The sequence below is a fragment of the Seriola dumerili genome, unplaced genomic scaffold, assembly GCF_002260705.1.
Source record: "Seriola dumerili isolate Sdu_G_001 unplaced genomic scaffold, Sdu_1.0 BDQW01000002.1, whole genome shotgun sequence".
In the NCBI taxonomy this organism is placed as follows: domain Eukaryota; kingdom Metazoa; phylum Chordata; class Actinopteri; order Carangiformes; family Carangidae; genus Seriola; species Seriola dumerili.
In genome coordinates this window covers 6,464,906-6,536,994 of record NW_019174257.1, presented here as the reverse complement: position 1 = coordinate 6,536,994, position 72,089 = coordinate 6,464,906, and the positions used below count along the sequence as shown (strand labels likewise).

At 40.0% G+C, this 72,089-nt stretch overlaps 3 protein-coding genes across 4 annotated transcripts; all 3 read right to left on the bottom strand.

The window, feature by feature from the left end:
* Positions 1–2,093: 2,093 nt before the first annotated feature.
* On the bottom strand, positions 2,094–10,591 carry LOC111216666 (transmembrane protein 79-like). The gene is made up of 5 exons (XM_022738274.1): positions 10,549–10,591; positions 7,150–7,434; positions 4,907–5,473; positions 4,093–4,306; positions 2,094–2,795 (listed from the first exon to the last, which is right to left on the bottom strand). The coding sequence occupies exons 2-5, from the start codon at positions 7,421–7,423 to the stop codon at positions 2,540–2,542; spliced, it is 1,311 nt and encodes a 436-aa protein (XP_022593995.1). The 5' UTR covers positions 7,424–7,434; positions 10,549–10,591; the 3' UTR covers positions 2,094–2,539.
* Positions 10,592–12,745: 2,154 nt separating this feature from the next.
* LOC111216591 (CTD small phosphatase-like protein 2-B) lies at positions 12,746–21,232 on the bottom strand. 2 transcript variants are annotated; one of them, XM_022738153.1, is made up of 11 exons: positions 20,963–21,232; positions 18,712–18,835; positions 18,437–18,577; positions 17,506–17,620; positions 17,291–17,402; positions 16,537–16,623; positions 16,050–16,112; positions 15,608–15,687; positions 14,235–14,361; positions 13,476–13,571; positions 12,746–13,211 (listed from the first exon to the last, which is right to left on the bottom strand). In XM_022738153.1, the coding sequence occupies exons 1-11, from the start codon at positions 21,089–21,091 to the stop codon at positions 13,146–13,148; spliced, it is 1,140 nt and encodes a 379-aa protein (XP_022593874.1). In that variant the 5' UTR covers positions 21,092–21,232; the 3' UTR covers positions 12,746–13,145. The 2 variants fall into 2 exon arrangements, with proteins under 2 accessions (XP_022593874.1, XP_022593882.1); XM_022738161.1 differs by lacking the exon at positions 20,963–21,232 and adding an exon at positions 19,167–19,244 and having other exon boundaries at positions 12,747–13,211.
* A 9,032-nt stretch (positions 21,233–30,264) lies between these two features.
* Positions 30,265–71,454, bottom strand: arid3a (AT-rich interaction domain 3A). Its single transcript, XM_022744440.1, has 9 exons — positions 71,354–71,454; positions 56,297–57,030; positions 55,916–56,198; positions 36,816–36,888; positions 34,611–34,794; positions 33,561–33,808; positions 32,672–32,959; positions 31,268–31,357; positions 30,265–30,474 (listed from the first exon to the last, which is right to left on the bottom strand). The coding sequence occupies exons 2-9, from the start codon at positions 56,632–56,634 to the stop codon at positions 30,323–30,325; spliced, it is 1,656 nt and encodes a 551-aa protein (XP_022600161.1). The 5' UTR covers positions 56,635–57,030; positions 71,354–71,454; the 3' UTR covers positions 30,265–30,322.
* Positions 71,455–72,089: the final 635 nt, after the last annotated feature.

The window sequence follows — 72,089 nt, the reverse complement described above, 5'->3', positions numbered from 1 at the left end:
TTTAAAATCCTCAATAGCGTCTATTGGACAACATCTAATGTATCAATTAGACCTTAAAAATACAGCAGACTGCTGGAAATGTCAGCGCTCAGAGGGCACATTACTCCACGGCAATGCCCTAAGATTCAAGACTTTTGGAAACAAGTCCACCATTGTATAAAGGAGCAGTGAGGAGCAATGACTTTGAACTTTCTCCCACATGAACTGATGAAAAGATCCACAAAGCCTAACATCTGCCATCACAAATGACCCTATCATATGTGTTAACACGATATCAATTATTAATTTTAAATTAAAGTATCACGGTTATTGTCAATATATACATAGGTATATACTGCATATATCAAGACACCCCTGATTTTAACAGTTATACATTGTAATGTTCCCTGGAACCTGGCCTACATTAAAGTTCCGAGTCTCAGATTTAATTTGAACACTTTTACATTAGAATAGAAATAACTATGAGGGAGATAAAGGACTTCTAATGCATTGTGCCCTAAGATACTAAGCAGCTTTTGGAAATGCTTTAGCCTAAAGTTAAGATGCTGTGGTGTCATCCTGAGGGTATTCCATTTAAATTTGCTTTGATCATTTGTTCCCTCACATGGGAATCTGCATGAAATCTTCCTTACAAACACTTTGGGAGGCATATTTGAGCAGGATTGATCGGTTCTGGTTACTCACAGTATAGTCTTAATAGAACTGAGTTTATACTTTCACTTTCACACAGATGTTAGGACTTGAGTTTTATAATTCAACTGGAGACTGGCTTTACAGGTTGAGCTGCATTCAGATGTGTGTTGTCATGACAAACATAACATTTAATCATAATTATCAGGTTCAAAATGCGCTCCTCATGTCAGATAGGACAGCCTGAGTATGTTTTATAAACCCTATACGTAAAAAATCAGTACCTGATACAACACTGGTTGTATTTTGTGTGCTTCATCAGATTCAATTACTGCGTTTGATCACACTTCCAGTAATACATTGATGATCTTAGACTTTTTCTGTATGATGAAAGAAACTTTTTTTTTTCAGTTGAGTAACTATAAAGTCTGCAAATCCCCAGATACTATGACAGGTGCTGAAAAGCTACAGACAAAGGAGGAGGAGCACAGGTATGATTGAGTTCAAGTAGATGGGTGGCATTCATGTTTCTTAATCTCATTTGTTTTTCCAGTAAAGCAGTGTATGAACACAGTGCACAGCAGCAAAACTCAAAGACCCAGCATATGAATGCAACAATAACAAAAACAACCAACACTGTTTTGAGCAAAGCTGTAGATGGAGCTGGTCAGAGCCTGCAGCCTCCAGAGCAGATGAGAGTGCTGATGAATGTGAAGTGATGTTCAGTTGTTTTTCCATGAATGTAAAATGAGATGATTGAAATAAAGAGAAAAGCCCTCCGAGAAAGACTGGAGAAAAATCAAGATGGGAGAAACTGTATTAATGTTAATTAATTTGAACAACGGACTTCTATGTTCTAAGCTCAAATTTTAAACCTGATTACTCAGTCTGACATGCAGCCTAAATTTTTTATTTTTGTTATTTGATTGTGGTATTAAATTGGTAAAACTTAGTGTTATGTAATGCACACCTGACAGACAGGTGCATAAGAGAAAAGTATCAGCACTGAGTTGAACCAATGTTTTGGTCATGCACCTCTGTTGGACATGACTGGCTGTGCAGGAATGAAACCTTTCTTTCATTAAACTGGAAAAAGCTAATGAATCCTAGCATTTGAAGATGAAAAATGTTGATTTTCACTTTTAGTCAAAAATGACTTGCCTTTAATTATAGTAATTTGGATAGCTCATTAATCTTCCTCTCAACCATCTCCTGCATCTTGTTTTTGTTTTGGCCTCATTTTGGTGCCAAAACCGAGCGAGCAACACCAGCCGCAGGACACCAGCAGGGTGGAGATGGAGAGCAGCTAGAGAACATGGAGAGCATGTCATCACATAATAACAGCCACAGCACTGAAAACACATGCTGCCGTTTCTCCAGGAATAGCTGCTCAGAGCAAAAGCAGCGACTGGTCAAAACCAACTGGAAAAGATGAAAAGACGTTTTTACAAATGGCTTTTATTCTGCCTTCATCACGTACAAACTTCTTGGGACAGTTGAAATAATAATAAAGTCTGAGAACTGAAGTTGCTTTGCTAGTGGTTTTTTAAGGTCAAACCAAATTCAGCCATATATATATATATAGCAGAGTTTTTAAGTACTTAGAGTTCAAAACATTAAATATAGGCACTGGAATAGCTTAAAAGGACACATGTTTTAAGACTACAGCATTGTTCAAAGGCTTCGCCTGCCACTAGCAGGCAAAGAGCTCTTGCATTTCAGATAATAAGCATGAATCCACATTAAAAAAGACAGTTCTGTATAGGAGGAGCAAAAATACAAGTTAAGCCGTCACAGACTTGGAGGTTATAGTGGCAGCGTGTGTAGCTGTGCTGAACTGCAGACCACAGGAATGGACTATTTTTGGAAAGATCTCCTCCTCTGAAAGAAGAAAGCGCGGTTCGCCTTCTCACTGAGAGTCCAGGATGTCTGTGGGTAGGATGCCTGGTTTGCCACTCGGGCTCTGTGATGTCTCCCCTGACCAGGAAGAGGGGGTGACCTGATTATAGAGGACGTCCTGAGAGCCAAAAAGTGGCGCTTTGAGATTCAGGATGTACATGAGGAACAGATTCAAAGCCACCATGGCGAGGAGTGGGAAGACAGTCAGGCCGGAGCCGAAGCCACGCCAGGAGCTGCACACGTTCAGGCTGACCCAATAAACAAGCCTGTAGAGGATTAAAGAAACCAAAACAGGGAATCAGATCAAGTTCAAACATCACGGCCTGTCTGATGACAGTTTGATGAAGCAAGATTACCAGTCAAACCAGACTCACTTCCTGTCAATCAGGATCATTGGCAGGAAAATTTGTTTCATACAAGAGGTTAAAATAAGTCTGACATAAGTTACAATGGAAACCCCCCCCCCCCCCCCCATAATACCCTGGCTCAGGTCAGGCTAGTTTCTAGACTTGGCTTCACTTGCAGTGTTAAAACCTATCTACCAAACTAAAACACAGTGTCTTCCAGTGGTGGAGGAAGCACTCAGGTCCTTTACTTAAGAGAAAGTATTAACGCTACACTGTATGTAAAATTTCTTTTACAAATGAAAATAATTAATTAAGTAAAAGTATGTAAGTGTACTCAGGAGAGTGTAATCAAAGTATTAAAAATAAAAGTACTCATAATGCAGATGTTATACTATACTGTATGTGTGTGTGTGTGTGTGTATATATATATATATATATATATATATATAAAATCAAAGCTTTTAAATGCATTGTGATGCAGACAATGTTAAATGTCACTAAAATAAAATAAAGTCATATTTTCATATGTGGGTAAATATATCTTAGCTGATTTTAGCTTAATCTTAGCATAAATAATGTGAACAAAGAACAGCTACCCTGGCTCTCTTTGAAGGCCTCTAAAGCTCACTAATTAACACATTATATCTATTTTGTTTAATCTGTACAAAACCCATAAAGTAAAATTAAAGAAGCAGACACCCAGAAACCAATTAGCAATACAAGAGGGTCAGACCATCAGTCTAAAGGTCTTTAAACAACTTCAGATCTGTTTGATGTTGCACGTTATATAACTATCTAGTACAATAATTTTAGCACTTATAAACAAAACTCCCATCCTTCATATTGGACTTGAACGCACAGTGGCTGCAAAAAACTGGGAAAAACCGAGGAGTTTGGAGGAGGAGTTCGTCTTTACTTGTGTCACAGTCTGTCTACAATATGCTGCCAAAATTCTCTTTGGCTTTGTTAATGACAGTGGTTGTGTTTGTTTTTAGCCATGGCTGCAGGAATGGCCATGTTGGTCTCTCAGTCCACCACTTTGGTCCAGATCGAAATATCTCAGCAACTATTGGATGGACTGATGTGAAATTTTGTGCAGATATTTATGGTCCTAAAAGGATGAAGCCAAATGACTTTGGTGATCCCCTGACTTTTCATCTGACTTTTCTGAGCCACCTTTTACAAAATGCCCCTCTGTTCCACTTTTGAGCCTCACCTTCCAAAGATGAACATGGCAACCACTATAGGCACCAACTTCAGATGGTCTTGAGGCAGTAAAGTGGCCATAACAACGAGGTTGAGGACATAGAGGAGAAGCTGTTCCAAGGACGCCGTGACAAACAGCTGCTGAACCGCACGTCTTCTGGGAAATGACTCCTGCAGATCGAAGGAAGCGGTGCAGAACTGGCACGCTGCACCCACGAGCATCGCTGCGAGGGATAAAAGAGCAATAAGTCAGTTAGCATCTTGAATCTGGGCCATTTTTCCACAAACAACTCTCAACTTTCAGCAACTCCTAGCTGCACTTGATCTCATGTGACAGCATACTTTGTTTTTCTAATTCCTTCATTTGAATACAGCAACTGCCAGCAGCATGGCCCACATGCAAATACTCCTCACTGTCATCAGCTTGACAAATAGGTGAGAGGAAAATGGTCTGCACAGGCTTTGGTTTTGGATGTTTTTGCCACCTGCCCTCTCATTGTAGTTGCCCTGGTTGGGAAGTGATTAAAATATTCTGAAACAATTAGGCCACAGCCTGGGAGAGAAAGGAGGCAGCCAACCTCTTATTGTAGTTTCCATTTAAAGCTATGTGCAGGAGAAGGAAATTATGCTTCTCTCCAGAGGCCTGGGAAGACGTCTGCTGCACTGAGGTTGAAAGCGCATGAAATTAAAGGGGACAGGAGACATTGAAACATTCCGAGACGAGGCGGCCAGACAAACCAAATCCTCTCTTAATCTTTATGTTTCATTTGTGCTGCTCACACCGGCTCTTTTTGAATGTCAGCGTGCAGGTGTTTGAAGCTCACCGAGCAGGATGGGGACGGCTGCCACCACACAGCAGCAGAAGGTGAAAATGATGCGGCTGGCTATGTCGGGGCAGTCGGGGGGTTTAATGGGGACATAGAAATAGAGTGCATAGAGCATCCCGCCTGCACACAGAAGAGAGGCCAGGACTGAGAAGAAGGCGGGAACGCGGCCGCTCTGACAGCATTGACACCGGCAGCAGCGGCAGCAGCATCGTCCCCGATCCGAAGCCTCCTCTGCAGCCTGGCAAGTCTCTCCCCGCCCCTCTGAGCTCCACACTGTCAACTCCACGCTCTCCGGCGGCGGGCCTATCAGAGGTCGTCCCTCGTCCACAGTGCAGTCCAGATTGGTGGATTCTGGACTCCATCTCGGTGTGTCTGTGCCGTTGGGAATGTCTCCCTGAGAGGCCGGGGTTGGACTGCTGATGCAGTTTTCCGTGGCACCATCCAAATTGTGCGCTGTGATGATCGGACTGGAAAGAGTTTGATCCAGCTCCCCCTCCTCTGTCTGATCTGCTCGTGGCTGTTCTGGGAGGCCGTCTCCGGGCTGCTGGTGGCAGGGAGCAGAGCCTGTTCAAATCAGAGCACATTTTAATACAACATCAAAACCAGATACTGAAAACAATCAACTGCAGGTTTACAGTAATCAGTCCCTCACTTCTATGTGTCCACCGTGGAGCACGAGGCCTGGGCCTCATATAAACTTTTAGAGGGGTTACTTGAAGCTTTGTAAAAGTGTGATTCATCTTATTGCCAACAAATACCTTTAAAAGACCCAAACCAGCAATAAACTGATCCCACTAACCAGTGTTTTCTGTGTAGCCAAAGCCTTATTCTTCCTCTGTCCCTTCCTGAAGATGAACTCATTCATTGCTTCAATCCCACATTCAATATCCTGCTGCAGTCAATACTCACTACGCAGCTGAAAATAGTCCCAAATGAATGAACAAGTTCTTGTTTGTGCAGTGCCCGTATGTTTTAAGAAACTACTGAGCCTTTTGTATTTGTGATTTTAAACATGTATGTCTTCACAAGGAGAAAAATGGGCTCAGGGCTGAGAGCCACAGACAGGGCAGGGACGTTTCCTCAAGCATGTGACTGATTGCAATGTGCAGAAAGAGGCCAGATCGACATCAAGCCTCACTGCAGAAATAAAAGCTCATAAAAATCCACATTTAGAAAACGGTTTTGAACCAAAATGCAAAAATAATCCAACACTGATTTTAACCATTTATGATGGAGCAACTGTGGCTGTAGCTTTTACCCTGGTGTTTTCACTGTTGCTACAGGCAACCATGTTGACATCTATTGAAGATCTCAGCGTTTTCTAGGTTGAAGCGTGAGCTACTTGTGTTGTCAATGGTTGCAAACATTCACCCACTTCAGATTATAGATGAGGTCTCCCTCCTGGAGGACAGTAGCTCTTCTGTCTCTAAACACTTCTTCAACATCTTTGTCTGTCTCGTGTCTTTTTTGACTTCAAACTTTTTCTGTGTAAGTTAGTCAGTTGGTTATTTATCGTGTTATGCACATGCATGTGCCAGGTCCACATGGACTTAATAAGACGCCACAAATACCGTTGCAGTAGTGGAACATTTGTCAGAAACAAAAATCTGCCACAAAAAAAGGTTCCCATCCTCAAACACAATCTTGCATCCATGAATACTGATCAGAAGTGGACATTTTATTAAAAACTGTGGCGCTTAAATCATCATACAGCCACCAATAAAACATTAAATTAGACTTCAAGTCTTAAATCACATAATAATCAAAGCCTTTTCTATTTGGTAGAGCATTACACCTGCTTGGTTTTCAATGGTAATACTCCAGTGTATCTGTATTGAATGCTATTATCATTGCATTATTTCTATCGATTAAAACAAAATCAAAAGTGAAAAACATGTTTTCCCACCTCGTCCTGATTTGTTATGTCGTCCTCAGCTCTACAAACAACTTCAACCAAAAATCTAAACCTGCAGAAAGGAATTAAAGATCCTGAAACTTTCATGCATTGATGGCATGGATGCTGATTTAGCCCAGAGCTCCTACTGAACCTCATTTTCAAAACTAGAGAGACATCTGCACTGTTTATTTATTAACTGTTGCTCCTCTTTAATCAGTCCTGACTCTGTCATAACTCCCTTTGGATCCAGTGTGGACTCAAACCCGACTTTGATCATTTGCTCTGGCCTCCCCTCAAATCCTACAGCTCCATCAGACAGTAAAAAGTTGCAGTAATAACTCACTCTTTGGCTGATTGGTTGCTGGTGGCGGTTCAAGGGAGCGCTGGGAGCCGGAGACGGAGTGGGAGGACGAGTGCAGCTCCTCCACCGAGGACTCGGGGCTGTCTGACACCGGCGCCAAAGAGATCTGAGTGTCCAGGTCCAGGAAGGGGGAGAAGGACAGCCTGGCCGGGTCGATGTCCTGGAGCTGGTTGATAATGTCGCTGATGGACTCCTTCATGCTGTCGAGCTCCTTCACGTTCTGCCGGTTAGTGGCCTGAGGCCCCGAGGTGCTCATAGTCACTCAGCCTGGGAGGAGCAGGAAGAAGTCCAGAAACAAAGCCAGAAAAATCAGTTAAAAACACCAAAGCAGGGAAACATGAGGCAGAGAAATCCCCTCTATTCTCCAAGTGTCAGAGAAGATCTGCACACATCTTTAAAAAAAGCACCTTTCTGTAGAACCCAGAGTTTCATCTTTACTTTTCATTAGAGTCAATTATTCAAGTAACTGGTGCCACATCAACATGAACCCTGACAGAACAATTAATGTTATTAAAAAAACTTTGGAAAACTGTTCTCAACTAAAATACAAAGTTATTCAAATCCTGGTTTCCACCCAGAAAATCACAGAGCGACAAGAAGAAGAAGACTACAGAAGCTGGAGAAGCCAGCTCAGTATTTCAGAATTAACTTAAAACCTGCTTGTTTTCTTTGTTATTGTTCCTAATTTTCTTTTAAACTATATAATTTCTTGTATTTTTTCCCTTTCCTCTACCCGTAAAGCACTTTGTAACCTCTGTTTTGAAAAAGTTACTTGTTGACAGTCAGTTTACTATTAGTTTACCATGACGGGACTATGGTTTAACCTCCATTTAAAGAATGAGAAGAAGAAGAATAAACCCTTATAACCAGAACTTTACTGGGACTTTGTGTGGAGTGAGGTCAAACTGATGTGAGGAAATGGGCTTTTTGTGGGAATAAAGGAAATTAATGTTGATATGAGTTAATGTCTGTGATCACACTATAATCATCACTGACAGGATGTTAGAGTTTATCTTCCTGTGAGGTGATGTTGGTTCTGCAGGTTTGAGTTGGTATCATTTAAAATGTTTTGTTTTCTTGAAGCCTTTTCTAACGTTTTTCAATTATAATATGATGTACTTTTGAGACCATTCAGGAATAACATGCAATAGGACTGATTAACCGCTCTAACAAAACAGACTGCAGCTTCGTTTGGCCATGCAGCCAGGACACTGAGATCACATCCTCTGTAACTGCTCTGGTCATTTGTGGGTTTCAGACAGGCTGGAGGTGATAGGTTTTTGATGCCACAGGACAGAGCCAGGCTAGCTGTTTCCCCTTGTTTCCAGTCTTTATGCTAAGCTAAGCTAACAGAGTCCTGGCTCCAGCTTCATATTTAACAGACAAATATGAGAGTGATATTAATCTCCTCGTCTTACTTTCAGTAAACATATATCCCGTAATGTCAAACCATCCTTTAACATCATGTACTGTACCCGTCATGTTTTGATAAATGATGCAACAAACACATTGTAGTTTCCATTTCCAGTAAATCAGTATTTCTCCATCAGAACTGACTTCTTTTTAAAAGGCATTAAACCTCCATGTTGGACAATAAAATTAACAGAAAAAGACAATTCAACTGAATAAATAAAATATCCAAAATCCAAAACCTAAAGGAGGGGTAGGCCTGAGCTGAGGCAACTTGAACTTGTGATCTCAGTGCTTCTGAAATCTTGGCTGCTGCAGCTGTTATGATGGAGCACCACTTGCACCACAGGTGTAGTTGGCTTAATGTCACACTGATTCCCAACCATTTTGGCTTGTGACGCCTTATCTCCGGTTTTGCCGTGGCTTGTAGCAGTGAAAGTATCCGGCTTTTCTTTATTTTTTACCTATTTTATGGTTTTGCAGAACCCTGAAGAGTTGAAAGTTTCCATTTTGTAAGTGATTTTGAATATTTTATAGGCTTCAAGAGGTGAAAGTGCCTAATATTCAACAAAAAAATACCACTGTGATAGCATATTTAGTAGCTTGCAGATATTATGATCAGACATAACACATAGCAGGATAAGGTTGGTACCAGGACAGATACAGTGATATATATATATATATATATATATATATATTTATATGAAATCTGAAATACATATAATGAAATACCTAAAATTCGAATTTAATCTAGAGGGTAATTAACAATAAAATCACTATGGAGAGTCACAGACAGTTTGGGTAACAGAGGTGGAAAGTATCTAAATACATTCACTGGAGTACTGCACTTAAGTACAATTTTCTTTTTTTCTTTTTTTTTTACCTTTCAGGAGGAAATGTTGCACTTTTTACTCGGTTATATAACAGCTGCTGTTACTTTCAGATTGGATTTTAAAAACAAAGCATGCCATCACTTTATGAATACAGAATCCATTGTTATACGTGACCAAACAGTGTATGAAGCTGATAAAAACAGCTTCACTTTGACCTCCTACAACACTAATGATGCGAACACAGACAGGTTCACTCTGCATAATGATACTTTTTCTACTTGATATACATTTTGTTGCCAGTACCTATGCACACTTATTTAATTATAATTTTGAATGCAGGACTTTTACTCGTAATGTAATATTTTTACAGCCTGGTACAACGATCAGAATGCGTCTTCTGCCACTCTTGGTCACTTTTCGGGTCACTTGTTGCCATAAAAACGCGCTAATTGCACGTCGATATGGACAAAAGCCTCTGAGGAGTGAGAGTTAAATAACACCAAAGACGCGCCTTTGTTGCTCTGCCGCTATTTGAACAATGTGTTGATTTTTTTAGAGCCTCTTATTAACATCTGCAGACTGAATTTGGGGCATTTTCTCCTGGATTTTTTTTTTGGCGCACATCCGGCTGTGGCGCACGCAAAAATCTGCGGCGAGGATCTTTCTCCAAACAATGAGGACTTTACCATGTATAGAGCGCAATTAGGACTCGGAGGGGAGTAAATCTCGCTGGTTCTCGGAGCTGGCGTGGATGTGGAAACGCGCGTAGGGGGGCAATGTGCTTTTTTACTCCCCGCTGAAAAATAACTTTTCCCCCGCAGCTGAGCAACTCTCTCAAAGAAAAACTTTTAAATACCTCTTCCTCAGAGCAAATGAAGTCTGCTCTCTCAGTAAACGGGTTGCAGGCAATGGTTAATTTGGTGATAAATAAATTAAATAAAACCCAAACGCGCCAGAGTCCGCACGAATCTGTGCGTAAAGGACACACGAGTCATTCTGAAGCAGAAATCTTATATTTTGTGGCCATTCAGCAGCAATTACAGCAGTTCACTGTTACACCTCAGAGAGAAATGGGAATTCATTTGGCTCCATTAAATGCGTTTATGGAATGAGAGATTACTGGTATAAACGAACTTACTTTTTGTCGGAGGCTGCAGAGTATTTGGTGAGTTTACTCTTCTCGCAGTAAAAAAAAAAAAAAAAAAGAAAACCCCTCAGTCCGTGTCTGCCTTTCTTCCCTCCCCCTCCGTTTGCTTTTTGTCTTCCAGGATCCTGAACTTCTGAATCAAATTTCAGGACGGACAAAATACTAGGCTTTTCCTCCGCCCACACAGGAGTTTTTTTTCTTCCTGGGTACCATGTCAAACACCATATGGAGCAAATAAAACCAGAGGAGCAGGAGCAGCAGCAAGAGCTGGGGGGGGGGGACTCACGTTCAGTTTACCTTTAAATTCAACATTAACAATAACATCACAAACACGAGTTTATCTAAACAGCGCAGTAAACATTTACACTGGAATTAAACTGCAGCACTCCTCTAATATTCATACACAGACTGATAGTGTGCAGCTACTGTGCCATGACTTCACTGGATCAAGTCCTGTATTTATCACCATAGTATCATTATAAGGACCCGCAGACTCAAGACGTTCACGGGGAATTTCTTATTGTGCTTTTGTATTTTGTAAAAACACACTAAATGTGGATCCACTCTTTATTTTCTTTAGCACTGAATCATTTATATATAAAGGCCCATATGTGTGTGTGTGTATATATATATATATATATATATATATACATATATATATGCTCCTAGAACCCAGAGAGTCTGATATTTTGTTTTATCTGGTCTCCAATATTCCTGTTGTATCCTGTTTCGTTTTGTTTTTTAGCTGCAGCATCAGAAAATTATCAACAGACTATTATTCCTCAACATTTTTTGANATATATATATATATATACATATATATATATGCTCCTAGAACCCAGAGAGTCTGATATTTTGTTTTATCTGGTCTCCAATATTCCTGTTGTATCCTGTCTCGTTTTGTTTTTTAGCTGCAGCATCAGAAAATTATCAACAGACTATTATTCCTCAACATTTTTTGATAACTGCTTAATGCTAAGTAAGTTATTTCTGAAGCACAAATGACAAAAACCTGTTGGCTTGAGCTTCTTAAATGGGAGGAGGTCTTGTTTTTCTGCTTTATATCACTGTTAAAGTCAATATATTTGTTTTGGACTCTTTGTATTTCTATTTGAGTTTCTTTTCCACTATTTTCAGTCATAGTCTAAACCTTCATTAACTGGAAATTTAGGTCTGTTGTTTCCTAATAATTCCCTGGAAAAAGACATTTGGTTAATTAGAGGGAAAATAAGAGACAAAGCTCTGACACTGTTGTTTTAGTTCAGTTAGTTGTGCTGAGGTTGTTGTTGATTTCCAGATGAATTTCCATCAAAGAAATTGTTCCATTTAAATCCCAGTGAAAATGTATCACTTGCTCATTTGTAATTGGAAACTTTATTCTTCATTTCTGCTGAATTATTTGTTTGTAGACACACTTCATGTTTCATTCGCCTGTTATCCTCTGAATAAAAGTCTCGAGAACCTGACATGCCATAGATAAGTTTAGATCCCAGTATGGTGGCAACAATCTGAACATACAGTACATTAAAAGGAAAATGTGCAATGTGATGGTGACACTCTTACATTAATACAGTTTCACTCAACCTCTGACTGCTATAACACAACAGTGATTCCACCATATTTCCCAAAGTTTTCCATTTGCTCTTCTGAACTTCTGCTTTCCTGCTGCTCAGGAAGTGATGAGCTTTGTTTGAACAGCAGGAATGTTTTTTTTTTTTTCCAGAAATCAAAAGAAGCCAGCAGTTAACACCACAGTTGTGACACCACAGAAGGGGAGCTAGAAACCCACAGAAGATAAAAACGTAGCTAATGTCTCACTACAATTCATCAATTTGATAAAAACACACCAGAATAAGGGGATGTGTGGAATCTATAAAGTCATGATTTTAACACAGGATGACACAGACGTGAAGCTTCATTCTGTCCTATCACTGTTACCTCACTGACGGCATTAACAGCTGTTCACTTTAACCTCCTCCTCCTCAGTCTGATCTGCAGCAGCTTTCATGACAAATCACTCATCTCACACACTTCAACGCTCCAGCATTTAACTTAGTATCAGGCCACAGAGCTGAAACACAACACACACACACACACACACAGACACAAAATCTGGTCAAAGTAAAGCCAAAATGACTGACAGAAGAGCTTTATTTTCCCATATATCATTAGGGTAATTTTATTGTATTAAAAAAGCATATCTAAAATATACAGAGAAAACAGCTGTTGATTAGCAATATAATCAATAAATAAAAAATTATGACTATGAACAACATATTTCAAGTTTTGTCATGTAAATATACACAAACACTGGGTAGCAGGTTATTGCCCTGTGGAATGAGTCCTGGAGAAAAGGGGTTTAGGTGATGAATGACCAGCAGCATGTTTGAAATACCGATCTGCCTGCCCTTAAAGTCATCAGGGAGGACGGAGGAGGGCAGGCAGGTCCGCCACAACACAACGGGCTTCAGGTTAGCCAATTCCAACTGGATTCTGCTTTTTTAGCCAAAGCAAAAAAGAAAACAAACATGAGCTGCAAAAGTCACGTAAAGTAGTTAAAGTGAGGGATGAGGTGGGGGAGAATCCTGTCAGTCCTCTGACAGCAGCCTGTGGAAGTGATCCTTCCTCTTCTTCAGCACCTCCCGAAAATCCTCCTGAAAAAACACAGCAGGAGATATTCGGACAGAACGATGAAACCGGGGGAGGAAAGACAGCGGGCAGATGCTGCTGCAGATAACCAGCTGTTTTATTCTGAACTGACTGGTTCAGGTTAAACTCTGAGAAACCAACCAGCTGCTGGAGTAATTCTCATTCGTCCGCACAGGGGGGGACTGTAGGATACAGCCGCTAGTTTCTGTTACTAACCAGGTGTGAAACAAACATGAAATAAACACAAGCTGATAATATGACAGACGTACCGCTGCAGACAGTTTCTCCATGTACGGGATGAGTTTCTGCAGTTCTCTGTCCGCTGACTCTCCGGACCAGCTCTTGATGGGTATTGTGTTCATCAGCTATGAAAACAACAAAAACCTTAAGTTAGCTGATTTCATTGTGCAGCTGTGCGATGATACAATTGCTGGAGATCTAGTATGGATGAATTCTATTTCAGAAAATTCATCAATAACATTTTCAATGTTATTTAAGTGCAAGTTTGGCGATATTCTATATTTTGTCAACAAACATTTGAAAAGACCAAAACCAACGCTGAATCGATCGACTAACAAATACTGTCTATCTATCTAAAACCTTATAGATCTTATTCCTCTTATAGACCTCCCCTGTTGTTCAAACACAATTAAAAACACATCAGTAAACCAAAACAATAAACTGTCCTGCTGCTGTAAATACTCAAGTATGTGAGTTGAACACTGTTCCCAACAAATGCTGTTTTCAGTCCAGTTTGAGTTTGAGTTTGAACATTCATTGTTGAGCTCTTTTCAGAAATAACCCATTCGTTTCTTTTTTAACATTTACATCTTCAGTAAGAACCAGTGGGCTCGAGCCTGAGTGGAAATCAGAGAGAGACGGACAAACACGTCGCTGGTCTTTTACTGGGATTTGCTGATAATCACAAAACTACAGACCATCTGCAGCCTCATTCATTAAAATCAATGGAAATGACACAGCATTAGATTTTAAGATGACACGTGAAACCAAAGCTCAACAGTGCTTACATGGTACGGGTATGTGTGCGGTGCGTTGTCCAGAACCACTGTCTTGGTGAGATCCCTCCCCAGGTGGCTGAGATCTTTGATGTAGTGGCCGAGGACGCAGGAACATTCGTCCTGATACAGACGATGTCTACAAGGAAAAACAGTAAAGTGTTAAAAACATTTACGCCTGTTTCTGTGAACCAAGTGTGTCTTTGACTTGTATGGAAGTAGCCGATGTCTGGGGCTGCAACACTTTGAAGAGGAGGCGTGGATCTCTCTCCCTCTCAGACAATACCATATGTATGTACGTACACAGTCCACATTTGTGTGAATACAATACGTTGCCATTCAAAGCTTATTTGATTCAGCAGTGATTAGGATCTCATAGCTATGCATTTTTAGTAATTAACGTGTGCCTAAAAATGAATCAATTTTATTTAAACATGGGCAGTGAAAGTCTCTTAATGAATATCTTATGATACACTTGAAGACTGCAAATGCAAATTATAGATTTCAGGCTGCACTGTACAGTCGTCTGACATTTCTTTCAGTGTGGGGATGTTGTGAATGGTTTGTAGAAGGACAGGTTGCACACACCGACATACCTTTTTCTAAATTTGGCCTGGGCCTGTGGCTCTGTATCAGTCTCGCTCTTCCAGTTTTCTGATATGCAACTATTTACCTTTACATACTTGTAAGTGACCTTATTAGAAACACCAATCAATTACATGGCAGTAACTCAACGCGTAAAAGCAAATATCAGGGGGTTAATTTGTTGCTAAGACCAAACATCTGACTGTGGGAGTTTCACACACACCAGTCTCTACAGTTTATTCAGGATGAAAAAAACAAAACACACCCTGTGAGCGGCAGGTCTGCAGATGGAATCGCTGTGTTGAGGAGAGAAGGTAAATAAGATAACAGGCAGATTGGGTCATGCTTGTGTGATGCTATTATATCAACACGGAGCAGAATCTTAAAGGAATGTCTCCAGCACCTTGTTGAATCAATGCCATGAAGAATTCAGGCAGTTCTGGGGGCGAAGTGGGGTCCTGACCAGGATTAGATGATAAAGTAGCAGCTGTGTTTATACCACCTGAGGCCAAATGGAAAACTAATTTATACTGCCCTCACCATATGACGTGGCCACATCTGTACTCATTGTAATTCACTCTGGAAGACAGTCAACTAAATCCTTACACGAGAACACAGAGCGAATAACTAATGGTCACACCACAAACAGACCGTGTGACACTCCTGAGCAGCGTCCGGGAGTCAGTCCGCTGGTCACAGACGGGTCAGCAGCAGAGTCTAAACCTGATAGGGTGCAAGTCTCTGCGGTCAAGCAAAGAGTTTAGGGAACACAAGTGGAAGGAGACGTCAGGGAGACATACCGAAACAGTTTCCTCTGCGGGTCCAGGATGTCCAGTATCTTCTCAGCATATTCCTTCTTTGCACATGTGTAAACAAACAGCTGGAACAGAACACAAACAGCAGCTGGAACCAATTCCATATAAACCAGAACTCTAACGGGCATCAGAACACCGTGAAACCTACATATCGTTCAATTTATTTTCATATACAAAGACAAGTAAGATAACGATGGAATTAAAGTGGTTAAATTAAATTAAAATAAAGGGAGAGGTATAAAATAAGTATCTGTGTTAGTATAGGCTCTGAAACCATCTGTTCATCAGAAAAGCCTTCAATATTTAAAGTTCAAACTTTGCAGAATAAAACTTTCATTGGTGAATATCACTGAAAACAAACAGACTGTTCTGTAGACGACACTCATCATGACCAGACAATTTAATTTCATATCAGATTAACACATACCTCATAGATTTTTGCCATGGACTGCAGAAACTCTTTCACATGTGGTCGTAGGACCATGTGCACCTATTGAGAACAAGGGAGGATGAAAGAATGAATGAACAAACAACTTAATATGTATTCCTTCCTCAGTTCCAATTGAACTATCTAAACCTATTGTTGACAGAGCATTTTACATCATCTCAGTTTGTGTTGCTTTTTTTTATTTTTATTTAAAAAAAACAAACAAAAAAAAACTATATAAAATTGCATTTCTCAGGATCATTGGCACAGCGTAACACCAAAGCTGATAAGTGCACATTAATAACACTGAAAATAAAACACATTGCTAATACTTCTGTGTTATCAGAGCTGAGATGAGGCGTTTTAAAATATTACATGGGTGGTTTTATCAGGATTTAGCCCAAAAACTACAAACAGCAATCATTTGCTCAGTGTGCTTCGACTTTAAAGACAGGTTTGTGAGCGGCAGCGTGCAGTGAGCGGTCACCTTGTACTGATGGTCCTGGAAAGCTGTGTGGAAGGTGAACTCTGCGTCTTCGATCACGTTCAGAGAGCTGAACATCAGGGTCTCCTCCTGGAAGGACATGAATCAATCCAACTTGGTTTATTTTTGTTTTTTGAGACTGCTTTCTGATTTTGGCATCATCCATACATCAACACATGTTAACACAAGTTACAATAATCTCTGAATTAAGCAACAGAAAATAAGATCATCTGAAGCAAAAAGGCTAAATTCAAGGCAGATGGACAAAAACAAAACAGCCATTGTGTTTGAGCCTAGGTCAGGACAACAATGTGCAGCTACCGTGGTGCAGCATGTGTATGATGTAATACATGTTAAGCAATTATGACAAGGTACTTTTTGGCAAAAACATGTAGACTCTGAAGAACTTTCTCTGCCACAATTGGTGTGGATTTCAGTTGCTGCTGGCTGATGTAAGACCTCTCTTCATTGCTCTACATCCAACCCACTGCAATGCAATTCATTTCTGATACCTATTGGGATACCTGAACTTGTGTAATGGTCGATACTGAGTACCGATCCGGTGTTGTGCATTTATATATGCTCTATAACAGTAGTTGCCATTCAAAAAAAGTGACAGAAACAACAACTGAACCAACTTAAGGACAACTGGGTAAATTAATCAATTCACTCATCAAGAACATGTGGTGGATATTCATGTATCTGAATTGTTGTGCCCATGTCCCGAGTGCAGGAAGCCACAGAGGCATAAACTCACCAGGTCGACCACCAGCGTGGCCTCTGGCGTGCTCCTGGTCTTGGGGGGAATATCTCTAAGTCGAGGTCGGGAATGCTGAGACTGTGACGGTATGTTCTTGATGAAGGTAAATCTGGAAAAGAAAATAATGGTCTTAGAAACAGAAATAGAAATGGACATAAACAATTTTATGGGATGAAGTGACGCCAACAGCAGAAGACGATGGATGTACTCACGGATTGAAGACGTCATCTTCCTCGTCTCCAACCAGAAGGTCGATGGAGCCATAACCAAATACACCTTGTTCTGGGCTCATCACCACATTGGTTCCACTACCTGGACACTTCATATCTGGACAGAAAAAACCACAAAAAAAAATCTCTGTTAATCTCTGAGCAAGCGTGGAATCCTAATACTCTGGCCCTGCCATTCAATGGGATTACACCCTTCCTTTTTTCCCCATGAAAGGCGGATTTTCTTAAATTAACAATAGCTCTACACAAGTGGAAAGAAATTAATGTGAAACTGCCAGAAGTTTGAATTACTTATAAATTATAATTATAAATTATTAAATGATGGGAAGCTCTTCAGTACTTTGCTCCTTGTCTATTCTCAGTGTTAACAGATGCTTTGCTATTAACAATAACACACCAAAATGTAATATTATCAAAACTGTGACCAAAGCGTTTGGAGCCTCTCAGTGCACAAAACAGTGAGAGTCATTTATAAAAGCTGTTTACAGCATCAACATTGTTTTCAGAGTGACAACAACTTTTTCACAATGACTCATGCTGGCTCTTATAAAAAAAGGACAATGAGTCCTTCACCAAAAGAAATAAATACCAACTGCCAGCTCACCACATTAATGTCTGTCGAGCAGTTCAAGAGGCTCACACTGCTTTTTCCATTTAATGCATGGAGGGTGGGAATTTACCACAAGCCACCAGAAAGATACTGGTTAGTGAGTGAGTTTAGGCCACCAGTCACTTTCATCACAGGGAAAGAAAACACGCTGAGTAGGGATGGATATCTCCCAAAGTGGATGAAAGAGCAGTGGAAGCATTGAGTGCATTTCTAATGTCCCACAAAACAATCTTTTTGAGATCCTGCATTCACGTAGTACAGATTGTTTAAAGTCCTTCTCTATGGCTCAGTAGCTGCACTCACTCTCTTTGCTGGGTGTGAGGAAACGCACGATGGGCGAGTAGATGTTTCTGGCTGTTGAGTTGCAAGGAGACCCTGGGTCAATCTCTGACAGTATGCGCTCATGGCGCATGATGGGCCTGATCGGAGTCTTGAAGGCCAAATCTAGACCACAAGAAGATGACCAGTCAGAAAACACAAAAACAAGCGCAGGAAACGGCATGAGGAATTCAGAAAAAAGAAATGGTTCGGTTAAATAAAAAACATCTTTGAGAATAACTAGATGCTGCCAAACATACCTGTTTCTCTGTCATCGACAGCGATGGCTCTCTTCCTTGGCCGGCCACAAGGCAGTGGTCGCCTTGTCATTGTGGGAACTTCGTCATCAGAGTGGTGGGAGTCATTATCCAAAGTCTCTTCAACCTACAGAGATAAAGAGATAAAAAGATATAGTTATAAACCAAAAACCTAGTAAATTCCTATAATGTGTTTGAATGTGAAATTGAGATGATTCATGAAGAACACATCTATGACGTTTAAACATCTATCTAAGTTTAGAGATGGGCAGTATTTATAAAACATTATCTATTGGAACATCAAAATATAGTAATAGACTGTTATTATGTGTTGTTGCTCATAGAAGAGTCAGGTACTGTAAGTCAGAAAGTGAAATCACTGAATGTTCCCACAGCTTTTAACACTAAGAAAACGTTCAAGCTCAATCAAACCAAAACCCCATTTTGAAACTACTTACAGCTGTTAGTTCGAGAAAGGCGCTTGTTTCCACGTCCCTGCTGAGGTATAATTCAAATCATATTCAGGTCTGGTTTCAAACTGTGACTTCAAACTCATGAAAACTACAAAATGTGATTGTTTAGATGTTTTCAGACCAAAACACCAAACACCACCACAAATGCTGCCCAGAGGAGGTCTTTTGTCCAGGATAGCATGCTGACTGAAGTCGTACGATTTCACCACAACTTGTGATTGTGCTATTATTTAAATGCAAAACAGACGTGCAAAAGACAAAAGACTTCGCCAGCTAACCATTTCAGACATGTCTGCTGTAAAGAAAGGATGCACAAGGTAGGTTTGCTTTTGTCCTTATTTGGCAAATAAAACAGCAGCAACAGAGGCTGTGTCTCAGTCTTATATGATATGATATGTATTTGTTGTGATTTACTTAGTTTTTCCCTTTAACCCTGCAGCAGTCACACTAAAGGACAAAGCCAACATGGAAGCCTATAAATCAATCTACCATGGAGAGCAAGTATACATTGCTCATGTCAAAGTGCAAACAGTCTGCATGCATGTGTCCAGGTGACCTACTTTTACTGGGACCCTCTCTCACATGTAACTGGTCTATTTAATCCTCTGTCAGACTCCAGGTCACAGCGCTCTATATTCTCGACCTCACAATCACATACAGGGATGTAGCCATAAACACTGGCAGAGCTTAAAGGACTTAAAACATTCACCAACTGCAGCGCTTCCCGTGTATAGGCTCTACTTGGGCCCAGTTAGAATAAATCACCAGGGTTCAGCTTACGTAAATATTACATTAGAACCCCCTGCATCACTTTTTTCAAACTAACTAATTTTTGGCCACACATGTCTTGAGTGGGGACTAGTTGGGGTCTACCAATAACTTGCATGTGGGGCGTTCAGGGGACATCTGTAAATTGTATTTCAAGACAATAACCTGGCTTACACTCTCCCCCTCTAAACTGCATGAGCTTCTCCATGCACATCAATCCTACGCCCTGCCACCCACCTCCACAAGTAAATCTTCAACATTTGCGAAACACTGGACTGCATATGTACGACTGGTTTACTTTGTCCAATATATTCTTCTCCCCTAAAATTAAGGAAATACGTTTACAGTATTTGTCTTGTGCAGATTTTTAGCCCCAAAATTGAGAAAATAAGGTGACAATGTACCTCGAATTCATTAATTGACCATCGACCACTCACCCCCACCCAGGTACAGAGCAACATACAGAGGTGCAAATTATGATAAAAAATTAGAAATATAATTGTCAACATAGACATAAAAATCCCCCAACCCACCAGAGTCCACCAATTTTATAAATTAATCACTTTATAAGCAATTTAGCAGAAGTAAGGAGACTGTGCTAAGAAATACGGAAGACATTCTTCGGTACTCTTTGCTGGTCAGACTGTCTTTTCAATTCAATCTTTTTTCAAGGACACAGCTCATGGGGGTCCATAGGAAGAAAACAACGAGCATTGCCCCTCCTCATAACTACCTACATCTCAGCTGTTTCAGATGCTCATAAAACAAGAGAGGAAAGAGGAGCCATTAGTGAAGAAGATCACCACCTATCGTCCGGACACAGTTTCATCACAACAACGAAGAGCTAACGTTAGCGCCTACTATTTTGTTATGGGAACACGGGCTAACACGTTAGGCTAACACCCCCAACGGCCGAAACTGTGACTAAACACAACGAGGACTGATACCACGGACACTTACGGAGCAATCACAAGGTTATTAGAAAATAATCGTAGCAAACGGAAATGAGTTACCTTGTTTTGAAGCGGGCTTTCGGTCACCGATAGGCGCCTTCCTCTTGGCGTCGCTTTGGTGGACGGGCGGCGGTTTCTCCTCGGCGTCTCCAAACAAGATGTAACCGTTTTTTGAGACCTGAGTTTCATTTTTCTTCTTCATATGAAACTTGTAGACATGTAAACACAAACTCCTCCACAGTAGGGTGGTTGCTTTCGTTTAGATGGTTCGCTTTTCTTTTTCCTCCCCCACCAGTGTGTAAACATTAGCTTACTGAGAGTCGATGTAGCTCCGCCCGCCCCGCTCAGCCCCGTGTCTTCTCGAATCACTCTGTGTGGTTTTAAATCTGCCGGGGTGCGATAGGTTCATCACTGCGGACGCTGTTATTGGGCGGTGCTTCAGAATACTCCAGCGTCAACGTGAGACGCTAGTCACGTTGCAGGGCTGTAGAACAAGGTAGTGTTTATATCTGTTTGGCTATATAAGGCAGGAGAATGCTCATTTATTCTAGAGAAACACAGAAACTTTATTTTAAAAGATAGTTCCCCTCAAAACTGTTAAAAAAAATTAAAAAAAAACATGTCAGGAAAAAACAGTTTAATACTGGATAAAATCTAGGTCGAAACGAGAAAAACGGGGTGAGGTGGGCTCGGGGTTAGTTGATTTCCTCATCTCAGGATACTGTAAACGAGGAGTAATCTAATATTGCAAAAGGCTTTCAGATTATTAAGTAATGTATCAATATAAAAATACCCAATTTCAAGAAAATGTTATTGAAGTGCTTAAGTATTAATCAAGAGTAAAATACGTCTGAAAAGCCCCCCAATCAGTGCTCTGCTCTATTATTACATTAATTTATTATTATGACTGAGGAATTGCTGTACATCCAACTTTTTATTGCTGTAAATGGTCAATGTAGAGCTGATGAAGATGCAGTAGTGTCTGCTTCTTTGTTTTTCTCCAGTTTTTTCTCTCTGAAGTTTGCTGACAACATTTGTCTGGCAGCTGGAGTTACTGGTTACTAATTACACAGATTTTACATACAAACACATGATGACCTTATAAAACATGATGCTTTGTTATAGATTACGACTCAACAGCAAAGTTAAAGTAGCTCCATCTCGACCATCTACAACAATCAGTAATAATATGAATTTAATATGATAACAATAATAAAGACGTGACATATTTTACATAACACGTCTTTAAGTTTACTTACTTTGAATGCGAGAGTTTTTGTTGTCACTGAATATTTTATATTCCAGTATTTCTACTTTTAAAGGATTTGAAAACTTCCATCACTTGCTATTATTAATGTTTAAAGTGGGAAAAGTTTAGGCTACTAATATACAATATATGACCACTGTGATTAGCACAAATCTATTAGTCTCTTCTTTTTGTTGATTGTCAATCTACTCAGTATCAATGCTCCTTTCCAATACGTGTGTAAAGTTATAGTTATATACGTTTTGGGTAAGTAAGCCCTCCTTATGCAGAATAAGTTTTTCTCCAGTTAACTAAAATCATTTGTTGAAAGACTAAGACTAAGGCACTAAGTCTTTGATTGCCTAGTCACTTTTTAGAGACAACACCAGTGTGAATAAGTACATAATGACCACATTTTAATGAAAGACTTAGATAACCTAACCATCTAAAAGGGAAGGAACATATAACATTTTTAAAATATACTCATTAACAGGTTTGCTAACTTATAAAAAACATCCAAAGCTCTGCTGACATTTAAGAAAGGTGATATTTTATTAATTTCAGATTCAAAATAAAAGTATTCACACAAACACAGATTGAGTAAATAGGCAAGAATAGCTCTTCACCCTTCAAAAAACAAAGAGAGAAAAAAGGAAAACAAACAAAAAGAAAAACAGTTGCATTGCCCGCCGCCACTTCTCTGTTACCGTGGTTACCGGGAAACATCCCATTCATCAAAAATGTAATCATGTATAGAAAAAAGAGGAATAAGCACACATTAATAGAACAGACTGAAAAACGACTTGCAGTACTAACAGTGGTACTTGAAGCAGTACTTGCTGTAGCACTAGTAGTATTTAGCTGTTGAGCTGGAGGTTCCCTGTTGTTGGTGCTCAAATTAACTAAACAGCAGAAGTGTTACGAACCTGTAACACAGAGAGAGAGAAGCAGAGAGGCAGAGAGAAAGCCACCTCAGTGTCCAAAATGAACCTTTTAGTTCACCAACCAGGGTGAAAAAAAAATCTGTTAAGGATATTTATTTATATATTTATATCCAGCCACTTATAATGTCATAAATACATCACAATATTACAATCTCATGTGTACTATCAGGAAACTGTGTTCATATCTAAGAAACTATACTGGTATGTTGGAGTTCATTTTGGACCCTGGTGTGAGCCCTCACGCCCTCTTTGTGTACCCACTACACTGTAACTCGAGCCCTCACTGGGTTAAATGCATCAAACTGGAGGCAGAGGTAGATTTTCCTGAGAAGAAGTTGTAAGAGACAAGCGACAAAGCCTTGTTTCAGTTCTGAAGTTGACACACAGGCGCATGTGAAACCCGCGCACACACATTACATCACATGCTTCCCTAAAGTAATCACATTATCATCATAATGACTATATTAATAAATCTGCTCTACATGTAATCTCTGTGTGCCAGGGTTGCTACAGCATATCCAAAAAAAAAAAAAAAAAAAGAAAAAACAAAAAGGCAAAGAAAGAGCAAAAAACGAAACAAACAATATAAACATGATATAATCCAGAGCCCTAATAAACCATATTTCAGAAATAATCTATTTAATGAATTTTATTAATACAGGTTAATTCATACAACAATTGTCACAGCAGAAGGCATCTTGTTATTTTCTCATCATCATATTCCCTTCTCCACAGTCCACCTGATGGAGGTAAAGTCAGTGGTGAAGTTCAGTCAAAACCCCCCGAACCCACATGCACCATAACCCGTAAATGTTCTGGCAAAATTTCCATGTCGGCAGCATGTGGGGAACAGGAGTTTGAGTCAATTTTCCATGCAAGACGCTCTGGACCTGGTAAGTTTTCAAGAGGTTATTTTAGCTACAGCTCTGTTGGGAGTAAAAGCAGCAATGTTTCAAGAAAAAACACCTGAAAGTAATGATCTTTTATGTTATGACATTTTTGACGGAGAGGGTTTTGTGCTGATCAGAAGCTCCGACAGGGAGTTGACTCCAGAGCAGCACTAGATTTACTACTTTTACTGTCGGGAAATCAAACTCCAAGACAAACAAAATGCTTAGTAAGAAAATTAGTCCGGCTAAGTCATTGTTCCGATCTGTACAACAGCACATGAACGCACCAAACAAGCAGACTTTTAGAAATCAATCCAAGCTTTTAACTGCATTACCACACAACAATAAAGTAACTTTGACAAATAAAAAATAAAGCCAAGAACTGCAGATGCAAAGTGTCTAAACTAATGACCACAGATACAGAGAAACAGACAAGACAGGTCGTTTGATTATCGATTCTTTACTGATTGTGTTTTCAATTTGTGAATTAATTCTTAATTCAAATACCTTAAAGAGCTACTGACACAACTGATTATTAAAGTGTCCCATGAATATTTAAATGCCATTTCACCTCAACAAGAAGAAATCTCTGGAAACACTGGGAGGAAATGAAGATATGAACACTGAAAATATGTCATTTCTTTGCCATAAATGACCATACTGAAGGAAAGTGAGTCTTTGCAGCCTTCAATCAAACCTTTAAGTTTTTCCATCTAGGAAAGCTAAACTGTTTTATTGTCATAACGAAAATTTCCACTGAGGGGAGCTCTTACTACAGGGGTGGCAGCTTCTAAACTACCTTGACATCACCGATTCCCCTTTCTAAAATGGTTATTAATTAAAGGTGCAAGTCAAATTTTAGCTGTAATCTGATTGTCTGTGGTCTTTACAATCTCTTTCATAGTCAAACCGAACTCTTTATAAACCAGCATCAACAACATCTTGGTCGGTTTTCCTGCATGAACAAAGCCTTCAACAGGATTCTCTGTTGTGGCTGAAGCAAAGAAATCTGCCAAAGCTTTCAGTCTTTGAGGTAGTAACGGGGCTTGATTGTGGTTGAAGGGATGTCAAAGTGTTTGGAGGTATACAGTGTTGTCATAATGTCCCCTGATTGTCGCTACCACACAATTATGCCATCCTTCCCTGAAGATGCTGCCGCGCACAGAGAGACAGAGAGAGCTGCAGTACGTCCGCTGTTCAAATGCAAATATCTCGCAGGGCCGGTCAATAGATATACGATAAACATGGATCCGGTGAAGGGGGGCAGGTGCTTGAATGTTGCCTCAGAGGCCAAGAGGTCACAGGGTCAAATCTAAAGAAGCAATGTTGATCCTTTAGATTGGGATTGATTGAATTTCGCTTTCTCCAGCAGCCTCCCCCTCCAAACCAAAGCTTTCAGCCACAGCATGTCTCTATTTGATTGTCAGCCATTACCAGCAACTGTGACATCTGCTACTCATGAAGAGACAGAGACATGGAGAGAAATGTAAGGTTTCTCTGTGTGCAACTGAGCTGACTAAAAGAGCTTAAAATGATTTCTTTCATGTTTGTTTTTTCACCCTGGGTCCTTTTCCGCATAGCATGTATACACCACCATTACTGTGGAGATCACGCAGCCCTACAAAGGCAACACACAGTAGCTACGTGTTTGATCGAAGCCGAGTTAAAAGCTAGCTGGTGGGATAGCCTTTAGCTGAAGCTATCTAAATTTTCCTGCTTCCTGGAATTGAAAAATTCATTTTGATGCCCAAAAAACTGATTTTTTTATAAGACAATAGCTAAATCTTAAATCTTAAATCATGTGGTTTCTCGACCTTTAAATCAAATATTCATCATGCATTTCATTAAAGATGAATTTACAAAACTAAGTTATTAGTTCAAATAGGCAGAACCCATTTTATTTGTGGCTTCTGGCTTTTCCATTTCTACTGTCCAAACATAAAAGGTAACATTGGTATCTAAATGGTTTTTTTTTTAGGTTTCATGTAAGTTCTGTGACACGGAGTAATAATGATTTTAAAAGACATAAAATGAATGTTTTACAGCTCATGTATCTGTTACACATGTTTGCTAAGAAACTCTGCTTGATTGTTTCTGTAGTTACCACTCTCTAAGGCAGAATGACTGAGAGCTTCCCTCAAAATAACATGTCCAAAGCCAATCTTAACCCAGCTATCTGCAGCCTACAGATCTAAACAAAGATTGTTTTTTCAAAGTTAGTTCATAATAATTCACTACAACTGTCATAAATGAAGCACAATAAGTGGTTTTTGCCAAAACTGTAAGACCCAGACTGAGAGAAAAAGATGTAAATTTCAGTGATTTTTAAGATATATATGTAGCTACACTGCATAATGCTTTGGATAGATTTGTCTATCAAATGTAAAGAGGACAGATTAGCCGTAGTGTGTGTCTCTGTACTGACTCGTCACTTGTCCACGAGGCAGCATCAGAAGGCACTGCCTGTTTAACATGCTACCTACATTTTTCAGCATAGAAATGTACTGAACTCCTCTGACACAGACCTACACTGATCAATATTTCAAATAGGTTGTTGAATCTTGACATTAGGCTCCATCATATGTCAAAACTGCATGAATGCCATTCACATTTTAAAAAGGCAAAATGGTTGAGGTCTGATTGGTCTGCTAGCTGACTTCACAGCCACAGCTGCAAAACAACTACCTCTTCCCCAAATAACTTAATTCATCATGTAAACATCCGTCTGTCCTGTATCTGTGAAATTACTTCTCCACAGAGAAGTAAGCTGCAAGCTGCTCACAAATAAAAAAAATAAACCTAGCTTTCTATTGTCTCCCACCTACATAAGGCTGTTAACAGAAAACGTTAATCTTGCACAAACTGGAGTTTCACTTCTGCAAATGCTTCTCAGACTTAAAAACGACTTCATTGGTTGAAATAAACCTCTGTGGTCGGAGCCAAAGAGTTGCTGTTTTTAAGAAGCGAAGACAAAATGCAGAGGTAGGAGAGGAGGAAACTTTTATCTTGGTTTGCCGCTTGGCATAGATATTATCGTAGATTAATCTAGCATTCACTCTAACCCTGTTGTATGAACAAGAACACACGGTGCCACTGATGCAAACTGTTGTAGAGTCACAGCAGCAGCAGTTTCAGAAATGCAGGTGCACTTAAAGCCGGTCCAAGCTGCACCAGCTACAAGTCAGGCAGGTGACAGCTGTCACAGTTTTGACTCTTGTGCCATCTGCAGGCAACAAGTTACAACAGGTTCTCCTCTGTAGAACTGATGTTTGAGTTTGTTTGTTTTGCATTTGTTATTATAAACTGGCAAAATTAACTTTGTTAACACACTTGAGAATGTTCTATATTTGGTGTTGTACAACCACGAGCTGAGTTACATTTAATAACCACTGCAGCTCAATGTCACACAATGATGTTCCGTTTTTATGTTTTTACCCCGTGTGCCTGTATGAGCCACACCAAAGACAAAATTGCATCAACTTGCAAAGCACAAGTACGTTTTTCTACCTCCGATTATTAGTTGTCTTGGCTGCCAACTTTAAAACCTCAGGCACATACATACACAACAGCAGCTACGTGGAGTGCAGCTGTTGCATCAATGCCTGAGGGTGGTGACATCGGCATGTCTTCTTCTGCAGGTCAAAACTGTTGCTGCTGTTACATTTCTTGCCTATAGGTGGGCGCAGGGTGGTGTGCATTAAACTGGTTTGGCCTTCTGAATAAGTGAGTCACAAACTAGCTTTGTCAGGAGATCTACATCTAAAACAAATATGATTCATGTTCCAGGTTTCTGTTAATAATTTGACCAGTCACTAAAGTAACCTTGAACTTAATCATTATGGGAAAACTGTGGTTCTTTGTGTCATTAAGATGCAACTCAACCAATGAGATCCTGTTTCTGTCTCTGAAAAACATTTTTAAAATCCAACTAAAGTTCTAATTTTCTTTTCTAAGGAGGAATAAAATCCATTTTATTTGTACCTTTTAGCTATTGAGCATTTTATGTTTGTGTTTTTGAATGAGAGTTGTTGGCTATCTGAGCATAAAGAGTACTTTCTAAAACAGACCAGTGTTTGTGTAGCAGCTGGTGGCGATTTCCCACCGAGCAGCAAGTCCAGAATCAAAGCCTCGTCAGCCATCTGGTGATATTTGACTGAAACAGTAAAAACTGATTAGACGGAGGTACTGCTCGCTCTCTGGTCATCTCATGCTGTGTTAAGGCCTCAGAACAGAACCCACATACAAAGCCTGATTTACTTCCTAACGTCAGTAGGAATGAGGCTGCTTTGTGTAGGGGTGGGGTCGAGGGGGTTGAGTAACAATCTTTAACAGCCAACAGTCCAGAGAGGTAACACAGGTTAAAGTTCAAAAAGCTGAATGATTGATCTACTTCAAAATGCAGAGACACAACTACTTATGAGGTAACATGGTGTCTCCGCTGTGGCAGATTTAACCTGTTACAAATCCAACTGCAGTGAGTGTTTGTGCAAACACTAAGACACAAGCAAGCGCTACATTATCAAAAGCCCCAATTAAGCAACGTCTAAAAACAGTCAGAACATCACAAGACATTCTCTGTATTATCCTTGATAGGTGGCGAGCTATGAGAATAGGTGACCCTGTCCTCATCACAGCACAGGATAAGAAGCACTTGGATCAGAAGTCATGCAAAAACACAAAGCTGAAACAAAAAACAAAAGAATCTGTAATCTATGATACAAGAAAAAACAAAACAAAACAACAACAACAGAACATCAGATATGAGCTGAAATAATTGTCAGGGTAAGTATCTTCTGAAGCTCAGACTGCGTCTCCTGACACCTGATTGTCCATGTGAGTGTCACCACAGTTACAAAGATTTAGCGGACGCTCGACTCTTGTAAATTCAAGACAGGAAATCAGAGTTTCCCTGTTTCCTGAAGGGCTTTTATCTACAAATACATACATGCATCTGACTTTAAGACAATCACTCCACTAGAAGGCCAAGTCATAAAAAAAGGTCAAAACTGATCTTTCTGCAGGGATAGATGCTGAAAAGCATTGCTTCGTCAAGTGTTATAGAAGACCGCAGGATATTGTACAATGTGATGAGCAGACGGACACCTGAGAACAATGGAAAACGTGCTACTCACAGAAAATCTGACGCCCAAACAGCAAGAGGAGCAGTCATGTGGACGCCGCTGAGGCTCGGAAAGTCCTGCGTGTGGATGCTTTAGTTCATTTGCCCACCTGCACAACTGTACAAACAACCATTTTGAACTCTTAAGTTTGACGATGCACCTGCATGATTGCCATAGATATGTATTGAACTGGCCTTATGTCAACTAACAGGTGAGGATTTTTAGATAGCCAGCTGTTTCAGGAAGAGCAACCATAACAACTGCGTGAATTCAGCAGGGGCGTCAGCTACGTAGCATTCGAGCTAAGTAGCTACTACCTTAACTCTGGTAGCGCTCAAAAATGGACCAAATATATTAAAAAGTCAACCAATATCTGTGCAGATTCTTGAGGTCCAGCCATTTCAAATTTGCATTTCACTGGAGAATCTGTGGCGTAGATATGATGTGTATCTCGGTACACAACAGGAGTGAATACCTGCACCAGACTCACTCTTCCACATAGAGATCCAAACTGGCTGCCATGTGAATAAGGTTATAAGGTTTTACACAAAATGAGGTCACAACGGTACATGGTTATATGCCCTGAAGAAACAACATATACCTTTAAAGCTTTTCTGATTAAAAATAGATGATATTCATATTTCTTTTTTTTTAATAGAATTCTAAATATATAGATTTTTTTTCCTGCAGTGAGAGGATTGTTAAAGATTTAAATGATAAACACAATAGAGAATAACAATAATGATAATAATGACACTGAAAAGTTAAAATAAAATAAAAAAAATCTCTCCCCTAGAGGATAAAATATCGCTGTCAGTCAGTAGCTGTGTTTGTGTGTGTAAACAGTGCATTGCCCTTCCTAGTTATTACCAACTCCTTTGTTCTCTGATAATCTGTACATTTATGCAGAAATAAATAATTCACAGGTTGTGCATACATATTTGTTTAGCATATACTGGCTCTCAGTTGGGTTATTTTTTTTTCAAAATTATTTTGGCTATGAAGAACAAAAGAGGTGAGTTTGTGAGAGAAAACCTGAGATAGTGTACTTCAAGTGATCTGAGTTTCAGTTTGTGTCTTCCTGTACGGTTTATGGTTCTTCTCTTTTTGGCATAGATGATGTAGAAAATGAGGTTGATTTTTGGCTTTACTTAGCGTGGTAATTTGAAAAAAACATAAAAATAAAAAAAAAAAAATAAAGGGGAAAGGCTGTGGGTTTGTTAAGACAACGGGTTGCTGGAGGTTGAGATTGAGGTAGGTGTGTTCTCCTGCTGCTGAGGGGCAGCACGACCGCTGATTGCCGAGTTGGAGACAGACAATCCAGACGCACCAGATGAGGCCAACCCTGCTGCTGCCTGAGCAAAAAGAACGCCTAGATAGGAAAAGACACAAGAAACACAGAACTTAAAGTTACAAAGCATAAAGTATTTCCTGTTTAATGTAATCTCTATTTAAAAATTTAACTTAAAAGGAAAAGTTCAACATTTTTGAAAATACACTTATTAGAGTGTCAGAGGAGAAATTGGAGTTGGAGTTGGAGCTGAGAGGAAATTAGCCTAGCTTAGCACAAAGCTTATCACAACGTATCTTGTTTGTTTAGTTCGTACAAAAACACAAGTGTAAAAAGGACAAAGTGTGGTTTTACATGGCTAAAGTATTTCTTGGAGAACAAAAGTTTATCCATCTACTCAGCACCCAGTGTTGGTCTTCTTAAAAAGTACAATGGTACCAAACACAGTAACCTCAAGCGGTCCAGTAGCGTCAGACACCCCCCCCTTCACACCTTTTCAATGTTGGACACTCACGCTGACTTGATGCTACGTTGCACAGAGTTGAGAAAGCAGCAAAGGACGGAACGTCCCGCTCTAGTTCTCCCTTTTCATTCTTTACAACTATTTCTGTCACTTTACCTGTGTATAAATTCGGGTCAGACAACACATTATACAAATGACTTCTTTTCAAGCATAATCCCTCACTGTCACAGTAACTGCATCTGGCTGTTGTTCACCATGAAACTGTTCTTTCACTTATTTATTGGTTTATCTATCAGGGATAGTGCATTTTTAATAACGTGTAATAAATGTGCCAGAGTTCATCCATAGCCCCTGAACAGATGTTACAAAATCACCCCAAGTTTCATCATGTAACATGACAGCGATACTCACCAGTGTACACTACTCCATTGAGCTCCACTGACATGCTGATGCTGTTTGTGCCGTTGGTGGTGAGGTTCAGGGCTGAGTCCTGCCTGCCGTCTGTTAGAAAGACAAGCAGAGAGTGAAGCTGTGTTAACAAAACTTTAAACTTACACTTTAGTTTTATTTAACATAAAGACTGTGCTAGATCTCTCCATAACACTACTCCAATACTATCTCTCAGAAAAGCAACTTTGTGAGTGAATTTGCAAAAATGTCCAGTTAAACATTTCTCTGAAGTCACCTGTATCATCAGTACTGAGAAACAGTTTGTGTGTTCAATCAGATAGACAGTAACCCAGAAAAGCTGTGCTATAAGATCAAAGTGCATACCTGCAGAAGGGAATCCCCGCACAAACATGCACATTCTGTATGACTGTGTACATGCATGGTGCTTCCATGAGCTAAACAGGTCAACATATAGGCATGCTATAGGTTACTTCCTCACTGCTGGGTATTGTGGTTGGTGCTAAGATGACAAGAAAGTCTTGAGACACTAACTGTCAGTAAGAGCAAGAATGTGTGAAATTCAACTCATATAAATTCTGTAGTAAACCCACAGCAGGCATGATGTATTTATACTGATGTGCACTCTTGTCTCTTTTCAGCTGATTAAGACCCTTAATGAAAGAACATAGCAGAAAAACACAAGTTGGATGTAAAGCAAACCACAAGACAGAAATTGGTCAAGGTTGTAAATAACCTTAGACTCAGAGCAGGTTTTTGTTTGATTAACCATCTTGAAAGAGAAAGATTTTTCCGGAACAATATACTTTGTGCTGCTTGATTATTGTACTTCTGAGCACATGATTATGGATTTTCAGATTCCTCAAGTCACCACCCTACAGCCTCTTGTGTCATGCATGTCCACATTACCTTTAGGCAATGTCCTTCATCACTAGGGGTTAAAATTAAATTTTCACGTGGACGATATGCATATCATTGATGTCTGTTGAAACAAATGACCCTATTCCTATGTGCTGTCACTCTGATGGAAACAGATAAACGTGTATTAACTTGTGATTAAACAGAGTTAAAAATACTAATATTAATTGTCAGAGCAAGGATGAGATCTATAAGACAGGGCAGTATAGTTTTCCCAAAAGTTATTATAGATTTGAAAATACTGTTTAATTTGACAACAAAGTTGAGACAAAAATCTGTTAGATAGAATTGGAAACCTCTCTAAAGTAGGAATTTTAAACTGAAACTCAGCAGATGGGAAAAAAGCCGGTTCACATTTTTGTCTCATGTTGATAAGATAGTGGAGGACTTTCTCCTTCTAATGTGAAAACATGAAAATCATGTCTGACTGGTTATTTGTTTTACTCATGTTAGCTGGATAGATCAGAAACTTCCCTGTGTGATCAGTACCTTGGTTGTTGATGCGGATGTTCATGGGTATCTGGGCGGTCATGGCCAGCAGATTGTGTTGCAGCGCTCTCTGCAGCAGTCGGTGATGTTCCTCGGCCGGCAGCGCCATCTTTTTCTCTGGAGGCTCGCCGGCCTCCAGTTTGTCCCTCAGCTGCTCCAGAGCTGCCACCTGAGCTGCCATCGCTGCCTGGGCTGCCGCTGCCTGCACAGCAGCCACCGAGTGACCCGCAAAGGCCCCCACTGGCAAACGAGCCACACCGACTCCCGGCAGCGGCTGGCCTCCCTCTTCTTGTCAAACGGGACAGAAGGGAGAACTGAGTATGATGTGTTATCAACGCAAGATATAAATGACATTCCTCCCTGACAGAAAACCAGTTGGTCCAAGATGCACATGGTGTTGTCCCTGGTTAAGATCTGTTACAAATAATTTTTTCATTCCCATGAAATGGTGAAGATGCAGATTTGAGACTCTATATACTGTTGACCAGGGGTCTGTGTTTAAATAATTCTGGCTAACTGTTATATAAATTAAATTATCCTGTTAATTCTCATCCAGCTAACTTCGTTCTTTTGAAGTTTAAGGATTGATTTGTTAATCCTGGATGTGTAAAGGTATATAAAGGTAAAATAAGCAGAGAGATGAAACCATGTTCCCTCATTTAACTTTTCACTTCCTTGGGATTACAATTTGTGGAATACTGTAAATCAGGATCTTATGGCAGTAACACATTCATGTTTAACGTGATGTAAAAAAAGAAGACAAACAAAAATCTTCAATCAGTCATTAAATGTTTTGATGACTCAAAATCTCTTTCATGCTTCTAAAATTCTCATTTTCCAACATGACAGTTCTCCAACAATAAACAGCAGCATAATAAACAAATTTCACCTTTCTTGATCTTCTGGATGGGGGTCAGTGAGGCCCCGTTGGTGCCCACCGTCAGGCCCACACTGGGCGTGGGGAGCTTCGGCGAGGACAGCATGGTGGGTGTCCCATTGGGTGAGTAGGTGAAGAGGGAGCTGCCAAAGCTCTGTCGTCGGCCCTCCCGCCGATTACTGTCGATGGCTGCCTGGAGCTCGTTGGGGTTGCTCAGACCCCTCTTATCACATTCATATGGGTACAGGTACTTCATGTATCTGCGAGGAACACAATGTATTTAACTAAAAAGTCCTTCACACTGAGACATCCTGAACTCAGTCTATCTGAGACATTACTGTCTAGCCTACTGCTGAAAGTTGAATATATATAAAATATAAAAGGTTTAAGCTCATTTCTGGGTGGTGAAATTAAAGTGGCATTCTACCAATGTTACACACCAGGATCACTTCTCTCATAATGAGTTATATTCAGCTTGTGAAAACCAGTTGTATGTTGTTTTCTGTGGCTCTGTAGCAGCTTTGTCAAGAATATATCTCTGTTTGCACTTGGAGATGACAGAAAGATGAATTCTGTATAACAAATGTAGGGCTTTGAGTTTCATAGACCTGGCAGTCTCTGCTGCTTTGGTTTTGACCATTTGTTCATTAATTTGTTACCCCCAAGTCCCCCAGCTTTACGGACATATACAATACTTAGCCAGAGATCATGTCATGGATACCCTGACTATGATGAAACATGGCAGCTCTTAATCATACAAGAAATCGAGCAACGGACAATAACTTTAAGTGACATAAGTATCTCCTTAAAGTTATCGTCCGTTGCTTGAAAAAAGCTGAGCTAAATAATGAGAGGAAGATATCTGTGGTTCAGTTGATGACAGCTGTAGCAACCTAAAGTTATAGAAACTGAAATCACTTGCGATGATGCGTCTGTCCGATAAACAACTACTTGTACGATTTTAACAGTATGAATCCAAACAAACCGAACCAATAACCTTTCAGTTACATTTCAGACCAAGGAAAGACAACTGGAGGTGCAATAACACTCATGTGTACTGACTGTGTGCGAAGGGTGAAGGCTGCACTGGTGATTGAGGTAGGCAGGTTAAGTCCCTTGGTGATCTCTCTCCACAGTTTCTTGTTGATGACCTCCACTAGGCCGCCCTTCTCTGTTACCAGCCTGTAGAGCATGTACAGATCCAGGACCTGTTTGGCCATGATGGGAATACGATTCACAGGGGTTCCTGAACCCACACCACAGCACACACACACACACACACACACACACACAACACACAACACACACACACACACACACACACACACACACACACACACAACACAACACACACACCACACCGCGCGTCGCGCGCGCGTGCGCGCGCACACACACCCACACACACACACACACACACACACACACACACACACACACACACACACACACACGCAGGGGGAAAAGGTCAGGAGAGAAATAAAATACTATCATGGCAAGAAACTGCTTCTCATGTCAACAACATGCAGCTTCCTGAACACAGGCTGCAGAGAAAAAAGACAACTGATCAGGACGCAGAATCAGGGCTGAGGTATAATGACATTCATCATTATTTAAATCAAAGCTGGTGTTTATTCACCTCCTTATTTAATATATGACATTTGCTTTACCTAGGTCAGGAAACTCTTTGTCCCCCAGCTGATAATAAGGCTTTTTCTTAACTTTCATATACACAGCAAGGAGCAGACCAGTGTGAGCTCCAATGAAAGCCCAATAAAATGTTAAAATTAAATAATCTGACTGATCAATGGAGTGTGGATAAGTAAAGCCCTTTGCAGACACAGAAAATATAATATTGACTGCAAGGAAGAAGAGCGTCACAGGCTGCATAACTGATGGATTATAGAATTTATTTTACTGTTGAAGCCTTCATTACTGACCAACATGAGCACAAGGGGCACAAGAATCCCCTGATACATTTCTGCATAAACATCATAATTGAATTCATAAAAGAGTGGATTCTGTTTTCTAATACCCAACGGTACATAAGTATTGAATGACAGGATTTTTAATTGACATCTTTTAATTTTGACAAATTTCATAGAATTTTGAGAAAACATTTAAACATTTAAGTGTGTCTGTTGCAATATGCAAACCAGTATTTTACTTGTTGATGTTACTCAACCTGAGGCTGTTTTCTTGTCTCTGAACAATATACATGCAAACCAAGCATGAGACAAAATGCCTTGGGACAAGACCAAATCAATACCTACACGTTTATATTAATCTGTGACAAATGTTCTTTTCCCAGCAAAGAAAATCAAAGCTTTCATCAAGCTGATCTTCAAATTACATAATTTTAAATAATGAGTAATCGTAAATACAGTCCTCAGGCCCACTTTTAACATATTTAAATAAACATATTTGATATTTGATTTGCATGTTGAGGATCAATGCATCAGTTATCAGTGCAGCCTGCAGATGGTGCTCTCAGATTCTCACAGATGACTTGGCAGACCCGCCCATTGGCAGTGGCTCTGACAGTGTAAACATCTAGTACTGGTTGTTCAGTTGTGAGCACATGTGTGCTGTCTCCCATGTCAATCACCAACCCACTGATATGATTAAATCAGCCATTACTCAACCTGTCAAATCACCAACGCTGCTTGGTATTTATGAGAGAATAATCTCCAATACGCTGCTGGGCATGTGCGTACCCTATATGTGCAAATACAATGTTGTACAATCCACATTTTTACAAGTATGATGGTGAGTTTTCTGGAGACACATTCAAGACCCTGCATTGTGGCTGAGTCAGTGTTTCTGAGTGCGTGTCTGGGTGTGTGTGTGTGTGTGTGTAGTGCGTGTGTGTGTGTGTGTAGTGCTAGAAGTGTAGGCAGGGCCATGTGGACAGGCAACAAGATGGGAGGGTAAACCAATCCATTCCCAGGCATTGATACGATGTGTTCCTTCTAGTTATAGCCTGGGAACGACGCGACCATAAAGCAATCATCTCTGAAATGAATAAAGACCCCACCCATCTGAGTGAAAGATGAGTAGACAGCACTGTGTCGTATGTCAGAGAGAGACGGTGTAGTTCATCCTCTCTATAACCAACTAATAAGAGCTTCTCAATGACACTGAGGAGATATAATACGACAAGAAAAGAAACTGAATGGATAAGCTGTATTTTAATGAGTGAAAGCAAATGTGATGTGCTGATGCAGGGTTTATAGCATTAAAAACATACACACGTGCACAGTTACATACCTCTTTTTTGCATGAAGCTGAAGAGGTCATCCAGAAACTCCTTCCTTTTTGGGTCTCCATCCAGTTCATACAGCTGCGGAGAGGAAGAGGAGGGAGACTGATGAAGACGAGTGATGTTTTTATATCTAACAACAAATGTGTTTGAGATCTGACATAAGAATACCAAAACCAGGGAGCTCAGCTGTCATAAAAACAATCTCAACACATAACGAGGCATCGAGTAGTTGACAGAAAACGGCCTTGATGCCAGTACTGTTGCTATGACAACCAGCTTCACCATTTGTGACAGCGAGATGACCACGCTGTTCGAAAAGAAAGTAAATAAATAAAACCTGGTCACTTATAAATGGACAGTTGTACAGGAAGATCAGACATGAGAAATCAACCAGTTGCCTTCTTCTGATCATGAGAAGAGACGACAGAGAGAGAGGAACAGAGAAATGCTGTGGACCAGTCTGGCCTGATGAGAACCTCATGTGGGTCCAGCTGCTAGCGGGGCCCCGGGGTCTGGAAAGTTCAGTGAAAGTTAGCAGTAAAAGTGGGGCACCCACTCGGGGGAGTACAGTGAGACCATTGAGCCTGTGGTTGTTTTTCCAATCCAGTTTGCCAGTGTGATAGTGAAATATCTCATTGAGTGTTTTTCTATTTATGTGTCAACAAAATGTGGCACACACTTAATACTAACAGTTACTCTCTCATCAGTTACAGCGAGTCGTAAGAAGCATCAAAGTCTCATCAACAACATGTCACATTTATTTGTGGTAATGTAGTTTCATAATATGTTATTGAGAATAGCAGGCTGAGAAACAGAATGTACAATGAGCACCTCCAAACAAAACCACAGAAATGGAGCCATAGTGCACAGACACCCGCCCACAGCTAGTAGATGAGGCCATTATATACCTTTATGTTGTGAGTGCGCGCGCACACACACACACACACAGACACACACACACACACACACACACACACACACACACACACACACACACACACACACACCAACAACAACAACAACAACAACATCCTTTCACTCTGCCCCTCTTTAGATAAGAGTCACAAACTACAACCCACATTCCAATCCTGATCTGAGGAAGAATATGAANACACACACACACACACACACACACACACACAAAAACAACTTTTTTGATAACTGCTTAATAAATGTCTTAATTGTTCAAGCTTCTAACTTCTTTGGTTCCATCTTCATAATTGTGAACATTAATCAACAATCAAAATCGCTGCAAATCTATTTTCTTTCTATTGATTAATTGACTAATTGTTGCAGCACATTAATTTGACATTTGAAATTTGCAAACTGACTTACTTTCTAACCATAAAGCTACATCAATGAAAAGGAATAAAACACCTTTTCCCGACCTACAGGTTTAACAGAAAACAAACTGCCGTCACCTACTAAAGAGTTTCTGCGTTCATTAGCGATGCCAAGCTGCCATAAGATCTTATTATCTAGTGGGTAGGAGGGAACTGAACTGAGGGCTGAGGTGGATGGTTTGGTGGGGGATGCCGGCTAATGTACGGGCCTGCTGGAGGCAGGAGGGGAGTTTTAATTACAGGATGCATGCATTTCGTGAAGTGCCGTGCCATAAATCTTGGAAATTGCCCCCCCCACCCCACCCCCTCACCCTCCAGACCCCCATCCCCCGATGTTGGTTTATTCACTCTCTATCCCCCTCTCTGTCCTAATCACACAAACATTTCCCTAGCAGCTTTCTGGGTGCACATGGGAACAAGGGAGCTAATGCTCAGATCCCAATCCCTCCAGTCCTGCAGATGTGGTGACATAGCTGGATACTGGAGTACACGAGTAAAGTTTAGTATTCTAGTTCCTGTAATACCTAAAGAAAAAGGCTGAAAACCTCAATTAACAAAAGGCAGTTTCCCCTGCTTTTTCCCCGTAAGACACCAGCAGTCAGTGTGAGTGACACTACTGGGTATGAAACTAATTATTAAAGCTGAGTTTTTCATGTGATGACTGTTCAAACACAGCAATTTAAACAAGTGTGACTGCTCCGTTACAGTGTTGAAAGGCAGTATGTTGATAAGTTTCACTGTTTCCCTGCCAACTAAGGGAGCTGGCAGCCTACAGTGACGTGTCAACTGTGTTAACACGCTCACAGTATCTGTCTTACTAATGCATATCCAGTTTCAAGTCTCATTCAGTATTCGCTGTTAACATGGACGCAGTGTCCTGCAACAATAAAATAAATTCTTAGCTTGGTACCTTCTGTTTCTGCTATTTTACTTTTAAATATTCACTGCAAAAACTAGGATGAATGACATGACAACATCCCCTGGTGATGCATCGTGTCAGTATTTAGGATTTTTTAAAACAAGGACAATAATTTGTCCAGGATTTTGTCCGTTATATAATTTGTAGAATACACAGCCTGATACAATCCAACAACTAAGGTATTAATAGAATGTTGATGTGCATGTATAGAGTCACATTATGTTTATATGAACTAGATTATTCTTTAATTAATCCAACTGAGAAAATACCTGAAATAAGAAATGGCCTTTTAAATTACATTTTTAGTTACCTTAATTTGAATAAGTATACTCAAGAGTAATCATAAAGGGGTAAGGAAGGCTTCAATTCTAATCAAATTCCTAAAGAGGAAGTCCTGTTAACACCTTAATCAAATCATGACTATATCAGTGCAAACTGTGGCTCATGGCAGGACACATGTGTCAATCAAACTGCCAAATGACGCATATTCTTTATCTATTCACATTTACAGTATAGCTGTAAAAAAAAACAAAAAAAAAACTGCTTGACACAGTTATCAAATAAAAATTTTCACAAAATAAAGGCTGGATGTGGAGTTCAACACTGGAAACAAACTGATGCTGTAATGTGGTGTGGGAACAACAACCAATAGCTGTTGTTCAGTGGTTCAGTTCACTGTTCATACAATATATAAAACATGACAACCTGTGGCTTGGACAGAAGCTGGTAATGGACTAGTTCCATTATGGAGAATAAATATACAAGTTCTAGAAAAATCATTTCAGATATGTTTAGGCAATAACAATAACAAATGCTCTTTGGATGCTCTGATTTTCTTTATTAAACTAAACATCTTTGGGTTATGGGCTGTTGGTCATACAAAACAAGACATTTGATGGTCTGTAAGAAATTATAACAAGCCTTTTTCACAATTTAATAGACCAAATTATTGCTAATTGCTTAATTTGGCAGATTAATCATGATAAAAATAATCAGTAGCTGCAGCCCTAAAGGAGATAAGTAGCTGAAAAGAAACAGTTATGGAAAGAGGAGATATCATCAAAGTGGGACACCTGTTTGACCAAAGCTAACACATAGAGAGCCAGCCAATCAGGATCCTGTCCAACCGGCAAGATCACTGCCACCCACAACCCCTCATTATATACTTTCTCCCTGTCTGTCTGCCTTTATCTCTGTTTTCCCCTCATTGTTTTCCTCTACTCTTCTCTCTATTTGTCTCTCTATTACACTCGTCCACTTTTCTCCTCATCCCTTAACTTCCCTCAATTTCTATCAGTTGTCTCCTGCCCTCTCTAAGCTCCATGTATATAAACTCCCACCAACCACCCGCACACACATACATAGACAAACACACACACTACATACAGACATTATCAGGCTGAGGTGGGTGTGGTCGGCTCATATAGGTTTTCATGTCTATAGTATGTATGCTGGGGTTAGGGGCCTCTCCTGGATTAAAGCTCTGCTATTCAGATAAACGACAAGAAACTAGATAAATGACTAGAAACTGGGCCAACTAGTAACGCCTGGAGCCAGATCACGCCCCTTCACCAAATCCCCTGGAACAAAAAGGCCCATTAAAACTACAGAGCAAAAGTCCAGATCATTTAATAGGCTGTTTTCAAAACTTAACATTTCATGAACTTTTTTCTGCATTCCCAAACAGATTATAGAGAAAAAGATCAACGATTACGGAGTATACGAGTTGGAGAGGATTTAAACAGATCTTTTGTAACATCAAAGACAAAAGTTTGTTCCGGTGACAAATGTGACAGAGGAAAGTTAACCAAATGCTGTTTTAAGCACCAAGACTTCAGAGCCACATTTGAACAGGCATTTAGTGTTTAACTGTTTTCTGATAGTTTCCCACCCTGGCTGTGTATGTAGGTCAGCGACAGCCTGTCTGCAGATAAATTATAAACAGAAAACAAAGTGGTTTTATATGGAAAATAATCAGTAACCAAAGAGCACCCTGTTGCTGCAGCTTTGCAGCCATCAAAGCAGTGGTGGTGGTGGTGGTAGGTAATACTGTAAGGAGGGGGTGTATGTGTGTGTGTGTGTGTGTGTGTGTGTGTGTGTGAGGGGGAAGGGGTTCACTCTACCATTAATGCAAATGGCAGTTAGTGAGCCAGCGGCACACAAGTGTCACATAGCACATAATAGAGGCTTTGCAACTGAAAACCAAAACTGAGAGGAGATGGGGTATCGCCAACACGTTTCCTTACACCTGCCAATCACCTCGATCACCTTGAGGGGAAGCTGATACACAAACAATCATGAACACAAACTATCTAAAAGTCAAAGTAAAAAAAATAAAATAAATAAATTTAGCATTCACTTCATGTGCAAAATTAAATGACGTTGGCTCATTGGCTTTTCCTTATAAATGTTTGGCCTCAATGCTGTTGCTTGAAAGTAATTTTGTGGAAGGGCCACAACAGCGTTGCCAGCACTATTAACACAAATGTCTGTGACTGACTGATGGTGACTGACTTCATTTTGAAGTGGGAAGTGAGAATTTCTGCTTTTCCGGTCAGAAATTTTAACTAGAACGCCCCCTGAAGTTGAATTTTCCGACTCAGAAAGTCAGGAGAACCTCACCAACCCAGACCTCAAAATCCAAGATGGCTGCTCTCCACACCAACAGAAATGAAAGCTGTAGTAATATTCTGTTTATTAGAATTTCTGTCTTATTTATGTCTCATTAAATCAGTCATACACACATTACTGTTCAACTTCTATCTGTGGACATCTGTTGCTACGGTATTTGTATGTGCAAAATACCGTGTAATGCCTGAAATCAAATCTTTCGACTTGTACTGGAATGCGGTCAAATCTGGTGTGACGTCATTCCCAGATCTGACATTCGATTTCAGAGGCAAGTGGAACACAGCATGAGGGAGTGGGTGAGTGACTGAATGAGTGATCAAGTTACACAATTGGTAGGCGGCTGAGTGTTTCTCCATTGGCCATTGCTCTTGTGAAATAAATTGGGGAAAAAAAGCAGTGTTGCCAACTTAGCACATTTGTTGCTAGATTTATCAACCTGTCAGACCCCTTTAGTGATTTTTGTTTCTTCAAAAAAAGCACCTAGAGACAAATTTATCGACTTTCCATAGAAGACAGTCGCCACTATAACCCACAACTGAGAGGCTCACCTCTCTCCGTCCACTTTGTTCAGTGAGTGGCAGCGAGGCGGTGCAGCAGTTTGTTACCCAGACGCCAAACAACATTGTGGTTATACAATCAGGATTTTAGCAGTAGAGCAGCAGCTTGACTGAAGGCTAATTAACACGTAGTCTTAATGGGCAGTGTTTCGGTCACTATTTCATAACATTAAGAGCAAAACAGCTTTATTTGGGAATTTGGCTATAGCAAAATACTGAGCACAGAGAGTAGAAGAGAAGCAAACAGGTAAAGGACTGTAACCGGCTGACACTAGGCAGAATGCAAATATGACATAGTTGTTTACAGTGGTTCATGAAGAATAGGCTAAGAGGAAGTAAGAGGAAGTGTGATGTTGGGACAGCACACTGGTGCACATATGTGTACCTATGTACATGTAAGTGTACTGGCACCTCCTATAGTGCTACATGCACATGCATGTAGCAATGTTAGGCGGCGGGGGTGTTCATCTTCATACAGATTGAGGACAAGGTTCAGCTCTTTCTTTATCCTATTTATAGTAGAGTAAAGTATATCGTGAGCACTGAAGGTTGAGTGTATTTATCTCTACCTTGTTGAAACTAGTGGATCTGTTTGGTAGCTGCAGTACAGACTAAAGGTGAGTTTTTGAAGGTTTTTTTTCCTGTGGCTGTAGACAGCAGAAAGCTGGTTTACACTGAGACTAAATCCCCTTTAATCCAACACTGAAGGACCAGTTTCACAACATAATAATTCATAATAATCTAAGTCCTTGGGTTGTTTCTTCTCATGAAAGAGATTAGTATGAACATGTTTTCTTAATATCCTCCAGCTTGAGTTGAATGGGAAAATGCTGCTGTCTCAGTCATGTAATGCTGCTGTGTGTAACACTTTTAAGCATGACTAGATCAAATTAACTCTGATAATCTAGGATAACAGCTGTGCATAAAGAGACTCTGATGATGGTGGACTGTCTCACAAAGCTAGTTTGTAGACATAAAAAGAGCTGATAAGAATCTTAAATGTAAACACACAAACAAATATATGAAAGAGGGGGAAGGGAGGCTATAGCTAACAGGGAGAGGGGCTGAGGGTGGGTGAGTCTTGATACGGCTCATGAACACATGATCAGCCATATTAAAACACAGCATTGTTCCAGACCAAAGCCCTTTTTATGAGTGTCATTATTGTACCCAAGAAAAACACAGCCACCAACACAACATCGCTTCAGTGTTCCCACGAAGAAAATACACAGTCATGTCAAAGCATCAACATTACTTTAATCGCACAATACAATGCACCGCCTTTGTTCCTGTAAGTACAAAATGACAGTGATGACATGCAATGATGTATTATTCATAAGTGTCAAACTATAATTTACTGTTCACTATAAAATGAGCTGTTGGGTGTTATCATGCAACGAATATGACTGGGTGAACAGTAAACACATGGCACTGGTTCTTTTTTTACTCTTCACCTGTAATTGTTTACTTGAATGTGTGTTTTCACTGGAGTGCCACATCAGACAATATTTCATTATTCAAATGTAATGATGAGACGATTAATTTTTTGATTTGTTGTTTGTTTCAGAAAACAGTCAGAAATCACCCATCACAGTTTCCTTCTGCTTAAGGTGACGTCATGAGGTGTCTTGTTTTGTCCAGTCCAACAGTCCCTTCGATTACCTACAATACTCGATTATCAAAATAAATGCTGATTGATTTTATGGCCTATTAATCACAAATAAACAAAAGCAGTGAGTTCAAGCAGTATGACCACAGAGAGATCAAAAGCCCTAGAAACCCCAGTAAATTCCTGTTTTATTGATTGCTGTACTGTAATATAGACGTTTTTGCTGTTTCTGTAAACGGTGGTTTATATAAAAATATCTATATTTAATGTAAGAAAAAATGAGGACACACTAGCTAAAAGCCTTCCTTGAGAACAGAGACCTTCACTGGATACCAGATGAGGTCAAAGCTAAATATAATCCTGGATTGTAAATTCGGTTCATCAGTTTTGGGTTCACGTAAATATGGCCTCCGTAAAAACACAGTTTCTTTTGTGTACAGAGGGAATTTCATGGAGGGGGTTTACATGCAGGACCATTATTCAATTTTACTGCAATGACGGCAATACTATGTCGTCTGAAGCTAGTATCCGATTTTGATATGATTTTGATTTAAATTCTGATGTTGAAGATGAATGCAGCTGAAAGTCACGAGACACGGTAACACCACAGGCTGATTTATAAAAACACACAACATGGTGGTCTGGAAACTGGAATACTAAAAATGAGAAGAGGTTTAGAGTGGCCATAATTGTTCCTTTTTGGATTATTTAATGAGATAACGACAAAACTACACTGCTTTTGTTGAATGACACAGTTTAAAATATAAATCAAAACACATGTACAGCAATTATTGAAAGACTGATCCATCTTCTAAAGACTGGGTGAGAAACTAGGTATTAAATGGCACTTGAACTGATTTCTTAATCTGTGTGTTCTGCTTGACAGCTAACTCATAAAGACTGAAATTCTTGAAGTGACAAGCCCATGTTCTTGGTTTTCTTTCTCTTTGTTGCTCAGGATTATGTTTTGCCACTGTTTGCATGAGACCTTCCAAAGATCACCTGTTAATCAAACAATGAGAGCAAAACATTGACAACTCCTTATGACACAGACCTTCAGAATCAACAGTGCATTTACAAGCACCTTAGTCACCAGGTTACTCAGAGAAACCAGGTGAATCAAAGACAAGGGGCAGGAATAAATCTATTGTAAAATATAGAAGATAGAAGATAGAAGATATCCACAAAAGTAGAAAATGGACCAGAATGCAATGCAGCCATAAGTCAGGGACAGTCTCACAAGTGAGCCAACAAACAAACACCATTCTTTGATCAGAAATGACAAATTTCACAGCCTTTTTTCTACTAAACATACAGAGGCAACTGAAACAGATGATGACCAAGGCTAAAACTGAAACCAACAACACTGCTGAGATCTATCAGCATAGAAGGATAAGAGAATATTTCCCTGCTTAAAAAATTACTAAAAGTGTAAGTGCCAAATTAGTTTTCATCATTTCTGCTGGACAGTTTAGTTACAGTGGAAATTAGCCACCACTAAGTTTCAGTCTACTTCAGTCTTATTTTAAATTGCGTCCTTGAGCGTCTTATGTACATGTGGAAAATAACTTAATCCAGTCAACTGACAGCAGCGTGACAGAAACTGCACTGACATGTCTCCATATACTGACATCTATAATGAATCCATCTTTGTTTCTCTCCACTCCGTCCTGGCCTTCCCCATCCCCCACATGCACACAATTAACAGCTACAATAGAGCTGTCCAATTGCACTTGCATTGAACGATGTTTTATTGACAGGAAGGATCAAATACATCATAACCCTAACTGACCGGCTGACCTCGTAAATTCAACTCTATCGACTGAGGAAGAGGAACAAACAGCCTGCCAAGACAAACAGCACCGCTGTGGCTGATTGTATCCAAGTTTGCTTTATCTGCAACAGTCACATTGGCCCCAAAAAATGAAACGAGACGATAAGCGAGTTAGAAAAAGAAACCGAGAATGATACACAAGCAGGCTGCATAGCTGCTGAATAAAACCACACGTTTGAATGTGTAGAATGTGGGACAACACTACGCAGCAGTGATTCATAAATCCCCTGTAGCCATCTCTGCCATCTCTCTTTTTTAAGGTGCCTAAAATCAATTTGTTTCAAGATGTCAGGATTTTCCATGGCTATAAAATTATTTATAAGATTCATTCTATCTTATTTTTTAATGAAGTTTCTCAGTCTGGTTTCCATCACCCTCCAGAACCAATGTGTAGGAAACCCTTTCATTTCCAGACACCATAACTTTCCTGGTGCTGGAATACAACTCTGGAAATTCAATATTGTCCCAGAAATGATCTTTGAGAACATGCTTTCTTTATGGTGTGAGAGGTGGTAAGTGATGCCTTAGTCTGCAGGGCTGTGCCAAAAGTCTTTTTTGCTTGGCTTCTGTCCAGTATAATTGGATATACAATATCCCCTGCTAACATGAGAAAAAGGTGAAAACCAGTTGATGAGGATAGGACATGAAACCAGAATGAACACTATCCTGCGCTTACATGCACTCCATTCCTGCATGCTACTGTCAGCTGCCATGGCCTGTAGTTTTGGATAAGAATCAGAAATAGCAGCCAGCTTTCCCAGGGCCCTCGAGAGTTTGATGTATGTAGCTGTGAGCAATCTGTTCTAACCGCACTGCTAATGAGTACTATCACGATGATGGATGCCCAGTCTGGGAAGGGCAAAGCTGAGCAGACCGAGGGAGGGGAAGTGGGTGTAGCAGCAATTTAGGATCATAAAACGATGTGTTGGAAGGGAGCAGCCAAAAGAATGACACTGCAGTATCAGTTGTTTGGTACTTTCGTTTCAAAGCCTTTTTTAAGTGTCATTTCCCTCACAAATATATTTTCATAAATGTTTCTTCAAACCAGCCTTCTTCGAAAATGGCAGATAAAGTTTGACCTAGATAATCATCTAATGAGCATTTGCGTGAAAGCTGAAGGTATTTATTCAGCGCCAGTGCAGATGCTGTGATAAGGTGCACGTCTCAAGGCAGAAAGATGGAGAAAGAGATAGGGGAGTAGCTGAAGTTTCAGAGGAAGGTCTGTAACTGTTTTTATATACAAGAGGACAACGAATGATATTTAATCTGGCCCAGAAAGGCTAAAAAAAAGGCTTTCTGCTACACTGCTGCTCCTCAGCATGCAGCAAGGTGCTCCATGCTGAGCAGCAGACACGTGGTCAGGTTGCTTACACAGTCAATCAGAGTGATGGATGGGCAGGGCAATGAGTTTAATGGTTGACAATAGTGGCCTTAAAAACATGTCTGGCCCACCCAGCCCCATGGAGGGCAGATATCTGTCCATGTGCCTCATCAGAGACTGAGATGTTGTGGCCACGTGGCTAATCCCGCCCCAATCAATAGGTGGACAGGCTGCCGTTTGACCTCAAACATTCCCTGGCTTTGTCCTCTGCATGGAGCTGCAGTCTTTCAATTCTGATCTGGGACACTTAGCAGCACAAAATAGAACCCTAAGACAAGCAACTGACACAGGACTTAGAGATACCCTGAGGAGTTTTTTTGTATGCTATTTTGTAAACAAACAAAGTGAAGTTTACATTCACTATTTCTCACCAATATGCATTGTGTGTGAATGCATCTCAAAAAAACATTTGTAGAGTTGATCTTTGGAAAAATTTATAGCCTTGTTTGCTTGCATGCAAACCTAGTTTTGCAATTCTTGTATACATCCTGTTTGTAGATGTAGAAACTGTCACAGACCTTCTCCCTGAACCTTGACCTGCCTTTGTAGGTGCATTACTACATTTCTTGTCCTCTACCAGATTTCAGTTACAGAAATAGTGTGAATCAACCGTACCTTTAAATCTGAAAACTGAAATTCAAATCAGCTTTTAAAAGGACAACTGCTCTGAGACTATTTTTCAGTCAAAACTTGGAAGTTTATATAGTAACAAAAATATCTAGAAAACCAAAAACATTCTGCACATATTTTACTATAGTATTTACACCACTTCCCTCACACTGTACACGTGTCTTTTCAACATTTATATTATTCTATGTGATTTTTTACTTATTTTTTAATAGCAGGCAAACCACAAGTGTTAGTAATAATATTATTGATGGCTCCATTACCATTCAAGCATACCAGTAAGCCTGGTCACTGATCCAGCATGCACAATACCAGAGCCCTGGAATTTAAATGTAATAAAACCGTTATTAATGTTGTTAGCAATACGCACACTTTTCTTGCTATGACATGTCAAGATATCTGAAGTGAAAAAGGCGTATTATCAGTTCATATCGGTGCCATATGTAGGTTAAGAATTACTATTTGTATCTGTAATTTGAAGAGAGCCAGGTCTCTTGCCATGGCTACACAATTAAAAAAGGTCGGCTATTATCATACAGACAAGAGTAGGCAGCTAGACGGTCAAATGTGCCTCAAAGATTATGAGTCAAAGCACTAATAGAGTCTTTTATGATACAGCGTGAGGGAAGTGTGCCCTGCTCTGCATAATGTTTGAACTATTGGCTGCATAGCCTCTTAGAGTCACATCTGAAAACATGCTGATTTGTTTTGCTCTCTATTGCTATCCAGTCCAGTTTCATTTCACACCGGGACAAAGAGCAACTCAGACCTTGAAAATGTGCAGCTAAAGTATCTTTATCTGTGTTTGACCTATTTCTTAATTGATTCTTTCAAGAATTAAAGCTTTCAACACACGCTTCCCTTTCAGAAGCATTCTGAAGGTGAAGCACACATGCAAGTCTTTTGTTCAAATGAATGCCTTCCACTAGGTCGTTTTATGAAAAGATGTCAGTTAGGGTTTGCATTCAGTGCAGATCTACACTCAGTTGGCAGTTTATTAGGTACACCTAATAAAACATGTAATCCAAAAACCCTGCAATAAATCCACCTTCATGAAGGTTATAATGTTCAATTTTTACTAAAAGTGTTGAATCAAATGTGCGATCATTTTGCAGAATGTAGTTTGTGGTAGTGCTGAAATGTAGTAGTTAATACAGAGAAGTGATTTTTATTTAGCCCCTACTAAATTATATAAAACATCTGTCAGTATAACACGATACAATTCAACAGCAACACAAACTACAGCCTCCAATATCACAACACAGTTGAATCATCACCTCAAATAAACTAGAGACTGAGACGATTTTGGTGCTTGTATTTAGATGTTAAGTAATGCAAGGGCAAAAGAGAAGAAAGAGATGAAGCAGCACTCACATATTTCCTTTAGAGAGGATTACGGTACAGATAAAAAATATGATTCACACATAACCTTGGCAAAGACAATAAAGGATGTAGGGCATTTGTGTGAGTCTATCGAGCGCACAATAGTCATTTTCTCATTCTATATCAATGTGTAAAGAGTCAAGAGGAAGCTTGTGGGAGAAACCATACAAGTCATCAGGGAATGTGCCAAAATAAAATGAATACTGTACAAATAAAACAGGACAGCAAATGAAAAAGACAGGACGAAAGAGCTAGCCTCAGCCTTTACGCAATCTTTGTTTACATTCCTGCTTCAACCCCCTTCTCCTCCTCCGTATTGAGCGGCTGTCAATTTCCAGAATCCCCATGGCTGTACAGTTTCTGACATCAGCTCCATGCTGCACGCTAGGTGTTGGACACGATTCAAATGCTCTGCAGCGCTTCACAGACAAAATGAGCATGTACTAAACACTCTACTTGGCACTGGTTCAAAGCCCAACGCCAACTGACTGACTTTTCCTGTTCCTTCGGTCACACCTACCCTTTCCCCTCGACACTGTTCCTCCTCCTCTCAACAGGAAGACTTTCAGAGGCCTTCCCATGCTGCCTCTGCCTTTGTATTTGGCCTTTTGTTTTCGTGACATGAACAAGGCCCATTAACTCCTAGTTTTCTTTTTGTTAAACACAGATCACTGCACATAGGCACAAGTTAATAAATTCAATAAAAACTCCCCTATGCCCATTAATTCAACCACTGCAGTCTTGAGTTAACAAAACAGATTTCAGATGATGTGCTTTACATAACTTCAAATAATTTGTTGCTCTGGAGTTAATGTTCCCTGAAATAATGAATGAAATCCGAGCAAATGGACTGGTGTCAAATATCGCAGGAATAATGACCAAACTATGCAAAGACACAGCTTGACATAGCTTCACGTCAGTTGTTATCAGTTCATTAACAACAAAAAGACCACAGGGCACGGGGATCAAAGACGAAATGTAATTTAACCTGAATCGATGCAGTTAAGTGTCATTTCATTGCATAACTCTACAAACCTATCAACAGTATTCTATAGAAAGACTGGGTGCACAAACAGTCATGAATGACATTTAGAAATTAAGAAATACCTGTCTGAGCAGCTGTGAAAATGCACAGGTTCATACAAAATGCAATAAACAACATGCTTCGACCTGTTTATACAACCCCTAGGCAGATCAAAAGGCCTCATGGTGGAATATAAACCCAACGATCACTTATCAGACAGCTGTATCAGCAGAAACCTGACGGGCAATCCCAATAAGTGTCGCTTCCAATTGGCTCTCATTCGAGCTACACTTCCTGTTGTCACTAACAGCCCCCTCCCCCCACTCCCAATGTGTGTGTGTCTGAGCAATTTAATGTTTAATGCCAACTCCCCTCCATTCACCCTGATCATGGTGAGTGCCATGAATTTTTAAAGACATCCCCACTTTACTGTCCATCTGGGCTCCATCTGCCCAGCTGCTGGTGTTTAAAGCAGACAGAGACACAGGAGAGGAGACTTCAAAGCCTCTGCATGGCCTCTGGACGATTTCTGGTCAGAGAAGGATATTGTTTATAAAGGGGGCAGGGGAGCAGTTATATGAGATGTATACCATAGCAATGAAGAGATCTCACATTAATGAAACCAGATTGTAATTGTAAATCCACAAACATTTCTTTGGATACAGAGTGGCTCTGGAGGCAAAGAACTGCAGTGTTTCTAGAGAACTGAAACAGGGAAGGCCCTGTGAAATTATCTTAATTAAAACACAACACAAGACTTTTCTCATCCCTTCATATTAACTTCTTTCTGCTTTTGTAATCTCGGTATCATCAAAAATGAGGGTCAAGCCTCAATGTATCTCCGAGAACAAAATAAAGCTAGATGATATCTAACCGTCATAATGTTGAGAGTTCAGCAGATAGCCAACACATTTATCTAGATAGCTATTAGCTAACATAGCTAACATGGATAACATAAAATGTCTGGATTTGTGGTTGGTACCAAGACAAAGATAAAACAAAACACTTATTAGATTATAATGTCTCTTAACACCACTGAATGACTTTGTATATTTAAAGCCTGTTCAGAATGATGCACAATTAATCAAACTTGGGTACCAAAGTAACAATAATATCTAGATCATTTCCATTTCAACTGGCTTCACATTTTGACATCTTCTTTAAAGCATCAATTTACAAAAAAAAAAAATTTTTAATCAAACCAAAATAACTATTTCATACTTATTCAGCACTAGAGCTATTCAATGATCAAATATTAGCTGGGTGACTCAATAAACACAGACAGGTATTTAACTGGTGGCTGATGGGAACAGATGCATGTAAGCCTATTGGCTGTGGGACAACACTTATACGATTGACTTTAAAAGGAGCGTAAACATTTCCTAGAAATAAAATTGCAGAGTGTGATGCAAAGAGTGATATTGATATGGATATTTTAAGGGACAGATGTATGGGGGTGAGCTCAAGGTATGGAGGAGTGTTGCACTGGTATCACTGAAATAACTCAGTGGCAATGGCACTCCACCAGCAATGCAAATCAGTTTCAATTACAAATTAATCCAACGATGCTGGCATAATTTGATATCTATACTTTTGATATCTTGGGCTTTATTTAATTCTGCTGGTCTCTGCTATAGCCTGATATGACACTGCTGGCAATGTGCCTTGAGTGTTTTGATTAATTCACTTAAAACCACAATGTAATCAGACATCCGAACAGACAGCACCTCCTGGCTTGATTTAGTCTGACCTTTTAGCTGAGCGGGGAGAGAGGATGGTGGCTGTGTGATCCACCAGGAATGCATTTCAGGCCTTGGCTGATATATCTCAGCCACAAGCGGCCTGGGGCAAGCCCAAACTAAAAGTAAGGGTTTGCCTGGATATTTCCTCACCTACATGGCAACTTAAACCTGGATTTGTGTGAGTAATTGATATTTGAGTTAATCACGGCCTTTCTTTGATAGTATTTTTACTGGACAATCTTCACTGGACCTATTCTTTGGACTTATTTTACTGTTCTTCTTATGTTGCATTCACTACATTAGTACTGGGCCTATAAGCCTGTGTATGCTGTATTTCTACTAACTGTTAAAACTCTGATCAGTTTTTAAATTGCCATTTTCCAAGCCAACAGCATCCACTGAATTTTAGAATTTCCTCTACTAAGGTTTTGTCAGCTTTTTCCCTTACGCTCTAATGTTTTTTATGGAGACATTTACCTTGGGGTGACTCAGGAACAACTGCTTCATGAGCCTGTGATGCCACATCGAGACACTGTAAGTGACACCGGACTATACAAATGAAGTGACATGAACATAGGAGAGAAAAGGACAGTTTTCAGTTTGGAAGAGCTCCAACTGCTGCAGACTGATAGAGGCACAGAAGGTTTCTGCTGAGGATCTGGGGTTCCTAGTGGCCACATTATCACCCTCCCTCAGGCACATTCCAACAGCCTCCACCCACCTGCCCAAAATAAACTGTACAGCCTTAACCCCTTCCTCCCCACCCATAGCCTTCCAAAACACTCAACTTGCACATGATTAAACTCCAGAGCACGTGTGTGTTACTTGGTTTCACATTTCTGCTTAAAATAGGAATTACAATTTTTTACTCACAGACTTCATGATTTTCTCCTATGATTCTTAGAGACATTTTTTTTTTTTATATTTCGCATTTTGCCTTGATGTAAACAAAACTAACTTTTCAATAGATAGCTCACAAGAAACTGCATGGAAGGCTAAATTAGAATAATGAGCTAAGTCTCATTCAAACAATGATTTCCATTATAAACGAAACACACAGCTCACTGATGGCCGGATTTTGCCCCAAACACTGTGGCCTTATCCAATTATTCAAGGGGGCTGCTTTCAATGTTTAATCCATTATTATTCCCAACATTTCTTATTCCTCCAAACAGGCAAGACCCCCCTTCAGTCTTGTGTGATCATTGGAAAAAAATCCTGTTCCAACAAAAATGGACTGTCAGGGTCATGTATGACTTCATAGTTCAGTTTAACCTGAATCTGCTGTGGCATCAAAATTATGCATTTTTCACATTTCTACCTCAACTACAGCCACTCAATACTCAATGTTAATGTATAAGATTAAAGCAGGTAGCACAACATTTAAAGCATAGTTATATGAGGGTCTCATTTGTCTAGTATAGCATCAGTTCCTTGTTTTGCACAGTGATGATAAGACCCATATCTTTGGCTGACTTAGGTCATGGCCTCCGAAGTCTGTTTTTTCCTATGAGAGATTCTCAGGTTTTGTAGTGAACTTGATAAATCTCAATTTATGGATGCCTATGTGGTCAGGTGAGAGGGATTTTCAGGTGAAATTATTCCAGCCTTGATAGCTGTATCATATTGAATTTTTCTGGTGATATTTCATGTGGCTGCACAAATTCATAGCGAAACATTTGCTCGTGTGCAGCCCTTGTAAATTATGCAATGTTTGCATACTAACAGGAAAACTCAAATGTGCTAAATGACTACTATTACAGATATTACTATATAATTTTAACATTTTACAATTCTTCACTACTTGATCAAGCAAAAAGGAAATTGAAGGTTTGCTCTGCAAACATATAAAACTGTGGTCTGCAGATTTCACTACTGTCTCCTTTTCAAATGACAAGAAGAAACCACAAATGGCAGGTTCAGGAGAAAAAGAAGAAGCAAAGTAAAAATGGCACACACCAAATATAAATTAAGACTGAAATCGCAGAGTCTGATTTGCATGGGGTTAGAATTATCAAGGGACAGACTGTGCTCATCATAACACATTGGTCATTTTTACATGGCATACTGCAGACAGCAGATTTACTGAGGATTATAATCACAGGCCAGAGCTACAATTATTACTAATCACTGTAATCATCCAAGAGCAAAACTAGTCCTGTGTGAATGATGCACAGGACTAAAATTCTGGATTCATAATATTAGAACTTATCAGCAGTAAGGAGTTTGTGGACCAGGTTGTGTTGTTGTAGCCATACAATGTGGTAAAATGCAGAAGGCTTTTTAAGGACATTATGCAGTTTGGTCTTCCTCTTCTCTCTCCATAGTCTCCATAGTAGGAGGAGTTATATGTTGTGTAGGCGTCACAGGTTTTAATCACCAATGGATTGGGTAACACTATCTTAACAGCCAAGGTACTGGCTGTCTTGATTATATAACCGTCAGTTACACTAAATTCATGCTGGCATGATGTATGTCTGTCTGACATGTCATGATAAAAATGTCCTGTATTTCATACCTGATGTATGAAAACAACCAACTGCAGAGAGTATCAATTCAAGGCATTCACACAAAGCTTTGCAGAGGGAGGGGTGGACTATTTAGAGTAGCAGAGTATAGGTTTTAGGGGAGTTGTATTCCTTACTCTCTGTAATTACAAGAAATAGACCTTAAATTACAGAATCTATGGTTAGGTTTAAAAATGAAGCACATGTAGACTGGGTGAAGTGCGTTGAATTTACCTCCAACATACCGAAGGCATCAATAAAAAGAAAAGTTTGAAACCTCGCTCAAATATGTTTTACAGTTTGAAACATTGCTACAGGCCATGAGTGTGTTTTCATTTCAATAGTGGCTTTCATTAAGTTATATAAGGCACATTTGCATGAAATGGTGGCTCAGTACAATCCACTTTAATAAAAGTAACACTAGCATGTTCGCTTTTTGTCTTTACACAGAAGCAGAGGCAAGTTTAAAGTGCTCCTGCTTTACATTTCTAAAATACTCCCATTACTATCTTTAAAGTTTTACCGATTTGAAAGTAAAGAGCACAAATAGACAAGCAATTTAAATGATAATAAATAATGTGTTCTAAAAAAAGTTATTCTTCCTCTCTGTTGATTTTTCATTTTCTTTTCAGAAGAAAACTTTTCTGTAATTATCCAATTTACCCACAAGCAGTTTTGTCATCTCATTTCATACTGGACTGATGGTGGGTGACTAAATTGTAGAAATATCAATGTACACTACAAGATGGTAACACCTTGTTGCAGCAAATATGACAGAAAACGCAGAGTCTCTGAGTCTTTATCGACAGCAGCCCTCCATCTAAACTTAGCTGTTGACAGATTTAAATCTCTTCACGTAAACAGCCCGTCTTATTCCACTGAGGCCTCCCTCATAATATACAGTCCACTAGCTTGTTTACAGTAAACGCCAGCATGGTAAAGCTGTTAAAATGCACCCTAACCCCTCCTCCTCTTCTCCTAGCTGCCGTCAGCCCCTCTCTTCCTCAGCCCTCAGTCCTAATTGCATCAGGAATCTCCCATATTCTACTCTTAGGCCACATTACTAAGCAGCTCCACCAGAAAAAAAAATGATAGTTTTAGACCAGAACCTTTAAAACATGTACCCTACCAGAAGGAGACAAACTTGAAAGCCTAAGCTCAGGGTTTATAAACATTTGGCCAGTGGCTGGTGTTAATTTCCCACCCTGGTCAGATTACTACATGTGCTGCTGAGAAAGTAACATGCAGTTTTGATGTATGGGGTGCAAAGGCCAGATGTGGCTCCCTGGTCAACAACCAACATTTCTGATTTTGTACTTCCTCCGTGTGCAACTGCAGCTGGCTTTAGAATATTTTAGGAATTTAACTGAGATGACTCTCCATAGTGACGACATGATCTTCCCCTTCTAATATACTTGACCAATAGTAAAGACAGAGGCTACAAATTTTGATATGACTGAATCTCCAGTTCATTTACATGTAATCGTCTAACACGAGTGCAACAAAAGAACACACTTCCTGTTACACAAAGATACAAAGAGATCCTACCTGTCTGAACTGCTCCTCATAGGTCCATTCTCCATGGTCCTGCCCACCAAGATGGCCATGTGTGGCGTGGGGAGGTAGGATAGCTACGCGGGGCTCCTGGTCGACACTGGGGCGGGCCTTCAGCAGCTGGGAGTGAGGGTGAAGCTGGCGGTGGGGCAACAGGAGGATACCTTTGCCGGGGGCCACAGCATCATGGCCCGTTGGAAGACCTTCCTCTGCCAGGTCATCGTCAAAGTCTTCTTCCATCTCGCCTTCAAAGTCCTCCTCGTCCCATTTCTGTTTGCTGTGTGTATTAGAAACCGAATAATATTGTTTGCACTAGACACTAGAACAAATTACAGAAGTCTTAGGACAACTTCACCAGAGACATTCAGTACTTACATCTGCTCTTCCTCATCTGACCCCATCATGTCCTTGTATTGCTCCTCCCCTTCTTCATTTTCATCATCCTCACCCTCCTCCTCGCCGCCGCTGCTGCGCTCTGACATGGGGCTGTCCGACACCCTCTGTAGCCCGGCCGCCGCGGCGCGCATGGCCGCTAGCGCTGCCATCTGGGCCTGCTCCGCCTCAGGGGCCGGGCTCCCCATCAGCTCATCCCCTCCTCCTCCACCTGTGCGGACTTGAGTGTGCTGGGCGGCTTGCTGCTGTAGCTGCTGCTCCATCAGCAGCTTGGCCCTCTGCTGCCTGTGCAGGTTCTCCATGACGGCCTGCAGCTTCATCTCCAGGGAAAGTGGCACGGCGTTCAACTACCTTCCTTCCCCTCCCTCCCCCACTGAAAGAGCACCAGTCGGGGGCCAGTCAGGGGACGATGGTCAATCCTTCAGCCCAGGGAGAGCAATTACCAACCGCGCCTGTGATGAAGTAGCAAGCAGCTGGCTGGAGGTTTGGAAGTTATGGTTATGTTGAAATGCGGGTCCTTGAGGAGAAGTGGAAGGAGGAGAAGGAAGAGAAGGGGGGTCGGTCAGAGCTCTGAGACATGCAGTCAGAGGTCTGCTGCACTTCTTGAGTCAGAGGCCTCTCTCTTGTCTCAATGGTTTTTCCTGCAGTTGGGGGGAAACCAAAGCTGGCAGCAGAGCTGAGCCGCACACAAGAGTTCGCTGACAGACTACAAAGACCTGAGGGAGAAGAAAGAATAACAGTGTCAGCCTGCTACTTCCTCACTGTCTGTTCTTGCCTCCAGTTGAAGGTCAAATGTTTTTTGTGGTGACAGGGACAAAACTGTGAAACAACTTTCCTCGAAGCATCATATCAGTAGAACACGTTTCTATTTCTAAAATGCAACTTTCCATTCACTGGCCTTTCACTAAAGTGGACATCTCCCAACACTATCTCCTCTGATCTGATTTGAAGCTATCAAGCAAGTATGGTTAAAAACCACACTTTTATTTTGTGCATGTTGTAATTTTGTTGTCAGTATTGCAATGGTTACATTTCCATGTTTTGTAATCCCCCACATATTAGACATATTATTTGAGGAAATTGATCAATCATTTGAAATCATGACTACCAAGTATCAACTGACTGACTAATGTCTTCTCAAAAACCTTTTTGAGCTGCAGAGGAGCAGAAAACTCCAGTGATGACTACAGGGCTGCCCTGTCAACTCAAATCATGAGTTAAGAAAATGTGACAGGAGAGAATAATACCCAATTTCACACACAAAAATGCAGTCTGTGAGTTCAATTCAGCTGTGTAACATGTACAGCATTACTCACACGAACACAGACCTGACACGCTGCTCAAACAGGACAAAATGTTTTAACCTCAACAACAAGAGGAAGTGAAATCACAGGAAGAACTGTCACATTCTTCACCTGGTTGACTTGAAGCCAAAAAATATTTGAACCACACAGCAAAAATGAACATTATGAGTCAAGATTATATGTTTAAACGCACACAATTAATATTAGGAGGTGTGACCCTGCTGGGGTATGACTGGTGTGTTTTTCCCCTCATTAAAATGTTTTATTGCAAGACAGAGACGCAGTGGGGAGTTTTTCTGCAACTTCTGTGGGGGCGGTAATGGTTCTCCTACATACCTGTTCCCAAAAGTGTTCAGGTATGCAAAGCAGTCTCGGTTATAGGCAATAAGATTCAATACTTTGGAACCAATAACGTCTGTTCTCGATTATCAACAACCTATACATCAGAGTCATACTCGAGGGACAGTAACTGTCTATCCTGCCCCCTCTCTGGTTACTTAGAACATGCTGAAAATGTTAAGTCTGGGTTTGAAGAGGCTGTGGCTCAGATCAGTCAGGCAGAGATAAGAGCTGCACACCAAGTCAACACCACTTGGGGAAATTAAATTCGAGTGCAGGTGCTGGACATATTGAAGTATCAGTCATGATAGGAGGCAGCAGTGACTATATGCCACTACTCATTCAGCTAAACTGACTAATACATGAACAGACAGAACACTGTAACCACCACCTGCCCTGATGTTATACTATTAGAAACTACGGGTTTCACATTGAACTTTTACACTGGACACACGTTGGATAAAAGTATGAATGATGTTCTCATTACAGTTGAAATCATTCATCGATTAAGTCATTTTTTAAGGCAAATATGAATATTCACAGGTTTTCTTGGATCTTGAGGTTATACCACAAGTATTTCAACCAGCTTCTACGGCTTACATGCAAAAAGTCTTCTCCCTTTGCTCAACCTATCATATCTGTTTTATGTGTGATTATTTTACACAGGAGTATTCTGTCTCGTATATCACCTGAGCATTTTGTTTTTTCCTCCAGCTTTTGATAGCTGATAATTTTTGATGATATTTACTACTTTTCCAACTGATGGAAAGTATTAAAAGTTAGTATATAGTTATTATTAAAAGTGTTTCACCCACATTTTATAAGAATGTCAGTGATAAAAAAGTCATGAAGCACTAAAACACTCATCCATCATTTCACAAATTAGTCCACAGCCATCCACGCCCACAATATACTGTAGCTTATCAATAACAGTGCATTTACTGGAAGACGTTTTTTTTTCTTGGGAGAGTAGGGAAAGAAAGTTGTTTTTCTCCAGCATGTGGCTAAGTGGAATTCCACAGAAAAGCACACTAATCACAGCTATATTAATATAATTATGGTGTAGGCATGTTTTGAAGGCAAGAGGGGGATAAACAGTACATACACTCCAGGTCCAAGCTCCCTCGATAAGCTTGTAAGAGAAATTAAGTTCAGCTTCCATTCACAGGAAAATTGACTGTTTTCCATATCTTCTGTTTACATAGTCATGCATACATAATGAGAAGAGAGACAACACCCATAAACATCCTGGTTATCACTGTTACCCTGTAAGCAGATATTGGTTTCTCAATCAGCCAGTGCAAAAATATGCAATCCAAATGGAAAAAAACATCAGCTTGTGCAGCATTACATAGGTTTGACTCAACTTAGCTTTACACAACATCAGCACTCTACAAATGTCCGAAAGTGTGTACAGAGCTGTATGTGTTACAAGTGACACATCAGATGTGTAAATAAAAAAATATATAAATGCCCAATTTGTGTACCTGTTGTCAAGAAGAATCGTCATGATGGAGACGGGCTGATATCTGAGACGGACGCAGTTGGAGAGTTTGAAGAAAAACAAGAAGGCAAATGTCCTCAGTCTTCATATTCCTCTACTACATGCCCAACAATTGGTAATCAGCATGCAGTTGACACCCTGCAGCTTCTCTCTCTAGCTCAACTAATCAGATGCCTGAACTATAAAATGCACTAAGTTCTGCCACTACTGCGTAGTATAAAAGTATAAAAGCCTAAATATGGGTCACTGGCATATGAGCAAAGTGTGACTGTATATGAATTCAAATCTCTCGAGCAACAGTCATTCTGCAGCATGGCAGGAAAAAAATTTCAGTCACCCTATACCATGTCTGTATGTTACAGAAATGTTGCGCAAGGAAATAAGAGCTGTGAAACTTGTGTTTCTTCAGTGGGTGAAGGAAGTGACAACTGACGGAGCAGATGTAGTGAGGCAGCCGACAGATATTCAATATTGATTCATGACATTCTTTACAGGCGATAGAGGCACAACTGAATGGCTGCAGTTGTCAGATGGGTAGAATAGGACCAGTATAAGCAGATCAGCACATCTTGCCTTACTGGATCTGGTTTGACGGAGACAACTTGTCTCTGTTCTGAGATCTGGGCTCAAAGTGGAAAGACGCCAAGAATTACTGGTGGCAGATCTGGGCTATCCAGTTGCATTAAGTGACCCGGCAAATTCACTTCAGAACGACCCATACATGCACTGTTTGGATGTGTCACTTACACCATCCATTACCCAATATGTTACACTGCCACACTTTGAACATGTGCAAATGGGCACGATTTACATTTCTAATTTGAGCCAAAAACATTACAAGCTCTGAGACTGTCTCTCAGAGAGTGTCATATATGTAATTTCAAAGACAGAAGTGGCTACAACAGAGCTGTTGTGATGACTCTTCCTGTGCAGAGGGAAGCAGAAGTGGTCGCTTTGTTTCATTCCATTGCTGATCACAAGCATCATGATTTCCTACATGCTAGATGGTGCAAATTATATTGCGCCACTACATATGCTTCTCCCCACTTCCCCAAATGATGGGGCGCATTTAGATGCTTAGAAAACATTTTATGTGACAGTCATAATGATCATGCACAGAAAAAAACGTGGCATGTGTCAGGTTAACTTACTGCGGGTGTCTGAGTCTAGTCACTTTCATTCAAGTTTTGATCACAACCAAAAAGTCTTGTTTCTTATATTCTAATCAAACATTACAGCAGCTGATCTCACCCTTCAACACTCATGCTCAATAAATACAAGGAATGGATGAACACAGCCACTCCACATGTACCACATTTTGTTAATGGCAAACACAAAATCAGAGCAACAAGAAAATCTAGAATTTTTTTTTTTCCAAAAGTGACTGCAGATATATCCCAAATGTTGTCATCATTTTCCAGGTGTTTCGTCACAATGGTATTTTGAAAGTTCTGAATTGTGGATGGTCCTTACAGCACCAGTTCTTCATACTGGTCAGGGCACAGAGCCTTACTTTGGTTTGTCTGAACCAGATACTGACTTACACAGGGATTTAGGGTTTAAACAATGCTTTACGAAGCTAGCCGAGCTGAGCTAACCCCTTGCCAGAGTTATAAGACATTTAATATCTAAACCATAACCAGCCATGGAACCAAGCAGTCTCAGTGGGCAAGGGCCAAATCCCCTTAAAACTCCCTGCTGGGTCTCCTTCATACCGTACCAATGGTGGGAAACCACCTCTGTATATTGTGTAGTTTTTTTACATTTCTTTACATCAACCCCTTGGGACAGTAACCAGCTATTATTTGAAAGCCCCGCTTTGTTCAAAAACGGTTGCATAGCTGACAAATTCTGAGAGGAAGTTGCTGCTATGGCCAGTGAGTAAATAGGTTTCATAGTCTGTCTGAAGTCCTTTTTCTTCCAGTCAAAAATAATGTCGAAACTAAATTACAGAAACCTACTTGCTTCATGATTTTGCTCCATCACTAAGTAACATGTACCATATTTATATAGGTGGGTAAAGGTAATTCCAACAGCAAAGGAAATATTAAGCAGCCTAATTGATTTAATTTACTCCACAATTTATTGCCAGCGCTTTATGAATGGTTTTGGAATTTGCCTCCAAATCAATATGACTACTTGGCATCTTGTGTTTGCCAAGGGCCAAAGAACAAATGTAGATCCTGCTGTGATGGCTGACATATGGCGATTTTCTTTTAAGGGTTGCCATCTGTTTCAGTGACTGTGAATACCACTTTTCATGCAAAACAAAAGCCCACAAAAAACAGCAGTGTTTGATTTAAAGTGTCCCCTATCTGATTGCTGTTAACTGCCACCTCAACACTGCCCGCTTGTCTGTTTGCTATCTTAACGTGTCATCTTTCCCTCACATTCATATTTTTCCTTCCTGTCACTTGAACTCACATTTCGATGCTTAAATTTGCATTTTATAACAGAATATGGGGGGTACACAGAATTTGCTCAGCTTAAGAAAAAGATAAATGAACACATATTGCTTTTACACAACATAAAAGACAATTTCTCAAATTGCTCAGCTGACAATAAGACCCTTAGGGCTCATTTAACACCTTAATTGGCTAAAGGGAGGCCAGCCTGCTGGGATAGGTGGCAGGAGCCCATGTGGGGGTCAGGGAGGGGAGGAGCCTCCAGGACAGAAACTTTGACAGTTGGCTGAATAAAGGATAAAGTAGAAACGATGAGAGCTAATGGGTTAATCCTCTTTTTTTTTTTTTAAACCTACATTTGAGAGGTGGAAGACACCAAGGTCTGAGCAAACAGGGCAGAGTGATAAGACCAAGAGCTAAGGGTCTAATTCCAACGAGATAAAGAGGCCGACACTGCCTCACATACATTCACAATACAAACGTGTATACATATAAGACTCATAGTCTGTTAATGTATTCTAGAAAGCATCAAAGCCTTCAAATATTACAAAAACACGAGGGAATTCATCTTTGGGGCCTTCTTTCAGAAACACATTGACGATCCACCACTCATATAATTCACACATGGTACTTTCAACATGTGTGCTACAAACTAGTTTTGATAGTGCAGTAAAAAGGTGACGTTTTCAGAGAGCAACACGCAAGTTAACACCAGGGTTTTTCCTCAGTAGGTCATTTGTTTTCATGTGCATGTTCATCAGTACAGACACATATCTCTCATTTCAACATTTGAATTCAAAATCTTTATTTCCTTTTGTGTACTGAAAGAACAAACCATATTTTGCCTGATACAGCCAAGTGGTTTAAGGTGAACTGGGTGAGGTCTTGTGAGACTTGAAACTGAGTATTAAAATGAACGTCTGTCTGTTCTGCTTGACTGGAAAAATCAGAGAGAACCAGATTCTTAAAGCGGTAATCCACAAGATTCATGTTTTTCGTCTCCATCCCTGCTCGTTGTGAGTGCTCTTTGCTGGCGTTTCTGCTCTTCACTCGCTAAAGATCATATGTTAATCAGTGTTGGTGGTACTGTAATGTCTCCCTTGGATTTTTTATAATGCAGTTTGAGTACTTTCTGTACTGTACTTTCTTTATCAAATTAGCTATCGTACTGATGCTCATGCTACACCTATTTTGAATAAAAGACTATCCAACCTGATTTGTAGTCTACAGAAGATTTCTATCTACCATTACCAGCTTCAGTGTACAGTATATGGGTAGATTGAAGACTTTTGTCAGGTTGTATCATTTCATCACTCAGCACTATTGTTATGCAACGTGGATCAGTACATACTATACTGCTGTTAGTAGTGAAACAGGCTTTGTACTGATGCTATCAACACACACATTCCTGGACAAATACTTCTCGGTTGTTTTCTGACTGTAGTAAGACCAGACAGCTTTTTTCATTTCATTTTTTCTAATGTCATGCAACCCTGACAGTTTAATGCGTCACATTGCAGTTTGAAGGCAACAAACAAACTTAAACAACTTTAAAATTGTAATACATACAACGTTAATTGACCTCTCTCAAAAGCTTTACAAATACTATGAGCTGTAAAATATTAAATGTTTGCTTCAGGACAGCCTGTCCAAATTGAATTTGCCACAAAGCACATTAATGGTTTTCTTCTTTGTTAGTATTTCACTTACTAGATGTTAAGTGACTGGAGATTAAAAGATTCTATGACGCTGGGGAGAAAACACACAACCGCAACTTTCTTACTTCAAACTCTTTAAGTACATTAAACATGTGTTTTTACACATAAGTTTTTAAAAAGCAGCAGGATACAAAATTACTTTAACCTGTAAACTGCTCTCTTATAATATAATAATAGCCAGGAAGAAACTAAGATCTGGTTTGTTTGCTTTACACAAAGGAATTATTTGTTTCAATAAACAGCTTTGAGCTCCTAGTCAAAACCATAATCAAGAAGGGGAGGAGTTTCTTGTATTTTTTTCCCCCAAACAGTAGGCTACTAATAAATCTGAAAGGTACAACATAAACAGTATGAGAAGAAAATGTTATAAAGATTAGTGCCAAGTGTGCAGTGCTATCTGGTGTCCCGTATCGTGCCAGGTGCCTATGCCAGTGATACTTAATACCAAAGGAATTCTAACTGCAACATGCCACCATGCCATCAAAAAATAATTTAAATGCATTTAATTTTACCTGACTGCTTGATATAGAACATGTCATTTATTTTTATAGTTAATTTCTAGCATTCACTCATCATGTAAACAGAAGGTAGCATTTAAGACGACAGAAGTTAAAGAGTAACTGCGTGGGGAGTAGCCAAACAGTAGCCATTCATAATCCTTCCACCATAAAAAAAAAAAAAGAAAAAAAAGGATAAAAACAAGAAGTTGGTCAGTGGTGCTGGTCTTGATTATGCGTCCCTCTCTCACATTCCTTGCACTATTACCTCGCAAGGCAATAACACAGGCTCCATTGAGCCCCACTGCACCAACAACAAGATCATTGAGGAAGTGTCGCACAGGCTGGTCACGCACTTTCCACTAACCTCCTGCAACGGGCTGAAGCAACGCGGAGAGCCAAATCTGATTAGCCCCAGCTATGCCATAAATTAACTGGGCATATAGCAAAAATAATCCAGTGATCCACTTCTCAGCAGTGAAATCTGTGGTTATCTATCAAACAACAGGACTCAGCTGCGCATGCAAACGTGGCTTAAAGTGATTTATTGTAACTGTTCAACAAACCTGAATGATGTGATGTGTGGTCTAATAAATATAAAAAGTCCACATTCAAATGTTTACACAATGTTTTTTTTCCACTGAGGAGTAAGAAAAGCAAAGCCAGGAAAACTCTTTTTTCTGTAGGTGTTGTATGTGTCTTGCATGTATTTATTTGGTCAATGTCGTGGGGGCTTTTCCACTCTGAAAATAGGACAATAATGGAAGAAACACTGGTATTAAAAAAACAAATATGTATGACTCAGGTGAAAGCAATATCATCAAGGGTCAAACACTATATGTAGCACAAAATATTCCTATGTGGGTTGAAAATATCATATATTTGAGGTATATGTTAATTAAGTGCTGCATTAAGAGAGGAAAGCCCACTGACAAAATGTATAGCAAACCTTTTAACTCTAAATCTATCTACTATCTATCTACCTACTGCTATATGTGTGACTAACTACAGGAAAAGTCAGCAGATAAATAATTGTAACGAAAGAAAAAAAAAAGTCTCTGCTGATTCTGCTGACATGGTTGCAGGCGTTTATGTCCAACGTCTCACCGGTGGATATTGACCTCGCCATGTTACAACCCTTCCTACAGCTTCACCTAGAGACTGCAGTATTATGAGAGCAAACATTAATCTCATGAGATGACAGCTCTGGTGGAGAAACACAGGCAAACACAGTCACTAAAGTAAAACAATGACACATCATGTCAGGTTTTTTTTATGTTTAACTCTGTTCTGGTTGAATAGTTGGATTTATTTAAATTTATTTATATTTTTGTGGAGTTCAACCCCAAGTTAAATCAACACTTTATGGACACCATATTGACATCACTTGAGCAACCTAGGCTTTACAAAAATAGAAGAGTGCAGGGCTGCTAACCTGGATTGCATTAGATCAGTTATTGTGTCCATTACCTGTACAATTCTATTCATTCCTTTTTTACTCAATTCCATAGCTTCCTATTAATGTAATCAGTCAGTTTTACCAGAAAACCCAAAAAACCATGTGATGACTTTATTGGAGAAATACATTTCCTTAACTGCATTTTGTAAATGCTACTTTCAACTACTTAATATATTATATTCAACTACGTTTAAGGCTTATATACTACTTTTACACATCTTCAAATCACTTATATCAAATTTTTAAATTGTGTACAAGTGATTTCTGTTTTCATGATTACTGTGAGCTGCAGAACCAACCCACCACGTCAAATACCTTTGTGAAACATGACTGCCATAAAAAAGGAGGCTGCATGTTGCTGCTTGCAGAGTTCAATGTATTTGCTATTCTAGCTCTAGACGGATGGTATGATGACAGTTCCTCTAGTGTGGGAGGGGGGTGGGGAGTTCATTTTCATTGAATGGCATGAACGTCCCAAACTGGATTAACTTGTTGGTTTATATGGTGACTGTGTGGTCACGTCATTGCATTGTGATCTTTAACAATCAAGTCTTTTGTCTGCAGAGAGGTGATGGACGAGTGAAAATCTTAGATAAAGCGCTCTGTGCATTGTACATGGAGACATCCAGAACAAAAATTGTCACTTCTGTGCTAAATGTAGGTTATAGTTTCATGGTCAGGTGCTCTGCCTAATAAAACCTGGCTGCTATGTCTGCTCACGAGGGATGTGTATCTTTTGGCATGGATTTGATTAAATTAGCTCTCGATTGCTAGGGAAGGCTGCCAGCACCAGCAGATGCAAATATGAAACACAAATGCTTGATGGACATGTCAGTATGGTGTGCTGGTATCCAGGCAGACGAGTACCAGGATAGATCACAGTGGCTGGCACAGGACCTTGTGTTAGCCGCTGACTGAATACACAGAGCTTACAACAGTCCTAGCAGCCTGGTTGAGAAACTGTAGGGCATCCCAAAACCTCAGACCCTGCTCTGTGCCTGCGTCACCGTCAGCCCTGCTGGGATTCCCCCATGGCTCTGGCCCAAGCACTGAAGTAACTTGTGAGTTTTTTTCCTGCATTTTTTGGCAGGATAACAAAGTTCAAAGCCCCACGTGCTGTACAGGCCCTTCAGAAATGTAGCTTTTGGCACAGGAACAGCTGAAAGCCAGCCAAACCACGCTGCTTCCCACACAGTTAAATGGCAGGAAAGCTTCTGGTGTGCAGACAGCAGTTGCATTCACAGTGATGCAAACAAGCTGATATTTACAGGTGGGTTATTACAGAAAACAGTCAAGTGACACAATATAGGCCTTAAGCCCACACCCTTAAGCCTTGAGGGAGATTTTAATGTAGTGACAACATAAAAGCAACCTTTGCAACCCTGTAGAGGATTATAGTTTGAGAATAAGAACACAAATAGATGTCAGACCTGTTTGTCTTGTCACTGCATGTTTGTCTGTGTTAATTCACAGCCACTAACCAGTTTAGTGGCCAACTGCTAGTGACCGCTGTTCACTCAGCAATGATGCTCGGAGGCAAACTGAGCAATCTCTTTGCATATTACACTTGCCGCTTCCAAATGTTGTTCAAATACCTTTGGGCTGAGATCAAATGTCTGTGATGACAGGAAGCTGTGTGGATTTCTGCTTGTAAACTTTTGAATGCACGTCCCGCCTTGCATCTCTATATGTACATTGAGCAAACTCAAACACACTGAGCTGTGAATTTACAAACACCACCTGCCTCTCAGAGAACAAGTAGAACTCTAGCTCTGAACATGACTAACGCACAGATCTTTGTGTGAACAGTTGGTTTCAATACAGATCACGCCAAACACTCGATTAGAGAAGAGGCCACAGGGACCAGTTTACATGTCAAGAGAGGGAGGGCATAACAAATGCAGTCTGGAGAACCAAGAAGACACAACATCAGGACAACAACACAGGAAGTAGACATACTGGCATAAACCAAAGTCATGATAACACTCACGTGACCGATGGCCTAGTAGAAATACATGAGTCAACTACAGCGAGACTGATATCAACCTAAAGCGCACCTGTGATATGATAGCAGTTTCTCACTAGCTGGAAAATTGGAGAGGACCACACTAGTGCTGTAACCAACAATTTTCATTACTGATTTATCATTCGACTCACTTTTTTTTTTTTTTTTTTCCCAAATGATCCATTAATTTTGCTTCTAAAATGCCTTTAAATTTTTCCAAATTACAAGGTAAATTCTTCAAATTCCTTATTTAATCTTTAACCAGTGAGTGTTGGGCTTCTTTTTTTTGATAAATAATTGATGATGATCGATTAAATTTCTATACATCAAATCTTTTTGAATGAGTAGATTTTATTACAGCACTTTGTTCAGTTAAGATTTCTTTCTGGTGATATGTCAACAGTCAAGGAGGCTTATCCTCCACAATGAGAACTTTTCTCAGGGCAATACTTGCAACTTTTGGGATCTTTAGATATTGACATATTCACTTTGACATCAGCTTCTGCCAAAAATGAACAATATTGACAATCTAAAATGTTTGCAAGCACTATTGATGTTTCTAATGAGATGACCAAGTGGGTGGTATATGCCCATTTCCATCAACTGTAACTGACTAAAAACTTTAGAAACATGTTTTGTGAAACTAATGCAGCTTTTAAGCCTAGACAGACACAATAATCAAGCTATATCGTGATAGTTTATAACCAAAATCCTATGATAGGGGAAATCACAATATTAGTATCATATTGATAGAACGCTAGGTCAAGGTTTACTGCTATGTCAACATGTCCCTTTGACATGAAATGACAACACAGGCATCAGTTCTTCAAATCAAGTGCAAAAACAAGCTTCTTTATGTAAATCTGGTTTCGTAACAAGGTGTGTTGCTCATTAAGGCCAGCCGACATTTTGCAAAAGCAAGTGAAGGCCTTTTAAAACCTGAACTTGATTGCAAGCCATACGTTTCTAACTCACAATGGGCCAATTACAATGTAAACACCCCCCATACCCACTTGCTGCAGCAGTGCCTCTGTCCATTGGAAACACTGAGCTGGTGCAGTTGGTGTCGGACAGAGGAAACCATATGCCAGATTGGTCCAAACAGATTAGTGTGGCAATTTCTAGGCAAGCCTCTAAGATGATTGGAGGATGGTGGGGTGCAGGGTGCGATAAGGGCCTGGAAATCTCTCTTAAGAATTTCAGTGCTTAATAATCACATTGAGAAACTGCTGGTGGTAAGTTCGCAAACATAACATCTCTCACTTTCTTTCCCTTTGTCAGCCACAACTTTAAGAAGTTAAACGCACTTTAACATGGAAGACAATGGCTGTAGAAGAGCAACTTGCCTACTCAAAATTATGCTTCAAGTCAAATTTTAAATGTAATCACACCAGCAAATGATGAGTGGTTCCTTGGCGAAGTGGCTGGTAGCGTAAGAAACCAGGCGGAGTACATCCTAAATGGTAAATGGCTGGTGGTAAATTCCCACAGAGATTGAAAAGCCACTTCAATTTCTTTTGCAATGAAAATCTAAAAATAAACTTCCAAATGAAGAGACTCCCTGTGCTTCCCACTCCATCCTGTCAATCAGATTTCTGGTTCAGGTTTCAAAATCTAATTTCCTCATCAATTTGTGATGTTACAGCGAACATTATGTTAAATAAACTTTCTTCATGGCCAGGACATTTCACAACTGTCTTCCTGTCATCTCAGTTACACAGTAGAATGAAACATATGGGCCAATGTCTTGATCAGACCAAGACAATGAAAATCTTCACTGAAACCAGACAATTGAGCCATAGGTTTTCAGAACAAGCATGTTTAAGGTCATTTACACAAAGTACTATACAGGCTTTCAAATCAAACCAGCTTCCTGTGCCTGTACTCCCCCACCCCCATTACTTGGTGAGAAACTACATCAACCACAAACCAAATGCTAGTCAGTTTTGGTTGTGGCTGTGAGGTTTGTCAGTGTGGAATAACCAACCAGACTCCAGAAAAAAAAAAAAAAATACAGTACTGACACCTCTTGAGCTCTTTTTTAATCCACTTGCAATGAAAAGTTTGCTGCCCCCTTTAATGCCCGCTGATGTCATAGAGAGGAATCTGTGGCTTATTACATACAGTGGATTTTCCCACCAGCATTGTGTCCATATCACTTCCCTGACATGTTGGACTTGTCTTGTGGATGTTTTGACTTGACTTGTCTTGATCTCAGCCACTACCAGGTGCAGACAGACTCTTTTATCCACCTACTCCTCTTTTGTTTTTCACAATTAAAGGGATTTCACCTGTGAAAAACTCACAAAGCCTCAAACTTTTGTGAAATCATATTGGTTTGATGTTAAAGTGAGACAGATCTGCACCTGTGTTGATGCTTAAGAGTTACTTTTGCATCTTTGAATACATGTCGACTGCACCTTTCTCTTGAACAGGACTGTTATTTGCTCTGATTTTAGTCTTATCTTTAGACCTGGTCTGACAAAACCAGTATTACCACAATATTACAACATCATGAATGCGTGAGTATGGCTGCAACTAATGATTATGTTTATTATCAATTAGAAATCTGATTATTTTCATGATAAATCGTTTAGTCTAAATGTCCTGTTCCTCTTTCTCAGAGTCCAATGTGATGGCCTCAGAGGTCTTGATTTGTTTGACAAACAGTCTAAAACCCAATGATATTCTGTTTACAAAGATATAAAACAGGGAAATGCAGAAAACCTTAATAATTGATAGGCGAAGGACATGACATTTTTTCTGCAAACACGAGTAACATGATTAATCGTTTATAAAATATTTGCCTATTACTTTTCTGACGATCGAATCAATTGGTCAACTACTCATTACAGCTCTAAACGTACGTGGCAAAAAGGCCTACAACACAACCTTAAATTGATTCATAAAGGCGCCTTTCACTCCGAATTAACCCACTGTCTCTGCTTTGACCCCCTAACACGACAATTTAGCAGACCAAACGGTCTCTTCAGGCCCAGTAGTAGATGCTATGGCAAGCACTGTCTTTTACACCTAACTTAAAGATATAGGATGTACTAACGTTGCACAACCATCCAATGGATGTTTTAATGGCGTTGAGACACTCATAAATGTTGGCTTCAAATTTGTAGTGCATATCGTCACTATGAGCATATTCAATTCTGTAACTGATTAACTTTAATTAACAATTTTAACTGTAAATCTTTCACAGCAAACGCATAAGTCGTTGGTTTATCCTCTGGCTAAAGCACCAGATAATATGGTAAATAGTCAGCTTGTATTATTAACTGAAGCAGCCTGCAAAGTTATGGCTTTACGTTTGTTATCGTGTTTTGTGTTAAATCAAGTTAACGGTCGAAATTCAAACGTTAGCTTTTACTACAGTTTAACGCTTTTGAACTGACAGTAAACACGGGTGGTGCTACCTTATAACATTTTTATTTTTTACTCCGTTTGGTTTAAAATTGAATATAACAACCGAAAACAACAACAAAAAAACCCTACAATATCAAACCACCGTGTCTTCCGTTTCACTTTACAACAATAAATAGTGTCATTGCACTTAGCGTAGGTTAAATTAGATCCTTGGGTGACATATGGCAGTCGAGTCCATCCGCTACCTTAGCAATATCCAATTGATCAGGCGACTTGATAACGTATCGATAAAAAAAAAGCTAGCTGGGTCCCGTAAGTGAGGAGTTAACAGAGATCGCATAAAAGAAGGAAGACACATAAATGCATATCACTTATACGTCTGTACATACGGAAATAAAGCCAACCAAAAAAATAAAACCAAATGTAAACTTACCACATTGGCTTCCGTTCGCTTTTTTCTTGACTCTTTGGAACCGGAAGAAACATTCCTGTTTTCCCCGTTTCTGAATCCAGTCTACCCTTCCGATTACACACAGAGAAAATAACACCTAAATGAGGAAGAGGAAAGGTAGTTCGTGTGTTTATCAGCTAGAAATGAAGTAGTTTCATGTGACTGCATGATATCCACGCATTCGGCTCTTGCGTGTGATTGTGTTTTCACAGTTTGAGAGCCCGCATCGTTCAGACAGACAGACAGCGAGAGAGAGGCGTGGAGAGAGTCTCCGGTCTGCTCAGTCAGATCATTGGTTGACAAATAGCAATCAGATGCAAATTCCTAACCTCTGAATCAGCAGGGGCCAGCCCCCCATACACCCCCACCCCCCGGAGCAGGGGATGTCGGTAAATGCAAGGGTGTGAAAATAAGTAAACACAAGCCCTGCAGAAAACAAAAAGAGCATTTTTGCACTTTTAATTTCATTAATAAATTTTTTTTTTTTAAAAAGGGAAAAAAATTTAACTGTAATTGTGGCAAGTGCAAAAGTTTAGGCACCCTACGAAGTCCGTACTTAGTGACCCTGCTCTTATATCTTTATGTTGATCTACGAAGTTTCAGCTATTCATTTTTTAGTTCTTGTAGGTTGTCTTGTATGAACAGCATGTTTGGTGATATTCCATATTTTACTTAACTGTATGAAACGACCAAAACAATTAACTGTTCCCATTAACAA

Coding starts and splice junctions, on each gene's coding strand:
- LOC111216666 (XM_022738274.1), bottom strand. CDS start 7,423: ATGAGCACCTCGGGGCCTCAGGCCACTAACCGGCAGAACGTGAAGGAG. Junction 5,474..7,149: donor AGCAACCAATCAGCCAAAGA/GTGAGTTATTAC, acceptor TGATTTGAACAG/GCTCTGCTCCCTGCCACCAG. Junction 4,307..4,906: donor AGCCGTCCCCATCCTGCTCG/GTGAGCTTCAAA, acceptor TATCCCTCGCAG/CGATGCTCGTGGGTGCAGCG.
- LOC111216591 (XM_022738153.1), bottom strand. CDS start 21,091: ATGAAACTCAGGTCTCAAAAAACGGTTACATCTTGTTTGGAGACGCCG. Junction 16,113..16,536: donor TCCAGGACCATCAGTACAAG/GTGACCGCTCAC, acceptor TGTTCTCAATAG/GTGCACATGGTCCTACGACC. Junction 13,572..14,234: donor CGCACACATACCCGTACCAT/GTAAGCACTGTT, acceptor TTGTTTTCATAG/CTGATGAACACAATACCCAT.
- arid3a (XM_022744440.1), bottom strand. CDS start 56,634: ATGAAGCTGCAGGCCGTCATGGAGAACCTGCACAGGCAGCAGAGGGCC. Junction 31,358..32,671: donor CATCCGCATCAACAACCAAG/GTACTGATCACA, acceptor TCTTTCTAACAG/ACGGCAGGCAGGACTCAGCC. Junction 30,475..31,267: donor CAATGGAGTAGTGTACACTG/GTGAGTATCGCT, acceptor TTTCCTATCTAG/GCGTTCTTTTTGCTCAGGCA.